The 71,223-nt window shown below is 46.1% G+C and overlaps 5 protein-coding genes across 6 annotated transcripts; 3 read left to right on the forward strand and 2 right to left on the reverse strand.

Annotated features, from left to right (window-relative positions):
- Positions 1-1,266: 1,266 nt before the first annotated feature.
- LOC136507676 (uncharacterized) lies at positions 1,267-1,926 on the reverse strand. The gene has a single exon (XM_066502329.1). It carries the CDS (start codon positions 1,924-1,926, stop codon positions 1,267-1,269), a length of 660 nt encoding a protein of 219 aa, XP_066358426.1.
- A 10,429-nt stretch (positions 1,927-12,355) lies between these two features.
- Positions 12,356-15,463, forward strand: LOC136507677 (cuscuta receptor 1-like). The gene is made up of 4 exons (XM_066502330.1): positions 12,356-12,518; positions 14,057-14,293; positions 14,423-14,617; positions 14,874-15,463. The coding sequence occupies exons 1-4, from the start codon at positions 12,356-12,358 to the stop codon at positions 15,461-15,463; spliced, it is 1,185 nt and encodes a 394-aa protein (XP_066358427.1).
- Positions 15,464-17,994: 2,531 nt separating this feature from the next.
- On the forward strand, positions 17,995-23,833 carry LOC136506566 (uncharacterized). 2 transcript variants are annotated; one of them, XM_066501478.1, is made up of 9 exons: positions 18,053-18,557; positions 18,816-21,520; positions 21,597-21,677; positions 21,810-21,962; positions 22,158-22,321; positions 22,395-22,542; positions 22,687-22,809; positions 22,896-22,983; positions 23,193-23,833. In XM_066501478.1, the coding sequence occupies exons 2-9, from the start codon at positions 19,100-19,102 to the stop codon at positions 23,378-23,380; spliced, it is 3,366 nt and encodes a 1,121-aa protein (XP_066357575.1). In that variant the 5' UTR covers positions 18,053-18,557; positions 18,816-19,099; the 3' UTR covers positions 23,381-23,833. The 2 variants fall into 2 exon arrangements, with proteins under 2 accessions (XP_066357576.1, XP_066357575.1); XM_066501479.1 differs by lacking the exons at positions 22,687-22,809; positions 22,896-22,983; positions 23,193-23,833 and having other exon boundaries at positions 17,995-18,557; positions 22,385-22,517.
- Positions 23,834-25,105: 1,272 nt separating this feature from the next.
- On the forward strand, positions 25,106-25,748 carry LOC136509605 (uncharacterized). The gene has a single exon (XM_066504353.1). It carries the CDS (start codon positions 25,230-25,232, stop codon positions 25,545-25,547), a length of 318 nt encoding a protein of 105 aa, XP_066360450.1. The 5' UTR covers positions 25,106-25,229; the 3' UTR covers positions 25,548-25,748.
- Positions 25,749-26,195: 447 nt separating this feature from the next.
- LOC136506767 (uncharacterized) lies at positions 26,196-31,514 on the reverse strand. Its single transcript, XM_066501656.1, has 12 exons — positions 30,985-31,514; positions 29,888-29,926; positions 29,705-29,797; positions 29,473-29,589; positions 28,872-28,967; positions 28,154-28,267; positions 27,946-27,999; positions 27,543-27,590; positions 27,278-27,428; positions 26,995-27,160; positions 26,829-26,898; positions 26,196-26,741 (listed from the first exon to the last, which is right to left on the reverse strand). The coding sequence occupies exons 1-12, from the start codon at positions 31,048-31,050 to the stop codon at positions 26,487-26,489; spliced, it is 1,269 nt and encodes a 422-aa protein (XP_066357753.1). The 5' UTR covers positions 31,051-31,514; the 3' UTR covers positions 26,196-26,486.
- Positions 31,515-71,223: the final 39,709 nt, after the last annotated feature.

Raw genomic sequence — 71,223 nt, forward strand, 5'->3', positions numbered from 1 at the left:
AATTCAGAGCACTCTGCTGGCCAGAAGCCCAGAACAAGACAGGGAATGATACGTTTCGACTGTTTGAGTGAGCTGCTTTGCCGTCCAAAAGAAGTATTGTCGCTGTACTATAAAAACCATAGTACTATATATCATCATATGGTTTATCCGGGAACAGGGGCAAAACCTTTTTCAATCTCTTGCCACACTTACACTACACTCACCAGTCACCAACTTCCTACATCCCTCACCAACTTCCTGCATCACACGGGGAACCATGCTTTGGGTCCTGCTCGTTTTGCAGTTCCTGTTTTTCATGGCAGGTGGCTGCGCTGTACAGGAGCGGATTGCTCTTATGCGCATCAGATCTTTATTGGAGGAGGCAAACTCCACGGTTCCTGCTTCATGGGGAAGGAGTGACAACTGCTGCTCCTGGGAAGGGGTCACATGTAAAAAAACAGCAGACGAGTATCGCATCTCAACCTTGCCAATATATATAACCCCATGCCAGACTCTACCGAAGATCAAGCGTGCTCAGATGGATGCTGGAATGTCAATTTAGCAATCTTTTCCTCGTTTCATGAGCTTCAGCTCCTGGAGTTATCTTCCAATTCTGCTCCTTTACAAGGTTTTAATGGTGTGTAAGTGTAACTCCCTATTTTTCCACTAGAACATTACTTTGTACCTAACCAGCTTATTCATTTAATCATTTATATAACAACTCCTCAGGTCTTCAAGGATTGACAAAGCTTTGGTATATCGACCTCAATTACAACAGCTTGTTTGGGAATAATATATTGGAATCTCTTGGTAAATTGCCCTCCCTTTTTTTTTGAGATCGCGCGTTGGCACGTATTTCATTGAGCAGGAGAAGAGTTGTGTTACAAAAAAAAACAGGGTAACGGTAAACCGGAGATTAGGAAAACCCGTTACCAACGCCCCAGACCGACTAACGCACGCGGTTGTGATTACATGATAACAATTTGGCCCTCGTTTAGTTGCCCGGAATCGGCAGTGGCAAAATCACTGCGCGGCACTGTAGTGCCCTGTAGCATTTCGTTTGTATTTGGTAATAATTGTCTAATCGTTGACTAATTAGGCTCAAAACGTTCGTCTCGCAAAGTACAACCAAACTGTGCAATTAGTTTTTGATTTTGTCAACATTTAGTACTCCATGCATGTACCGCAAGTTTGATGTGACGGAGAATCTTCTTTTTGCATAGTGCCAAAGTTTAGATTTTGGGTAACTAAACGCACCCTTGGCGACTAAACAAGGCAATAGGCAGCTCAGCCCGAACGGCGACGCGCGTCGAGTGCCACTAGGTGCTTGTAGCCAGCAGCGCACCACAAAGAAATCTCCTGCTCGATGATGTCCAACAACTGAGCTGGCGATGAAGCAAGCCTCTGGAAAGTTCGCGCGTTCCTCTCCTTCCAAAAGAGCCAGCCAACAACGAAGAAGAGAGAATCAAAGCCGCGGCGGATTTCCTTGGGCAGACGCTTCCTGGAGGTAGTCCACCAGAGCATGACGCCCATCTCCTGGACGACGACGAGACCATGGAGAAGGAACCTTCTCAGACATGTCTCCCACACCTCTTTACTAAAAACACACCCCAAGATGATGTGGTCCATAGTTTCTGCGGACTGATCGCAGAAGATGCAGGCGTCGTCAGCTTGCAGGCCGTGGCGACATCTCCTGTGCGCCGTCCAGCAGCGACCATGCAGGACGAGCCAGAAGAAAAACTTGACGCGTGGTGGTGCCGAGATCTTCCAAATTAGCTTTGCACCGAGTGGTGTTGAGGAACCAACAAACATAGCTCCATATGCCGACGACGCGGAGTACTGCCCATCCGCGGTAAGCCGCCAGCAGAAGGTATCAGGCACCCCCGGCGTCAACTGCACCTGCTCGACCATGTTCCAAAGGGTGATGAATTTGTTGAGGAGCCTCATGGTGCGTGGCCCGGTGATATGCCACACCCAGGCCCTCCCATGCAACGCCTCAGAATCTTGAATCAAGCAATTTGAACGGTGCTCTTCAGTTCACAGCTACAGACATAACTGACTTTTAGCATTCTTTTGTGTTGACATTCTTTCTTTCTTTTCTTTCAATAGGTGATGCTGTTGTTTCTACTTATTACATCGTATGTTACATCATGACAGATATCAAAACACTAAAGAACCTGCGAGAAGTGTATCTAGGTTTCAATCAATTGAATGGAAGCATCCCGGCTTCCTTCGTTGAGCTTCCACGCCTTGAATATTTGGATCTTTCAAGAAATCAATTGAATGGAAGCATCCCGGCTTCCTTCTCTGAGCTTCCACACCTTGAACATTTGGACCTTTCATGGAATCAATTGGATGGAAGGATCCCGACTTCCATACTTCAACTTCCACGCCTTGAATATTTGGATCTTTCAAGAAATTGGTTGAATGGAAGGATCCCGGCTTCCTTATCTAAGTTTTCACGCATTAAACATTTGGATCTTTCAGAAAATCAGCTGAATGGAAGCATTCCAGCTTCATTATTTGAGCTTCCATACCTTTTATACTTGAAGCTTTCAGGAAATCAATTGAGCGGAAGGATCACGGATTCTTTGTTTGAGCTTCCACACCTAGAACATTCGGATCTTTCAAGAAATCGGTTCAGTGGAATGATCCCGACTTCCTTACTTGAGCTTCCGCGCCTTGAATATTTAGATTTTTCAAGAAATTGGTTGAATGGAATGATGGGATAAGTCTCATGTGTTGGTTGGTCTTTGTGGGGCTATGTTGGTCACATGGTTCTTGTGGCTGCATGGTCTGTTTTTAGGACAGCATCTTAGACTAGAGGACAACATCTTTAGCTAGGACGGCATCTTAGGACAGCATCTTAGAGGACAGCATATTAGCATCTTAGACTAGCATCTTGGCATATACTTGGCTGGCTAGCAGCCTATATATATATGTACCCTCAACTCCTCAGGTTGGCATGGCATTGAGAAATAAACCAGAAAATTGTCCCAACTCCTAGTGTCATCCTCTCTCGATGAGAGTAAGAATTCTGCTACTACCAAGAGTACGAATTCAGCGACTAACAAGTGGTATCAGAGCCGTACTGTCATGTAGCCTGAGCATCTCCTGCTCATCTTCTCTCCCAGCCACACAACAGCCCCAGCTGCGAGCAGCAGCTCCGGCCGCTCCTGCTCACTCCTCCCCCGTGTCTGAAGCAGCCCTCTCCCCACGCAGCAGCCCCCCAGGTAGCGCGTCATGTCCGCAGGGTAGTCTCAGCGCTCGGTCGCCTCGAGCACGCAACGTCGGCAGGAGGCCGAACTTGCTGCGGCAGAGGAACACGAGCGAGCGGCGGAGCTGGCAGTAGCCAGAGCGGAGGCGGAAGCGGCGGCGACGGTGAATGTAGCGCGTGCGGCGGCAGCAGAGGTTGAGGCTCTGCGCGGCAGCATCGGCAGCTCCATTTCCGCTGACGACACCACCGACGTGGACCTCGAGCTGCTAGAGAGGGAGGTAGCGCGAGCGCGGGCGACGCAGTGGGCAGCCGTGCACACCCACGAGCATGGCGGCAGCCCAGATAGGCGTGGATGCGCTGGCAGCGCTCCTGGAGGAGGCACGCATAGCGGTGGCGCTCCTAGGGCAGCCGCGCACGCCCACGAGCGTGGCGGCAGCCCAGACAGGCGCGGACACGCCGGCGGCGCTCCTGAAGGAGGCGCGCACGGCAACGGTGGTGGACGGGTCGATGGAGAGCGCGGCCTTCACAGGCAGCGTGACTCTCTCTCCCCGGATCGGTACTGATGGGTCGATGAGGAGCGCGGCCTTCACAAGCAGCGTGGCTCTCTCTCCTAGGATCAGTACCGTGGTTACCACGGGCTCCAAGCTGTTGTCAGAGACGTCGGTCCCTACGGTGGGTGGCCTACTCTCACCAAGACCAACTACGTCGAGTGAGCTGCGGTGATGAGGGTAAAGCTCCAGGTGCGGCACATGTGGGAGGCAGTCCGATACGGCGACGTCGACTACGACCTAGATCGACGGGCGCTGGATGCCCTCATCGTTGCAGTCCCGCCCGAGATGCGGTTCTCGCTTACCAACAAGCGGACTGCCAAGGAGGCTTGGAACGCCATCGCTGCGGCACGCATCGGCAGCGACCGCGCCCGCAAGTCCACACTGCAGGCACTTCGCAAGGAATGGGAGAACCTGGCCTTCAACCCAGGTGAGGACGTTGATGACTTTGCTCTCTGTCTCAACACTCTGTTGTAGAAGATGGTGCAGTTCGGCGATGACACCTACGGCGAGGAAAGAGCTATCGAAAAGCTCTTTCGTTGCGTCCCCAAGAAGTACAAGCAGATGGCTCGCTCGATCGAGTCACTACTGGATCTCTCCACTGTAACACCCCGGGTGTTTAAATATTAAAAAACAGGACATGTCATCATATGCATTGCAAGACATTGGTCATATTGCAAACTTTGATATGCATTCACTAAAACAAGTTTACATTTATGTTATGAGTGTTGAATTGAATTGTTTGAATCAAGTTCAAAATTTGGTTTGGATTTGAATTTTCAAGAAAACCCTGATTTTCAACATTTAAACCCTACCCTGAAAACTCATTTCAAAATCTAAGCATATTTTGGGGTTGAGCCTAAAAGCAAAAGTGTAGAGCTTATCAAGTTATACAAAGTTTGTTTTTAGAGTTTTCAAAGTTGTTATGAAAAATTTGAAGTAATTCGAAAAGGCGTAATTTGTTAAATGTCCCCTATTTGAATTCAAAAGTTCATTTCAAAGTGTAGAGCCTATCCATCCGAAAAGTAACAAGATGTACCATGACTTGAAACAAAGATTTTGGTGGACCAAAATGAAGATAGAAATTTCTAGATATATAGCTAAGTGTGATACTTGTCAAAAGGTGAAAGCTATACATTTGAGGTCTACTGGTGAATTACAACCATTACCTATTCCATCTTGGAAGTGGGAGGACATAAGTATGGACTTTATTATTGGTCTACCCAAGACATCAAAGGGATTTGACTCAATATGGGTTATTATAGATCGACTAACCAAGTCAGCACATTTTCTTCTAGTCCAGAATACATATCCCACTATACGGTATGCCAAGATGTATTTAGAGCGAATTGTGAGTCTCCATGGAGTACTCAAGACTATTGTGTCCGATAGGGGTACACAGTTTGTCTCCAGCTTTTGGAAACAGTTGCATTCTTCATTGGGTACCAAACTACTGTATAGTACAGCTTATCATCCGCAGACTGATGGACAGACTGAAAGAGCCAATCAAGTACTTGAAGATATGTTAAGGTGTTGTGTCCTTAACTATTCCAATAAGTGGGATGAATGCTTACCTTTAGCCGAGTTCTCATATAACAATAGTTATCAGAAAAGCATTAGAATGGCTTCATTTGAAGCACTCTATGGTCGTAGATGCAGAACATCGCTGAGTTGGTCTGAGCCTGGAGAAAGAAGGTTCTTTGGGGTTGACCTTGTGAAAGAAAACAAAAGACAAGGTTAGGCAAATACAAAGTAATTTGAAGATAGCTCAGTCCCGACAAAAGAGTTATGCGAATAGACGACGTAGACCATTGGTGTTTAACAAAGGAGATTTTGTATATCTGAAAGTATCACCAATGAAGGGAGTTACCTGTTTTGGTGTTAAAGGCAAGTTGGCACCTCGATATATTGGACCATTTCAAATTTTAGAGAGGTATGGAAAAGTGGCATATCGCTTGAAATTACCAGAACATCTTTTAGTTGTACATGATGTGTTCCATGTTTCTTAATTGAAGAAGTGTCTCCGAGTGCCTAAACAGAATGTTGAGGTTGAAGGAGTGGAACTTGAACCAGATTTGACTTATTCCGAATATCCTATTCGAGTTTTGGATCAGAAAGATCGTGTTACTCGAAGGAGGACAATCAAGTTCTACTAAGATACAATGGAATCAACATTCAGAAGAAGCTACTTGGGAATCAGAAGATTACTTGTTAAAAAAATTCTAGAGTTTCTTGCGTCAATATAGAGTAATGTTAATTGAGCTCAGTTGTTATAAATTGTGTTTTGTAAAGAGACCTTAGCTGTTTTATGGATAGATTTTGTATGTGTTCTCACGACACATTTCCTTTTCCATTACTTATCCTATGGCTTTGAATCTCGGGACGAGATTTCTTTTAGAGGGGAGGATTGTAACACCCCGGGTGTTTAAATATTAAAAAACAGGACATGTCATCATATGCATTGCAAGGCATTGGTCATATTGCAAACTTTGATATGCATTCACTAAAACAAGTTTACATTTATGTTATGAGTATTGAATTGAATTGTTTGAATCAAGTTCAAATTTTGGTTTGGATTTGAATTTTCAAGAAAACCCTGATTTTCAGCATTTAAACCCTACCCTGAAAACTCATTTCAAAATCTAAGCATATTTTAGGGTTGAGCCTAAAAGCAAAAGTGTAGAGCTTGTCAAGTTATACAAAGTTTGTTTTTAGAGTTTTCAAAGTTGTTATGAAAAATTTGAAGTAATTCGAAAAGGCGTAATTCATTAAATGTCCCCTATTTGAATATAAAAGTTCATTTCAAAATGTAGACCGAATTAGGGGTTGGTTATAAAAGCAAAGTTGTAGAACTTTGAATTTTGAACAACTTTATTTTTGGAGATCTTTGAGTTGTTACACAAATTTGGGAGTAATTTAGAAATTTAGACGGATGGCAATTCTATAAATACGTTAAACAGTGTTCACCGCCTAAGCTACACCGCCGGCGACCTTCGGCTTGCTTCCTGGCGCGTCGTGGCCGTCTGTGGCATCGCGCTGGCGCGGGGAAAGGCTTTGTTGTGGCTTCCTTGTGCTTCTGAGCCACGTTATAAATATCGAGACGTCATCGTCGTTGTTTTTCTTCCTCCTCTGTTTTCACCGCCACCGCCGTTGCCATAGCTCCATTGAGCTTTTGCCGTCGCCATAGCGCCTTCCAATCCTCGGTAACGCTTGCCACAGCTCCGCTGGTTCCTTGCGTACTTAGTCGAACCATCCTTGACGCTTGACTCTGCCGGGAACTCACTGTCCACGCCCTTCTTCCTCACGGCCGGCCGAACCACCGTTGACCTTGCCTCACCGTGGTCAGGCCACTCCAGTCCTTCTCCACCTTCACCGAGCATACCGTCGTGTTCGTGGTGAGTTCCTGAGCGTGATGCTCGCTCCGCTTTAACCTCTACCATGTCGTAGTAGGAGTTGTGTCGTGTGTCGCCGTGTCCGCGTCACCGTGGCCACCATGGCTGGCGTGGAGCTTCCTCTGGTGTGCCTGCTGCTGTTCTAGGGGTCAGGGTAGATTCGCGGGGTGGTGTTGGTCGTGCAGTTACCGTCTGCCTCGCCGAAGCCTCACTGCCGGCGTGTTTGGCTGGCTGGAGTCGGTAGCGCCACCGCGTTCTCTCTCTGTGTCGCTGACATGCGGGTCCTGCCTGTCAGAGAGAGAGGGAGAGAGAGAGAACAGGGAGATTTCTTATTTTCTAGATTTTGAATAGTGCAGCAACTTTGGAAATTCATAGGAAAATAATTACAGCTCCAAAAATTCCAAAAATTTGTGTGTAGCTTCTGTACATGTTCTATTATGGTTTAAAAATATGAAACTTGAAATTTGAATAAATTTTTAATGTTCCAAAATTTAGTCAATTAATTGATAAATGTAATTTCCATAATTTTTGTAGAGCATTGTATAACTCCAAAAATTATGAAATTTATTTGATACACTAATTTGTCATGAGGAAGCTTGAATAAAATTTTGAGGTCATTTGGAACAAGTACATTTTGAGCTTATTTTTCCAAATTAATTCAAAATTGAATAAAAGCAAAGCCTAAGTGTTAGGTTAGGGTTTGATCTTGTTTTGATCATGTTTTGTGACCAATAGGGTTTCAAGATCAGTTTGATCAAGTCACCTATGTCATAAGCCCTAGGTCATTAATAAGTTAACTTGTCGAAACCCTAGATGTTAGTGTCAGTTGGTTTTGTTGGCTTGCAACTGTACCGCGAACGAAAGTTATATTCGAATTATTAATTTTTGCATCCATCATCGAGCATCATATTTCGTATTCCGCATCATGTTAAACATGGCATTGTCACTACATGTAGTGAACGAAGGTGAACATGTGGTAGTTAATCAAGTTGCGGAGGAGGTTAATCCTTCTTGTTGAGGTCGGATCGAATACTTGTGGAACGTCGTAGGAACCTAACTTTTCCGTCAACGAAGGCAAGCCCCGGATGCATTTAACCCTACCTTGTGTTTTACAAATTTTGTCACTTTTGCTTTTATATACTGCATTAAGTGATTAGGAGTCAAGTGGAAACCTAATTGGTGCATTACCAACCTTATTTTTCCATAACTACCTTGATTACCTATTTTATTCGTAAATGACTAGTTATGCTTAGTCATGCTTAATCGGGTGATTACCTATCACCTGTGAGTTTCAAATGGATCTTTGGTTACTTATGTTATCATGAAATATGAGAATGTGAAGTAATAAATCTAGATCGGACGGACTTGGTGTGTGAGAGCCACAAGACATGGAGGTCTTGTGAGCGGCTTCTTTCCGCCTGTGTCGATTAAGGTTCGTCCGTTGTTGAACTGTGTGAGGTGAGACTTTGTAGTACTAACCACATACTCTGGTAAGCCTTAACTTGGTTATTCTATCACGAGAGTGGCTACTCGCGTACTAGGAGTGGAGAGATGGCGGGAATAGCGTGTACCCACGTGGCAATGGGCTGGATTGGTGGAGTACTGTATTCTCGGGTGGCGCGGACCCGTTCTTGTTTTAGAGGATCCAAGGGTAGGTTGGTATATGTAGGTCGGGGACCTGCATATGTCGTGTGGTCTAGAATTCCCAGCTGGGTTTAATCGGTTCGAATCGTCATTGCTCCTCGGTTATAGAGACTCAACTCTCTGTTCATCATCGTAGTTAATAACTGGAACTTGAGAAAGGTTTGAGAAAGAATTGATATGAAGTTCATGATCTCATTACGGATCATGGCAGATTCATATGTGGTATTTATAAAGTTTTACATGTTGAGATAAAGAATTTTGTTAAAGAGCTTTTACGCAAAAGAACTTTGATTATCGCTAAAGCCATACCTTGAATCCCTGAGCCTTCATTCCTGAGTTTTCTCAGTTTTATTTCGGTTAAGTCTTGTTGAGTACTTTTGTACTTAGGGTTCATTGACCCTTGTTACAGGTGAGCCTCATGAGCAGATCTGTTTTGGATCGTGCTGCATGACTATTGTTTGATCTGACGATGAGAAGTAAATATGTGGCCCTTGGGCAGGGCAGTTTTATTGTGTGTTTTGTATTATGCTATAATGCCACTCCACTACTACATTTTGTATTAATTATCGAACTTAGTTTGTAAGGTTTAAAACCACTGGTTTGTAAACTAAGTTATTATAAGACTTCTGTTGTATTTACTCTGGTGTATCTATTTGAATAAACTGTTGTAATACTGCAATGATTCTGTAATGTGATCCTGCTCGGAAATCGTGGATGATTCGAGGTTCCCCGAGGACACCCGACAGACTTCTTAAGTTACCAGGAACATATGCATAGTAGTCAAAGGTCGTTGGACAGTGACAAGTACTTGTGGGTCCTAAAATTTAGGAGGTTCTGCCACATCCACGATGTCGATCGAGGAGGCGATAGGTCGCCTCAAGGTCATCGACAGCGATGAGCCACAGTCTCTCTCGGGGCCCATCACCACTGGCGGGAAGCTCCTTCTCACTCGGGAGCAGTGGCTTGCCAGCCAAGGTGACCAGAAGAAGGGGAGCCTTCTTCCACGACAGGCGGTCGCAAGCATGGCAAGCCACGCAAGGCGCGTAGAGACTCCCAGGCCGGGGCGCGAGGACGTGCCAAGGGTGATGCCCACAGAGGCGCCTAGGGTGGCGCCACCGGTAGGCACAAGCCGGCACGAGACGATGCCTACCGCAACTATGGCTAGCTTGGCCATTGGGCCAAGGACTGCCGACAGCCACGACGCGGCTAGGCCCACATCGCACAGGCGGAGGAGGAGGAGTCGGCTCTATTCATGGCACATGCAAGCATCGAGCTACCTCCAGCGACATCGGCCAGAGCGGCCCTCCTCCACCTTGACGAGCCGAAAGCACACGCCCTCCTTGGCAACGGCTCCGACAACAACAAGACTGATGGGTGGTGCCTCGACACCGGTGCCACCCACCACATGACCGGTCGATGGGAATTCTTCACCAAGCTTGACTCTAGCGTCCGAGGCTCCGTCAAGTTTGGGGATGCCTCCAGCGTGGAGATCAAGGGTGTTGGCTCCGTCATCTTCACTGCCGTGTCTGGTGAGCACAGGCTACTCATCGGAGTCTACTACATCCCCGCGTTGAGGAACTTCATCATCAGCTTAGGACAGCTGGATGAGAACGGTTTCGCGCGTGGTGGTTGAGGATGGAGTCATGATGATTTGGGATCATCGTCGTCACCTTCTTGCCAAGGTATCCAGAAGCACAAATCGACTCTATGTCCTTAACGTGCAGGTGGCACAACCCCTCTGTCTCGCTGCTCATTGGGACGACGAGGCATGGCAGTGGCACGAGCGTTTCAGGCACCATCACTTTGAGGCCCCAAAGCGGCTCAGTGCCATGGAGATGGTGCGAGGCCTGCCGTGCCTCGACCATGTGGAGCAGCTCTACAACGTCTGCGTGTTGACGAAGCAGAGGTGACTCCCCTTTCCCCAGCGGGTGAGCTTTTGAGCCAAGGAGAGGCTCGAGCTTGTGCACGGGGACTTGTGTGGCCCGGTGACACCGGCCACACCGAGAGGACAACGCTACTTCCTGCTGCTCGTCGATGACCTCTCCTGCTACATGTCGGTGATGGTCCTCAGTAGCAAGGGAGAGGCTACGAACGCCATCAGGCTCGCGCAGGCTGCTGCGGAGGCAGATTCACGATGGCTGAATTCGCGTCGTACTGCGCTGACGAGGGCATTCAGCTGCCACTACTCCGCGTCATACAGCCCATAGCAGAACGGCGTCGTCGAGCGATGCAACCAGACGGTTGTGGGGATGGCTCGGGCCCTCCTCAAGCAGAGGGGGATGCCGGCTGTCTTCTAGGGAGAGGCGGTGGTGACAGTCATCTACATCCTCAACTGCTCGCCTACCAAGGCGCTCGACAGCAGGACGCTGTACGAGGCTTGGCATGGGCACAAGCCGGCGGTCTCCCACTTGTGGGTCTTCGGCTGCCGTGCGTTCGCCATGGAGCTTGGCCATATCAGCAAGCTCGACGACAGGAGCACTCTAGGAGTGTTCATCGGCTACGCGAAGGGCTCGAAGGCCTACCACATCCTCGACCTGAAGACACAGCGTGTGCGCACGGCATGCGATGTTGTGTTCGATGAAGGGCGAGGATGGGCATAGGACAAGGCGGTAGACGACGGCTCGGCTCCGACGTACGATGACTTCACTATTGAGTACGTCCACTTCGAGAGAGCTGGGGGAGTAGGTAGCTCTTCTTCGGCGAGCGCGTCTACCCCAGTCCCCGAGCCTCCACTGACCCTGGCGCCTGCTACTCTGATAGCACCACGCTCTCCAGCTAGGACCTTGGCTGCAATGAGTTCTTCGTTGGCTCCACCACAGTTGGCAACGCCACACACTCCAGCACCGACAGGCACCACTCCGGGCACGTCTACTCCACCACTAGCTCGTGTCAAGCATGGCCCGGTTGAGCTCGCTACTCCGCTCTCTCATGATGAGGAGCGCGTCGACACGTACCACGACGGTGAGCTGTTGCGGTACCGTACGATGGAGAACCTTCTTGGCGACCAGCCGGTGCCAGGACTGATGCCTCATGACCTGGAGGCACAGTTGCATCTTGCGTGTGACAATGGCGAGCCTCGGTCGTTTGCAGAGGTCGAGAGACACGCGGCATGGCGCGCCACGATGCAGCTGGAGATGGATGCGGTTGAGAAGAACCGCACCTGGGAGCTTGTTGACCTTCCTCGTGGTCACCGCGCGATCACCCTTAAGTGGGTGTACAAGCTGAAGAGGGATAAAGCCGGTGCCATCGTCAAGCACAAGGCTCGCTTGGTGGCACGAGGTTTTGTGCAGCAGGAGGGGGTCGACTTCAACGACGCCTTTGCTCCCATGGCACGGATGGAGTCCGTGCGACTCCTCCTTGTGCTAGCTACCTAGGAGGGCTGGTGTGTTCATCACATGGACGTCAAGTCGGCGTTCCTTAATGGTGACTTGAAGGAGGAGGTCTACGTGCACCAGCTGCAGGGATTTGCGATCCCCGGCAAGGAGGGCAAGGTGCTCCGCCTGTGCAAGGCCCTCTATGGCTTGCGGCAGGCACCGAGGGTGTGGAATGCCAAGCTGGATTCCATGCTAAAGGGGATGGGCTTCGAGCAAAGCCCGCACGAGGCAGCCATCTATCGATGGGGCAGTGGAGGAAATGCTCTGCTGGTGGGTGTCTACGTCGATGACTTGGTGATCACCGGCACCAAGGATGCGGAGGTGGCGGCATTCAAGGAAGAGATGAAGGCCACCTTACAGATGAGTGACCTAGGGCCTCTCTCCTTCTACCTAGGAATCAAGGTGCACCAGGATGACTCTGGGATCATGCTTCGACAGACCGCCTACGCCAAGCGCATCGTTGAGCTAGCTGGGCTCACCGACTGCAACCCAGCTCTCACTCCGATGGAGGAGAGGCTAAAGCTAAGCCGTGACAGCAAGACAGAGGAGGTGGACGCTACGTAGTACCGGCGTCTTGTGGGGAGCCTTCGCTACCTCGCCCACACACGGCCGGACTTGCATTCTCCGTCGGCTACGTTAGTCGGTTCATGCAGCGACCGACGACGAAGCACCAGCAGGCTATGAAGAGGATCATCCGCTACGTTGCGGGGACTCTCGATCACGGCCTCTACTACCCTAGGTGCCCTGGGTGGCACACTTCGTTGGGTACAGCGACAGCGACCACGTCGGCGACAGCGACACCAGCAAGAGCACAAGCGGGATCTTCTTCTTCCTCGGCAAGTGCCTCGTTAGCTGGCAGTTGGTCAAGCAGCAGGTGGTGGCCCTATCCAGCTACGAGGCCGAGTACATAGCGGCCTCCACCGCTTCGACTCAGGCGCTCTGGCTCGCTCGACTGCTCGGTGATCTCCTCGACAGAGACACTAGAGCGGTGGAGCTCAGGGTGGACAACAAGTCCGCTCTGGCCCTGGCAGAGAACCCCGTGTTCCATGAACGCAGCAAGCACATCCGGGTGAGGTACCACTTCATCCGAGGCTGTTTGGAGGAAGGGAGCATCAAGGTGAGCTACATCAACACCAAGGACCAGCTTGCGGACCTGCTCACCAAGCCCCTTAGGAGGATCAAGTTCCTTGAGCTCTACTCTAGGACCGGGATGGTTCAACTTTCCCACAAGACGACGCATAAGACTTAGGGGGAGAATGATGGGATAAGTCTCATGTGTTGGCTGGTCTTTGTGGGGCTATGCTGGTTACATGGTCCTTGTGGCTGCATGGTCTATTTTTAGGACAGCATCTTAGACTAGAGGACAGCATCTTTAGCTAGGACAGCATCTTAGGACAGCATCTTAGAGGATAGCATATTAACATCTTAGACTAGCATCTTGGCATATGCTTGGCTGGCTAGCAGCCTATATATATATGTACCCCCAATCCCTCAGGTTGGCATGGCATTGAGAAATAAACCAGAAAATTGTTCCAACTCCTAGTGTCATCCTCTCTCGATGAGTAAGAATTCTGCTACTACCAAGAGTGTGAATTCAGCGACTAACATGGAAAGATCCCGCATTCCTTATTTAAGTTTCCACGCATTGAACATTTGGATCTTTCAGAAAATCAGTTGAATGGAAGCATTCCAGCTTCATTATTTGAGCTTCCACAACTTAAATATTTGGATATTGCAAATAACTCGCTAGTAGGATCATTGGATCTGATGTGGCAACACCAATCTAATCTCGCAATAATTGACATATCTATGAATCGCTTCATTGGACGGCTGCCAGCAAATATTAGTTTTTAGTTTTTCCATATCTGATAATTCTAAATACTTCTTATAATATGATTTCAGGGGATTTGCCACCATCATTGTGCATGATCAGGGACATGTATTTTATTGACCTATCAAACAATAAGCTTACTGGAGAGGTGCCAACTTGCTTATTTACTATCCCATTAGGAATTATGAAGCTCTCAAACAACAATTTTGGGGGTGCCATACTTGGTGGGGTTAGTAATTTGTCAACTGGACTAGAAATATACCTTGATAGCAACAATTTTGAAGGAGAACTTCCTAACAATCTATCAGGTAAGCTGGAAGTCATAGATTTACGACACAATAAGTTGTCCGGCAAACTTAATGTGTCATTTTGGAATCTCTCTAGGTTGCGAGTTTTGAGTGTTGCTGGAAATAGCTTAACCGGTGAAATTTATCCAGCGATTTGCAAATTGACTGGTCTTCAGTTTTTGGATATGTCGGACAACTTCTTTGCAGGACCTATACCAAACTGTGATAGCAAGTTACCACTAAAGTTTCTGAACATGTCGAGAAATACCTTGTCAGGCTTCCCGGGTTTCTTTGTCAATAGCTCCAATGTTGCAGCTCTTGATCTAAGAAATAACCAATTCTGTGGCAATCTTGATTGGATAAACATCTTTCTCAAATAAAAATGCTTCTATTAGGCAGGAATAGGCTTGAGGGGCAGATCCCCCGTGGAATATAATTGACTTGTCACACAACAGGCTTTCAGGTTCATTACCACCTTGCATTGGCACCATCTCATTTGGATATCATGTAGATGACCTAGACTCTTGGTCCTCAGTGAGCAGTCTTGTTTCCCAAATAACATATTTATTTGTTGTATACGGTGATCTAGCTTGGCGCGCAGGTGCCCAGTATTACCTCCAAGGCTGCTTCTCCACAAAAGGGAACCTTTACACATACGACCGCAGTTTGTTCAATTTGATGTCGGGTATCGATTTATCTGCAAACATGCTATCAGGGGAAATCCCTCAGGAGATAGGGAATCTAAGCCATGTCAAATCCCTCAATTTGTCACACAATTTCTTTACTGGCCGAATACTTGCTTCCTTTGCAAATTTGAGCGCCATAGAAAGCATGGACTTGTCCCACAATGAGTTGACTGGATCAATACCTTGGCAATTGGTTGATTTATGGTCGCTGGAGGTGTTCTCAGTGGCCTACAACAACTTGTCAGGGTGCATACCAAACTCAGGCCAATTCGGCTCATTCAGCGCAGAGAGCTACATGGGCAATGCCAACCTTCACAATTTGTCACAAGGAAACCGTTGCTTTCCTGCTCCTGGCCCGGCCTTGGACGAGGAAGGTGTAGATGAGGCATCTGATGACCTAATCCTTTATATTATCATTGCTGCCTCATTCGTATCTGCGTTCTGGGGAACAGTTGCATTGTTGTTTTGCCATTCATTTGGACAGCGTGTGGTGCTCCAACTGTAGTTTGTTTGTTTTATTGTAGTTTGTTAATGTTGTGGGACTAGTGCAACCAGGTTGTTCTTTCTGCTTATAGTTATGTATAACTATAGGGTCACATGTTTTATTTATGGAACTGGAGGGGTTTGCACCCCTACAGGATAATTTATTAACAATTAAAGCAAAAAACAAGTTCTTACAAGAGCGCTTAAGAAACAAAGAAAGACAAGAAGAAAATCATGGAAAGAATAAAGGTTACAGTAGATTTTGGATCCATAAGTCAAACATTGCTGCATCTTTGGCTCTTGCTCTCATTGTTAACAGTCTGAGCTCTCTGAAGAAAGTTTCCTTACCAAATTAACTGACGGCGGTATATTCTTAAAGATCAGATCATTCCGCGTCGTCCTAATAGCCCAACAAAGCAGGATAACCAGGATCATGAAGAACTGATTATTAATCTGTAATCTAATCTGTGGCAGGATTTCTGGGAATGTTGAGTTAATACCGATCCCAATGTTAAACAAGTTCCAGCAGGCTTGTGCAAAAGGGCATTCCAGGAACAAATGAGTGACTCTCCTCCGTATCTGATTGACATAGGACACAAGTGTAGGAGTCGTTTTTTTTGTTCTATTTTCGTATGTTCTGAATCTTTCAAAAGAAATTATTCAGTGATTAGCTGTTCGGCTGATGGTTTCTGCGGCTGATAAGTCGGCTGATGTTGTTTTATTGTGAGAGAAAAACATTGTACCATGACTGATAAGACGGGCTAATAAGTTGAAGCAAACATGCTCGAAAGAAAGCTTAATTGCTTGGCTTTGGTCTCTTCTCGCTCGGGTTGGTGTCATGATGACGGTGCGTTGATGTTTAAAGTAGGATTCAGGTACACCCAAACAGAAAAGAAATGAATTGGATCAAATTCTAGCTAATCAATTTCTTGCTGAATATAATTCCTGAAACCATTTTTAATTCTAGAGATCCAAGCAGGCCCAGAGCATTTTTCAACTGCACCTGGTCCGGCCCGAAACCAGCCTGACTCTGCCGGCGAACGTTGGTAGACGGCCTGAAAAGTTCCATGCTTTTTTAGGCCTAGGCCTTGTTTATTTTTTCACTCTCTCCATCACATCAATTTTTAGCCGCTTACGTAGAGTATTAAATGTAGGTAAAAAAAATAACTAATTACACAGTTTAGTTGGAAATCACGAGATGAATCTTTTGAGCCTAGTTGGTCCACGATTGAACAATATTTACAAAATAAGACGAAAGTGGTACTATTCATCGGATTAAAAAAATTTGCAAAGTGAACAAGGCCTTAGCCCACAAGATGCTACTGCACTGTATCCACGACGCGAGCACACGTGTTTTCCGGCGGGAAGCACTGGGACAGTGCAGGCTGTCATGATAGCTGTCCACTGTCCTCTGTCCACACGGATCCGACGTGGCAGTTTATCTTCTCTGTTTCTGGAACGTTCCACTTCCGAAGAAATTTCCACCGTTTTCAAAATTTCTTGGACGAAACGAAGCAAAGGAAGGACAACGCCCGTTGAGCAAAGCTGGTCGGCAGGAAGTTAAGAAAAGTTTGAGCAATGCCTATCTTCTCCCTCTTCCTTTTTGTCTAATTGTCAAACGGCTGAAGAAAATATTTCAGCACGCTATCTAGTAGCCCAGCAAGTCAATGAGGCATTTTCTTTTTTCAGTTTACATAAGAAGCACTTTTGCCGTTCATTTAATGTAAGAGAACGCCATGAATCATTTCATAGTGAGCGTTTTCTCTGTAAATTTTATTTGTTAATTACAATCCAACAATGAAAAAGAAAATCTTTCAAAAAAAACAATGAAAAAGAAAATCTGACACCACTTCCTTTTTAATATTTGAAGCTATTTTTTTTAAATTTATCAAATGTTAAAGGATGGAGACAATACATGCTGCCTTCACCCCAGAAATGATGCAATATATGGTTGGTATTAGACACACTATCTTAGATTTAACTAATCTACAGAAAATACTATTGATATTTATGAATCGAATAGGTAATACGGTGAAAATATTGTACATGGTGAATCTAATGTTATTTAGTTAGTATGATAGATATTAGTATCATTATAACTTTATACCCAATCCATTCCAAGCTTTAAGATATCTTGTTTTCTAGATACATTACTTTTACTAGGTATTTAGATATAGTGTACTCTAAGTGCATATCAAACTCTATATATATATATACAAAAGTCAAGATATCTTATATTTTGAAATAGAGGGAGTATATATTTAATTAAAGTCATAATAGTTTGACTTAGCAATATGCTAGAATTACATCATTTCTAGAATGAAGGGGCATAATTTAATGTGGGTACAAACACTGTTGAGAAAAAGTCGGTTTTGTCTTCTTGATGAAAATTCGTGAGGAGAATATATCTCTAGAGAACAGTTCCATCAAAGTGCATCCTTAGCACGAAAGCACCTGCTCACAACGTGTCTTCACCGACCAAGCACTAGGACCATGCAAAGCCCTGTTTATTTCGCTGAAAAATCAGGCTAAAAAATAGTGTTCGGTGATTTATTAATAAGTCAGTTTCATGTTCAATTAACTTATCAGCCTGGCCAAGTGCAAAACGCGGCGGCAAGAAGCAAGCAAGGGGCGGCAGCAGCGACCAGCGACCTGGCACGCCGTTCGCCACCGCCCTTAATTTGGCAAATCATAAACGGGGTCGTCCTGCCCTTTTTCTGTGGCTGCAATCAAATCCCCTGGTCGGAGGCCATGAGTGCCTTTTAGCGGAGGAAACCACCCGTCGCTGGCTTGTTTGGTGGCTTCGATCACTGCACCGCCCACGGCTTCGTCCCGTCGTCGCCGTCCGCTCGCAGCTCGCCCGCCCTCCCCCGCCACCGCCACCAAAGAAAAAGGAAAAGGAGGTAAAAAAAAAGAAAAGGAGAAATTTTGACGAGGAGCGCGGCATCGTCGCCGCGGTTGAGAGGGCGAGGTGTCGCCAGCGCCTTCCGGCGTAGGACTCGCGCGCGCCCGTCCCCCGCGCGTAGCCGCCGGAGCTCGCCGGCGTTGGCGGCCGCCGCCGTGGGCGGATCACGCCGGTGTGGCCGGCTTGGGTCGAGTTCTCCCCGTTTCCCCTGGTAAGGAACCCTTGCTTTGATTCGATGGGCTGTTCTGTTCTTGGGGATCTGTCTTCCCCTCGAGGGATCAAATCAAAATTCCACCGTTTCATCCCCGTATTCATTTGCTGCGTGCCCGGTGGTACCCTAACAATGCAAATTTCTCACCCATTTATGGCTCCATTAGGTCCTTATTCGTCATTGCGTAACTTGATCAATCCATCTCGCATATAAATGGGGAAATTTTGTAGCTCAATCCAATCTGCCCTTTTGCTGCAGGAACCAGGGAAGGGTATACAATTACAATGCATGCTCTTGATGATTTGTCGCAGCAATCCCCTTTGCTTGGTTATTAGCGAAAACAGACGTGGCAGCCTGGCAGGTGTCTACATTAGACAGCAACTCGCTGGTTCTCTCTCAGGAGGCAAATGATTCAGCACTGAGACACATTCACAATTTGATAAAGTTGGCATTACAGAGCCAAGGGGATGCGCATTGACCGTGTTTGGCTGCTCAGGGAAGAGCCTCTGGCACAGCAATCCTTTCTTTTTGTTCTGTGATGAATGAATAACCAGGTTGTGTATCAAGATCTGTCCAAAGTTCTAGGTCTTAGTAGGTTTGACTCTGAGAACCTTTCGGATGTCTCAACTACAGTTTTGCCACTGAAAGGTGCTGCTATGGATCCTATAAATTCGTTGCATCTGAAGACTGTCCCATCTGAGAATGGACTCAGACCGGTTGAAAATTCAAGCGACAATCTACAGGATATGGCTTGTGAAAGCCCCCTTGCTGGAAAAGTCAAGTTCATGTGCAGCTTTGGTGGGAAAATCTTGCCTAGGCCAAGTGATGGGAAGCTCAGGTATGTTGGTGGGGAGACACGGCTCATCTCGATAACCAGGAACTTCTCGTGGAATGAACTAGTGCAAAAAACTCTCACAATCTACAGTCAGACTCATATCATCAAGTATCAACTTCCTGATGAGGATCTGGACGCACTCATTTCTCTTTCGTGTGATGAGGATTTCCATAATATGATGGAAGAATACTGCAGTCTTGAAAAGGCCAATGGTTCCGTTAGACTAAGGATATTTCTTGTCTCCCTTAATGAATGTGAAGATTTGTCATTGGACACAAAGAGCTTGGAGAGTGAACCAGAGTATCATTTTGTTGTTGCTGTGAACAATCTTGCACATTTGAGCCGGAGCATTAGTGGCAACAATTTAATGAGCCAATTGAGCCATCAATTGGATCCTTCTCCACACCCCTTTAGAGACTCACCTGTCTGTCAAATCAATACAGAAGTTGGAGCCAAAGATTCTATTGGAGCAACTCTTAATGAGTCTTCCTCTCAGTTTTTCCTTGCTCCATGCACACAACAATTGGTGGAGTCGTCAACAACTTCGTCCCCAAGTTTAGGTCAGCAGAGGACCATGAAACAGTCTAGGATGCAACCCTCTGCAGACGAATTGACAACAAACCAAGAACATGTGAATAGAAGTGAAATTTGCAATGGCCCAAATTTGAAAACCATGCTTCCGGACCATCTAGATAAGAAGCAAAATGATACAGACAAGGGTATTGGAACTGGATCTCCCATGCAACATCTTCACATTCAAAGGCAGGTAAAAGGTTTGGCTGGAAATGGTATTGACTTGATTCCACGTACCAACTATGATGTTTCTACTCCAGCGGAAGCATCCTTCTATTCTGAAAAGGTCACCATGCATCCAGAAAATGCAGGATGGGCATCTGGGCTGCAGGAACACACTAGACAAATTCTAGGCATGCCTCATGCCTTCTCCGATCCTTTGCTAAACAATCTCAATGACTTACCTGCATCAAATTTGTCATTACCTGCTGGTTCCTACATGACCCAATCATTTTCCCAGAAAATATGTCAAACTAATGAGTTGGAGAGAACAATAAGTAGGACTGGGCCAGCTTTTGAATGTATTAAACCCCCTGACATTGCCCATACAGATGAATCAAACTACCTTGTTTCTAATCATATTGACCAACAGTACAATCAAGGAATTATTGGCCCAGCCAGTTCACAGCCACCAGTATATTACCAAGATGAAAGTTTGTCTAGTAATGTGTCACAAAAATGTCGTGATGGTGATCCTGTATTTCAACGGCAGGATAAGTTTTTACATCAGGATAAAAGCGCAGGTCCAAATGTTGCTCCCTGGAGCAATTTGGTTGGTACAGGGTTAATTTACAACGCACATGGTGCAAAGTTGTCCTCAAATGAGTTAGATGCTCTAGAAAGTTCAGTTCCAAAGCCGATGCATGCTACTGATCATTCCCTTTCATATCTCCTTAATGTATCCCAAGGAGACAATTCAGAAAGTGGATCGTATGTAGAGAAACTGAATTCAGGGCTTGTTACTGAAGATTATGGAACTACTGGCTATGTGCATGGAACTGATAAAGTTGCTCCAGAGCCTCATGTTATGTTGCCTATAAAGTCTTCTGAAGCTTTTGTCACGCAAAGATCAATGGGCAATGGAGAATCTGGTGTATATCAGAATGATAATTTGCGCAAGTCATCAGTGCATAGCCCTGGCTTGGCTACCTCTCTACATACTGGGCTGATTGATACTGATCCGAGTATGAACTTGCACGGCAATGGTGGCCTCTCTCTGTCTTCGTCTCAAAGTCCAGTTGTGGATGGTGTTTCTAGGAGAGAGGATGCCCTTTGTGATTGGGGCAATATCGCCTGCAGTGAAGGAATAATTAGATTTGACCATACCACCACCAATAATGAAGACATAAAGCTAGCACACAGGCTGCACGATAATGTTCAAATGAATGTACCTGTCACAGTTGAGGATGTGACTGATAATGTGCCTTCAGGCATTCCATCCTCCAGACCAGTTGTTCCTCAGGTTGTAATGGCAGCTGAAGAACAGCAAGAGGTGATTCTTTCATCACAGAAGGATGATGATACTAGGAGCGACGGGCCAGAGTTAGCTAATGAGGTATAGCCTATATTTATATATTATTATTCATCCACATTGATGTTTGAGCATCTCGCGTTCATGTTCCAAATCTCAGGATCATGATGATGGAGTTGCCGATGGGTCCATTAGTGATGCTGTAGTTGCTGAACTTGAAGCCAGCATGTATGGATTACAGGTGCAGCTCTCCCAGGCTCTAAATTTATTCTTAATCAAGATTGTTATCTGATTTACAAAACAACATTGTCACGCGTTTTATCAATGACATGCAAATGATAGAAACATGTGGTGGTTGTGATTTGATGAACAGATCATAAAAAATGGTGACCTCGAGGAGCTACGTGAACTGGGATCCGGGACATTTGGAACTGTATACTATGGGAAGTGGCGAGGAACTGATGTTGCTATCAAGCGCATTAAAAAAAGCTGTTTTGCTGGAAGATCATCTGAACAAGAGAAACTTGTGAGTATTGTTTCCTTTAATCTTTTTAACCATTTGATGGCTTCATCATCCATGCAAAAAAGGGGACACCAAACAGGAAAACACTGACAATAAGGTTGATGTGGTGATTGTTGGAACAGATACCTTTTATTTATTATTTACATCCATTATTATTTTATTTTTCCGATTTTAATGTTAAAACTTCTTTTTCCACAGACCAATGACTTTTGGAGGGAAGCAAAGATTCTTTCAAAGTTACATCATCCAAATGTTGTCGCTTTCTATGGTGTGGTCCCTGATGGAACTGGAGGAACACTGGCAACTGTCACTGAATTCATGGTGAATGGCTCACTGAGGAATGTTCTTTTAAGGAAAGACAGGTGGGTCTTGTATGTTTCTGTTGGATGCTTTCCACTGTGCACAATGATGTGACTGTTTACTAGATCTGTGTAGAATGCTTGATCGTCGGAGAAAACTTACCATTGCTATGGATGCGGCATTTGGGATGGAATACTTGCACTCCAAAAGCATAGTGCATTTTGATTTGAAATGCGACAACTTACTTGTTAATTTGAGAGATCCTCAGAGGCCAATTTGCAAGGTAGGTTTGGTTCATCAAGAGCTGGGGTGAATTATTAGGAGTTTGTGTTCATTGCCAGTGAACAGCAAAGTTTTGCCTTGGTTTGGCCTTCCAACTCTCATGTTGTTTTCACTGTTACATTAAGAATTTGTTTCTAATTCTTAGGTTGGAGACTTTGGGTTGTCAAGAATCAAGCGCAACACTTTGGTTTCTGGTGGTGTACGCGGCACTCTTCCATGGATGGCACCAGAGTTACTGAATGGTAGCAGCAGCAAAGTCTCTGAGAAGGCAAGTTTTTTCCACCGCATTCCTGATCATTCCTTGCATACGCAACCATGGCCGCTTGATATGTAATGAGTATGTGATACATGCAGGTGGATGTATTCTCCTTTGGGATAGTTTTATGGGAGATCTTGACTGGTGAGGAACCGTATGCAAATATGCATTGTGGCGCTATCATAGGTATGTATCTGCAATTCCCATCCACTGTTTGCCTTTCAGCATTGATACATTTCTCAAATGTTTTTTTCCCAAGAATGTCAGCATTTATACTTATAAGGAAAAAGGAAGCAATCAAAATACAATTTGTCATTAGTTCACACTCTCAGCATCTGAAATCTCTTTAGTCTTGTTGGATCCTCCATTTAACTAGCATTATTTGTTGCGAGAAGGCGGTATTGTCAATAACACTCTCCGGCCTCCAATACCTGAAAAGTGTGACCCCGATTGGCGAAAGCTGATGGAGCAATGTTGGTCGGCCAATCCAGATGCCCGCCCCTCATTCACCGAGGTCACCGACAGGTTACGAGCCATGCCACCAGTGCTTCAGTCGAGAGGACAGGCTCCGGCGAACAGATAAAAGTGTTATAACATCAGCCAGCAGATTATTTAACTGCAGTGGGCTGGATCAACAATCAGATTCTGCACTGACCCGCAAGGCTCCTATGTGTGCATAGAATATATATATACATGTACTTACAATTGGTCATGGTGTGTATTCTATCCTGACGTAAATATGCTTCTTGTGTACATTTTTTTTGGACCCCATGTTGAGGGTTTCTGATGTAATTACATGTATCTGAGTGAAAAAGTAGCGCAGGCGGGTTGCTGTGGCCTCACGTTAACATTTTTGTGTGTGAGGGTCTACCAGATAGATGTGTAGACCACTCAAGCTTTTTGGTGGCCATGTGTTGTAAAAATATGAGCTTGAAACTTGTAATTATGTGTAACAGATGGATTATTGGTTATACTGGCTAGCATGCCACATTTGGAACTTTGAAATTGGGAAATATACATGAAACTTATTGCTGAACTGGCAACAAATTCAAGCAGCTCGTGGCTGCGCTCTGGTTTTGAAGTTTGAACAGACACATGATACAAACTTGGTTTGAGGCCTCCTTTGGAATGTGGGAAATTTTCATGTTTCCTGCGTTTTCCTGTGAAAAATGAGCTAATTCCTGTATAATTTCTGTAAAATTCCTATAAATGAACCAAGGCTAATCTCGTTCAGATGCTGTACGCAAAATCTGGCTGTGGGAACAGCCGAACACGGAACTTCTTCACAAATTCACTTGGCTCATTGCAGTGCCCAAATGGGGTAAACCCCATTCAGATTCAGTACAACCACAGAACCCAGAGAGATGCTGAGAACTGCGTTCGTGTGACGGTGTCAGTCACAACGGATAAGGTCAGTGTCCGTCCATCGCATTTCCTGGCAGTTGCTACTGTGCTGCAGCCGAACAAAAGCGTTGGCCGTGCGTTGTCGGTTATGGAGCCAGTGTACCTCGGTCACCGTGCAACTCCATGCTTGGACGGTGGATTCTTGCTGGGCCCTAGCACTAGTTTACCGTGACAGCCCAACGGCACTGTAGCCAGTCCTAGTTTAATCAGTGGCCACCGACGTTGGATGCCACTGCTTAGTGTTTAGTGTTTACTATACTGGTGCTTAATCATCTCTGGTCTGGTCTGACCAAACTATTTTAGGTTTGTCTGCAAAGCCAGTAAAGTAGTCCATGGAATAACAAGTAGGAGTACCTCCAAATCAAAAAGAATTAAAGGAGAAAAAAGTAAATCCTAGCTATACTACGGTCGGTCATTCGTTTTCACACTAAATGTCTAAATACAATTTGTTTTCAGGATCCTACCATCCCGGCCTTTTTTTACTGGCTGCCCTGACGGGTGACAGCACGAATCTGGGAGCACACGCGTGTCATTAGCATCTGCTTACTAGGCAGTAGAAAGGTGAAGACGATGGTGGAATGTGCTCGAGGAGTCTGGGTCGTAAACGATCATAAATTTCTAGTCAGAACAGTATTTTTCTCTCACATCAAATCAGCCAGCAGTAATAATCCACGATCGTATACGATCGTTTCAGCCCCAGCCGAGCATGCAAATAAACAAAGCAAACAGGCGGCGGTGACACGTGAAACCATGTCCGGCAGCTACCTGTTTCTTGCTTCGAGTCCCTTTCCAATTTTTAAATGAATGATTAAGCGTAAATAATTGTGGTTAGAGTGGTTACTAAGCACGCTAGCTCCCACTCCATCGCCGTCTATAAATTGCCACCTTCACCTCTCTCAATCTCAATCTCACTCATCACTCTCTTTCCCTCTCTCACGTCGCCATTAGCGTACTTGCTTTCTCCCTTTGTCTCGAGCTAGCAAATCAGGTGGAACCAAAACCAACTAGAGGAAGGCACTTGCCTCGCCATGTCGTCGTCCATGGTGTCCAAGAACGGGCCGCAGCCGGCTGGGTACGGCGACGGCGGCGAAGGCAGCGTCGAGGGTGAGGCGGCGCCGGTGACGAGCTGCCTGTACCTGCGCCCCGGGGCGGGGGCGCTGGACAGGGACGCCGTGCTGCGCCGCATCCGCCACCGGAGGCGCCACAACCGCCTCCACGACACGCTGCGCTCCATGGTCCAGGCGCCGGCGCCGGCGTCGCCGCCGCAGCCGGCGGAGCCGGACGGCGTGGACGGCGCCGAACGGCACCTCCCGTGGCCGATCTACGACGCCTTCTCGGCGCCGTAGCTGCCTGTAATATAGGATTATTAGTCGCTCGTCTCTTTGTGCAGATTAAGCAAATGCCATGGATCGCCTCTTCTTGTGTAGATTGTCAAGAACAGGCCGGTGCAAATAAATAATCGCCTATAGTGCCAGAGAAGTAGATATAGCATGTATGTTAAGTTACTGCAAGGATGGAGCCATGGATATGCAAGGATTGTTTTGGGAGCATCTTTGTATGATATTGCTTGAATCATGCTCAAGTAATTAAACAAAGTATGTTTGTATTAGTAAATGTTTCATTTTTTGTTCTGGGTTCAGGCCTTTTTTTTTAATAATTTCCTAAATATCTTCATTCTGTGGGTGGATACTGGATACAATGATTGGATCACATCATATACCATTAGACTCAGCTCCTTGGATTCAAAGATTTTTGTCTTTTATTTTCTATAGTGCTATGATGTTACTTCATCAGGTCCCAACCATCTGATAAACTGGTGATATGAAAGGTCTTGCTCTCGCAAGCAGTTTGTCTGCTACATGGCACTCAACAAGGATATGATAAACAAGATAAAAGAGATAAGTACTGGGCGAAAAACTCATGATTTAGTGCAGGTACATATTTGGTACACAACAAAGATAAAGGCAGGGCAATAGTCATAAGCGGAGACAATCTGAAAAAAGTTCGTAAAATTTCAGCATTACTATTATTCTTTCATGTGTCAACAAACACCTCCTGTTGGATTCAAGAGGGTTACAACAGTATACAACCCCACGAGAGGATTACATCCGTAGCCGCCAACAAATTTCAACTTTTTTTTATATAGAAACCTATCATGTATCCCTGACCTTTTGAGCTCTACAGACAAAATCTGAACTGTCGACGTAAAATTGGCTATAATGGTCACGCTAAAAGAATGGTGATGAATCTGTATCTCAAAATATGATATTACTGTTCTGTTCAGCTCATACTGTATGGTTACTAGAATCCAGTAGCCTGTCTCCTTCGGAAGGCATGTCAGATGACATCTCCAAGTTTTGTTTGGCTGTCATCTTGTTCCACTCATTCTCGACTCGGAAGAACACCCACTGCCACCGTCTCAGTATTTCCAGAGCTGCTATGGTGAACACTGTCAGGTAGTTGTGCCGAAGATGCGCCGAGAGCTTGTATGTCCATGTGCATCGCAGAACCAAATTGCTGCCCAATACCCAGTAGAATACCTGTACAATTTGTACAGAACAGACCAGTGACAAAATTGTCCAGGGAGATAACTAAGATAAGAAGCATTTATTTGTTCAAGTTCATACCCAGTTCTGCCCGTAAAGAAGATTAGTCCATATGCTTGGGTTTTTGAACATGAAAATCCTGGTTAGGATGCTGCAGGTATGTAAAGCAAAGCTCATTAGCAGCAGCAATAGGGATGTGTGAAATGCTGAACAAATAGTAAAGTCATTATGTAAAGACGCCACAAACCTCAAATCCCAATCTCGCTTAATATCCCAGTAGAAGGAATACAGTGAATTTATAACACTAGAGATAAGCCAGAGGGGCCGGTAGAAGCCAACCCACTGATCAGGATATACATGATACTTGAGAGCAGAAAGGAAAATCACAGGAATTGCTGTCGAGTACTTGAGAGCTGGATTCAGGATATAAAAAAAATGGCAAGTTATTCTAGAGAAAGGTATAGAAGTAAACATACAAGTCTCCTGCAAAACAAATAAACAATCAAAGTTAATGCTTGATGAATGAATACCATTGAAGAGACATGTCTTCTCCTTTGTATCCTTGTACTGCCGGAGACATTGGAAGAAACGCCACAAGTAGGGGAACACGAGAACAAGAGGAATAGCTACAGAATGACTGCCACAAACAGAATCTGCTTCAAACCAAGCGGTTGTTGCAACCTGTAAAATATGAAAATGAGAAACATTACAGGAATGAGAGATTTGAGTCCCAACGAGAATTTAAACTGATGACAAAAGTATGTGCATAGCAAAGAGCACATGCAAGAAACCAACCTGGCGATTCACCATACGACAAACCGAACGCTCCAGATCTGAGAACACCTGTGTAGAGTTGAAGCAAATCAAGAAATGGCAGGACAGAACATCAAATATAAAACATGTTATAACTCAAGACGATGGTGGAGTTACAACTTAGAATCGCTTTTCTACTTTTGAAAATTAAGGAACAGCATTACTGTGTCATATAGTCAAAAGGTAATGTTTGTACTACAAAAATGTATTATATATTATACTAAACCCAATATGAGAAGTAGAGTCATATTAATATTAACAGCCGGTCCTGTCCCTTTGTCTCCAAGTTGGGATGTGTCAAACAAGAAAACAGTCTACAATCAATACTTCTCGATAAACGAGAAAAGAGTCTACAATCAATACTTCTCGATAAACTAATACATACCTTTGACATGGATGTAAAAATATCAGCCAAAAAGAAGTCAGGAAATGTAATTGCCTGCAGCAAAGGGGACAGGGGATCATTAGTAGTTTGTTATGATTCAATTGTCCTCCATGGGTACAATCAGGTAATCCTAGCCACAACAAACCATATCATACTGTTTGTAGAATGATTAAAAAAATTATCATCACTAATAAATTGTACAACTTACTTGTAAAGGCAGTATTATACGCCAGACTGTCCTCAGAAAGTAAAAGCGCGATGATAAGTAAAACATATCAAAAGGAGAAAGGAGGATCATCAGAAGAATAGCATACAAGAGAACCTACAAAGAGGCAAGAAGATATGTCAATTAGTTCACCACCCTGGATCTGAAAATTGGCACATGAGCATGGAATATATAGCATGGTATTCTACTCTTCAACTGAATGAATGACTAGGTAACACGTTCTTCAATTTTTTTTATTTTTGTAAAAAGCATTACATGCAACCATCAGTATGTGCACCAATCTTGTGTATACTTTGACAAGATATGCCTTGCTATGTTTCACTGAATTGTTTTGGGTCATTTCTTTTGACAGAGACAAGCCGTCACAGATTTCTGTAAAGCTAACACATAGGAAACTACCACTCAGATCTTCTGTAAAACTAATACCTTGTATCAACTACTCTTCAGATTTTCTATTACGATGGGATGACAGTTATCAATTAACACTGTTTAGCATACAGATACTGAATGAGTGAATCCAGGGGATTATATTCTTATATACATTTCATTATTTCTAAGCAATACTGGCTCGATGGAAGCACTACCAAAAACATAATAAGCAATTATAAGAAATAAACCAAAGTGTCTCATGAGCTCAAGCACAAAAGGAAGATGAATAAAGCAGTGAATGAATTAATGCTGAATAGGCTAGATATTACACTGGTTGAGATGCTGCAAGAGACACTTCTCCATGTGAGTACAGATATAGGTAGGCTGTCATGCTAGTAGGGACAATTAAAGTCAGCCAAGTAGCACACTGTCAATAAAACAACAAAAAACACTGCATGTCATCGTAGCAGAATAATGTGTCAAATACAAATAATATGGAAGGACTTACAAAAAATAACTTCAGATTGAAAAGAGTTGAAGGCAGCATAAAGAAATTGACAAAAGGCAGAAACAACAAACATGATATGCGTCTAGAAATCCTGATATACGAGAACCAGATTGAAAAGAGGACCAATCATCAAAATGATTTAGAACTAGAAATGTACCAGTGAATCATATTGCTTAAGAAACACAGTAGAGTACATTTTACACAGGAAAGCAAGTTCATCATGCTTGCCCACAGAAATCTACAAGTATAGTTGTGGTGCAAACTATTGCAGTGCAACTCAACAGAACAGATAGTTGTGAACTGAGCACTCAAGCCAAACCAGTAGTATAGATGCACTTCCAAAGGAAAAGGAATCACAGTAAAATCAAAATGAAGTATTTAAAAAAAAACGGAAAATGCAAAGAGAAGAGTCTGATAAGCATACCCTCCATATCTCTCGGTGAGATAAATGTGTTTGTGCAAGATCAAATACTTTTGCATAATTCACAGATGATTGTGCAAAGACCCATAGATTTACTCCCCACAACCAAATCATCAAGGCCTACAATAAAGACAAGAATCACAGTTACATAGATGCAAACAGAGGGCCTTAATTTGTTGCCTATTATATAGGAATAACCTTTTATTAGCATAACAGGAGTACAGTGATAACTCACCACAAGAAGAAGAGGATTATAGTACAAGAAAGCCTCGTAAAGAAATAAGTCTCTGAGATCAACACTCATTCTCATAACTGAGTCCCAACTTATCTGTAATGCCAAGAGAAATACCGAATTAACAAACGAGAAACTAATATAATGCATAATCTGAAGTCATTGATGGAGCATATCAAGACTGACCTTGCAACAACATAAGCCCCATAGAAGAAACAACACAGCCTGAAAAGGAACAGGAGGGCCAGCAGTTTATTAAGTATGACTAAAATCACACATTTGTAACAGATGATGCTTAGCAGCTTAGGTACAAAACATTACAGATACTGTATGCGGTCAGTTTTACACACAATAGTGTTGAAGCAAAGAAAAAATAAATAAAGTGCTGTTCAGCATTGTTGGTAATAGTAGCATTATAAAATGACATGCTAACATATTCCTGCCTTTAGAGGTAATTCAATACCAAGTGACAGGAGAACACAAAACAGAAGCTCCTCACGTAATTTTGCCATCCATGTCAAAGTAACAGACCATTTCGCAGGCGAACAGGTGTGAGGTAAATGTTCAGAAAAGCTTAGTCTGACCGGCAACTTCTCCTAAACCCTCAACTCTCCATAAGTTATTAAGGTTGCTACAATGTGCTTTGTGTAATAGAGAAACTCAAGAACTACAAGTTCTGTATAATTCAATTCGTATGGGCACAGTTTTGAATCCTTAATTGCAAGGTGAAAACTAGATATAATTCAATTCGTTTGGGCACAGTTTTGTTTCGTGAAATGGGTGTGTTGCATATCTTAAGGGCTAAATTAAGCAATATACAATTAGAATCACTTTCTGTGAATGGCCACTACACTCTTCACAGTGCAGAAAGGGGACCGTTAACTCAACAGTCCCTAAGCTACTGTTTCCACTACAACATGCTTTTTGATAAGAAGAGCGGTTCCTTGCGAACTCCAATGAAATTGGGTTAGTTCCAAATGTGATCACAACAGATACTATTTCTCAGGAAAATGATGCAAGGCATACTAACATTGTTTCAAGTCGACAATTAACAGATCCTGGTACTAACAGCAACTCAATGCATATTAATGTACTAACAAAAGTTGCATTCATGAATTGGTGCATCGCCAAACCTCAAGAGACAAATTAAGCAATGAGCACCTGACTTGGGTATCCATGTGAGCAGGGACTGAACTTAAACTAATTCCTCTTCACAGCACGTCAAAGGCCAAGCAGGAAAGAAAAAAAAAAGAGTTGGGAATGTTTGAAAGACTGAGAGGCACCTTAAACCGCCAGAGGAAGAGCGGCGAGGGCATGATCGCGACCGAGGGGATGGTCGCGCCCTTCATCTCGCCGCCGAGCCTGTGCGGCCTCCGCGCCAGAGGGCGGTCCGTCTCGTACAATCTCAGGGGGGGAACAAGCTGGAATCAGCACTCGGCGACGCAGCAGCCGCACGAATCCAATCCAAACCAATCCAGTCCGCAACAGACGGAGCCAAAGTATCCAAACCCCGGGCTCACGCACCAACAAACGAAGGGATCGACCAGCCGACCAACCAGCAACCAGTTCCGAGCCTGCCCCGGCGGATCTCCTCTCGTCACAACCCCGCGGCAGTCCTCCACGGGAGAGGGCGAGGGCGAGGCCGCGACGGTGGGGGCGGGGGCGAGGACGCGAGGTGCAGCGGAGACGCCTGATCTGGGCGCAGAGGCGCTCGGCGTGTAGCGGAGGGGGGGAATGGCGATGGGCACGAGATCTGGGAGGAAGAGGGCACGAGGCGGCGTGCGAATGGGACAAAGGACACGGAAGGTACGGGGACGGGGAGAGGACGATGAGAAGAAGTCCGACGACGAATTTGACGTGCAAACGAACGCGCAATTTTTTTTTAAAAAAATATTTTATTGATTTCATGCTAACGTAGCAGTACTTCCAAATCTGGAAATTTAAATTTTTTGTTGGTTTTTAAAGTCTTTTTCATTTTAGAACGTGGAAATGCGACGGCACGGAAGGGAGGAGAGGGATGTTTTGGGCGTATTTTGGAGGTGTTTGTGTGCGGTGATTCTGCTCCTTGGAGTTAGGCATACACAGAGTGGAAGTACATGCTTTGTGAACTGATGGCCCTGACCAAACTCTTTGGTCCTTTCGCTTTTTCCTTGGAGTTAGGCATACACAGAGTGGAAGTATATGCTTTGTGAACTGATGGCCCTGACCAAAGTCTTTGTTTCCTGCCAAAAAAAAAACCATTATAGGGCCAAAGTCTTTGGTGGATAAAAATAAATCGATAATAATCGGCCTGTTCGCTGGTTGGTTTCTGGGCTGATTTGGACTGGCTAGTGCTGGTTTATTGTGAGAGGAAAACACTGTTGGCTGGCTGGTTTGGGCTGGCTGAAACCAACAAGCGAACAGGCCGATATCTTCAGGGCGTCCGTCTTTTTTCGGACGGTACTGACCCGCCTGCCTCGCGTCGGGCGCCCCTGTGACTCGCGCGCGCCCTTGCCAGTGTTGCGCCTCGCGACGTGTCTGTGCCCCATGCCTCGCGCCTCGCACTGCGCTCCCCTACGCCTCACACCTCCCGCTGCGGCCTCGACCCATCCACCTATCGACCCATGGGCGGCCTCGAGCTCCGTGTCGGCGTCGAGTTTCGTGTCAACGAGCCTCCATTGGGGTGCAGCAAGTAGATGAGCACATGTTGCAACAGTATGTTTCATGCGTTTTAGATGTATGATGCATATATTTTATCTGGATGTTACAAAAATAGATCTGGTGTTGCATATGTTGCAATGGCTATATAAGTACGTTGCAAATGTATGTTTTAAATGTTTTAGCTGTTTTCAAACGTATGTTGCAAGTGTTTTATCTCGATGTTACATATGTTGCAGTGGCCATACACGTATGTTGCAAGTGTATGTTTCAAATATTTTAGCTGTTTCAAACGTATGTTGCAAGTGTTATATCTGGATGTTGCGTATGTTGCAGTAGTAATACACATAGGTTGCAAACGTATGTTGTAAATGCTTTATGTTGAAGTATTCCACGAGCAGGCACGGGGAGCGAAGCAGGCACGACAGCCCCACGTGCATGTCTAGCAGTAGGCGCATGCGTACGGATCCTGGTCCTGGGCCTCGGCTTTCATTCCATTGAATGCGCAAGCGCATGGGACCATGCACACCCGCAGTCCCGGAACAGGGGACGGGGATAATTTGAATACATGAGCACCAGGCGAGGCTGGGCCGGCAAGCGTGGCGACAACAACAACAACAGCAGTGCACGGGCCGGTGCAGCAGTAGCAGCGTGCGACCAGTCGCAGCAGCAGGCCGCCAGTAGCGGGCGGGAGCTGCATGCATACGTGTAGGAGGGCAGTAAGCGCGGGAGTTCGGACGGATGCCGCGTCCGGACATCCGGGTGTTGCGTCCGAATGCTAGTCTCTTCCAAAATAAATCCTTGTCCTTTAAAAGGCTAGAGTCAAGTGGTATGGTCCTTGCTCCTTAGGTTCAGGGTTTCTTTTGGACGATATAGATGGTCCCTGAATTTTTTAAATAACTATTTCAATCAACAAAATCTTTTTAGGCTAAAGTTTCAACAAAGTGATTGTTTTATGTTTTATCTATAAACTACCAAAGTGTATTTTAGTCTTTAAACATCGCTTTTTTGGTTCAACTATGCCCCTTATCCAACATGGACCATCACGGTGCCGCACTTGGTCAACTCCAGGACCACCCGCGATTCAAGATAGACGGTCATCATTTGGTACCAGTGTCTTTGACATCGTCCCCAACTATCGAATCAGATACCATTTTTTGATATTTATATCCATATTTTAAATAAATATAAATATATAGCTGAATGTCCTTAAGGCTCGTTCGCTTCGCTGAAAAAACAAGCCGAAACACCGTTCCGGATGATTTGTTGTGAGAGAAAAACACTATTTCGACTGAAAAAACAAGCTGAAAAAGACGGATCAATAATTGGATCAATCAAATTCGCTATCATATTGCCCAATTGTAATTTTATTTTTTTCATTTTAATAACTAAATATTATCAGTTGAGTCTGACACTAGAAATAGCTGAGGAAAAATTGTAAATATGTTATTGTTCTAATTCATCAATGTGTTCTCAAGGTGCTAAATAGTGTCCTGAAAGGATCAAGATGCCCAAGAGAGGGTGAATTGGACTAATTCTAAATTTTCTTGCAATAATCAAATCCTACGGATAGCCCAATTAACCCCTTGTGCCTAGAAAAATATTTCTATTAAACTAACGCACAAGGACTTGCAACCTATGTTCCAAACTTACTCTAGCATGGCAATTCTATGAATGTAAAGACAAGTATGGAATTGCTCAAAGTAAATGCTCAAAGTAAAGAGAAAGAGGAACGCGGCGATGTTTTGCCGAGGTATCGGAGAGTCGCCACTCCCCACTATTCCTCGTTGGAGCACCCGCGCAAGGGTGTAGCTCCCCCTTGATCCGCGCAAGGATCATGTAACAACCTAGAAATCCACACACCAAAAATCATAACTACAAAATTTTTCTTAAAACTCCCATGCGATGATAAGTGACATGGTAGGAGCCAACCCTAAGAGTTGCATTAGGTCTAACCTAACCCCAGTCAACATATAAGCATGGCATGTCATTAGATAACTGTGTTTATTAATTTCCAACAAACATAATGTTGCATACATTGTTAAATTCAAAATGTGATTTGAATTTCCATTTGAGTTATGATTGCTAAACAACTCCAATAAAATAATAAACCATAAAGTTATTATTAAAACAAAATTCCCTAAACTCCAATGAACAAGACACCTCAGTTGTGAAATCAAATTTCAAACCAAATTTGAATTCAAACAAATGGAAAAGAAATGAAAAATAGAAAAGGAAGAAGAGAAGAAGGCCTCCCAGCCAGCTGTTCGGCCCAACCCGCACGACCAGCAACCGGCCCAGCCAGCCACCGGCCAGCCTCGCCAACGCGCTACAGCCAGCCCACCGCTCGGCTCGCGCGGCCCAGCTTGCGGCCCAGCGTCGCCCGCGCGCCCGTCAGCCTCGCTCGCGGTCGCTGCCACCTTGGCCCCACGTGTCAGCCGCACGTTGCCCATGCCCGTGCGTCTCCCCGTCTCCGCTTGCAGCCGCTGCCTGCTGGACCCTGCACGTCAGCGCTACTGTGCTTCTTCCCCATGCCGCGCTCAAACCACCGCGCGACAGAACTCCGACAGCAATGGCAGGGTGGGCTAGGGGTCATGCCCGGGGCATGGTCCTGTCTCCCCCTTGCGCTGCGCCCACGCAACCCTGAGCACACCATTGGATGCAAGCTCGCGCCCCGATCGCCCTTGAATTCTCAACCGCCGATCACCGGGCTCACCGATCCCCGCTCGGCTATAAGAGCCTCGGCCGAGAGCCCTAGCGCTCGTCCCGTCGCCCGCCGCCACCTCGGTGGCCAACCTCAGCACACCCGAACCAAGAGAGAAGAGGGAGAAGGGGAAGAGGGGGGAAAGGGAAACGTCGAAGCCGCTGCCGGGGAAGGACCGGGAGCACGCCGGAGTTCGGAGCACCGCCATGGGTCGGCACTGCACGGCATCCGGAGCTACACGGCCGCAACTCATCACGGCACCGCTATCCTCTCTTCCACAGCACCCACGGTGAGCCCTCCTTCCAATCCCTCTGCTTGCCGCCGGACTCTGTCACACTGGCCATGGCGCTCCACACCAGGAGCATGTTGGCCAAGGCCGTCGCCGACCGCTGGGAACACCCACACCCACGCACACGTCTATGACCACGCCGTGACCACCCTGCAGGAGCCCCGTTGATCACCCGCGTGCCTCGCCGTCGTCTCCATGGTGCCGTGGCCGCTGGGAAATCCCTACCGGCCACATGGAAACGCCGAAGCCCCGCCTTGAGCCCTGGACACTTCACCGTGCCCCCATGGACTCACAGTAGCCTATACCCGCTCAAGCCGAGCCACCTGAAAGGCCGCACGCGTGACTTCACCGTCGGCAAGCACTGCCGAGCCGCCGCTCGCCATGGCTAGCACCTTGGAAAGCTCTAGCCACCACCTTGACCCCTCAGACGCAGTCGCCGTGGCCCGGGGAAGCTTTTCCCCTCCCTAATCGGACACCAGAGCCACCGCGGGGGCTCACCGTGAGCTCGCCGCCGGCCGGAGCACCGCCGCGGTAAGAAACAGGGGAACACCCCCCCCCCTCACCGGCCACCCGTGCGTAGACTCGGTGCACATGAGCCGAGCTAAGGAGAAGAGACGGGTGGACTCGGTCCACCGTAGACCAGTCTGTGGTCCATGGACCAGCAGTAATTGGTCCACCGTAGACCGTAGCCGTGGACCACAGCCCAATACGAGCCCACGGCCATGACGTGGCCGCGTCACAGCGTGCCACGTGTTCGGCCAAGCCCGGCCCAGACCGGCCCAACCCGAAGCCCAACCAGCCCAGTTCGGACCCGGCCTGTATTGACCGTTGACTGGTCAACGCTGACCGTTGACCTGGCCCACCTATCAGTGACACGAACACCCTGGACCCACATGTCAGATGCTGACATCATGATGACGTCACGTCGGACCCACATGTCAGAAGCCAGCACAGCCGAGGTGACGTCATGCTGACGTCACGCTGACATCAGCTGCTGACGTCAGCAGACCAGGTTCACATGTCAGTGACCATGACTGTTGACCATTGACTGTTGACCGTTGACTGACGTTGACTGGCGTTGACTTTGACTAGACCCACCTGTTAGTGACCCAATAGATTTTGGCCCCACCTGTCGGTGTGGACGACGTTGATGACGTCATGCTGACGTCAGCTGGGACCCACCCGTCAGCTCAGAACTGTGATGCTGACGTTAGCAAGCCACGTGGACCAACCACAGCATGACACGTGTCAGCCTAGGATTAATTCAGCCTTTTTGCATTTTCAGAAATAGATTTAATCTTTGGAAATTCATAACTAATTCATACGACCTCAGAAAAATACGAAACCAGGACCAAAATTCATCTAAAATCAAGCTCTACGCAATGGACCCATGTTTGAGTGCATTTGGTTCTTTTGAATTTTCATTGCTTCTTTGTGCTATTCTATAGACGTCGCCAACGCAACTATAATGCGGTCGTTTATAGACTCGGAGGAGAATCTAATGGACGAGGACCGAGAGTACCATGAGGAGAACGGAGACGACTACACTGAAGGTGCCACATCCCACCCAATCTCATAGCACCTATTATGCATTGCTAATATAGAAATGCTAGCGCTTACTTTATTGTCATGATCACATTATGGTAGGACTTGCATGGTAGTATGCTTTCTTGATGGCCTTTACCTTGACGCAACCTTACCCCTGCTGCACCCTGTTGTTAGGCTAGTCACACGCTTGCTAATATATTTCATTGCTTACTACTTCTACTATGCTTGCACTATATGGAGGCATGGTGGAAACTGGTGTTATCTGGACCATGGGGAGAGTGCTGCGTGTGTGACTTGGGTGCGTGGAGGGTGAGGGTTGTGTCGGCCAAGTTGGAGTATACGACGAGCCTGGGGCAAGTCTTGCCATGGGGTGCTACCTGGGCACCCCTGGAATGGATACTTGTGGTGGGTAAATGTTATATAAGGTGGCCCTGGGTGTGAACCTGTGATGGGAGGAGCCCAGGGTGGAGGTGTTGTGGTGGCATGGTAAATGGAAACCCTGATGAAGACATTCTGGCTTGGTCATCCCTAAGGACTTACTAGTACTTAGATTCATCGGGAAGCCTTACGTACCACTCGCCCTATATGGTGCGGGACGGCCGGACTACTTGGTAGGATATTGCCACTACTGCTAGGTTGTTAGCAGACAGTGTAAGGAGGTACGGGGTGTGGAGGATTGCCCCCACACCCTTCTAAGACTTCATGGAGACCTTGTGGACCCGGCTCATGACTCATAGTTTCAGCCACCCTAGACTGGACTTGGGGTGTACCAGGGCTGAATGGTAGAGTGGTATTATCATAGGCTAGCAAGCGGCCGGAATCAGCCTAGCTGACGACGGTCAGCGAGGAAGGCGGATCTTGTGGTTATGTAAAACCTCTGTAGAGTGTATGGTTGATCGATCGATACATATGCCGACTGGTCGGCTATGGACCTTTCCTGGGTTTCGCTTAAACTAGATAGTGAGATGAGTCTTTCTTTTCTCCCCCTGGGATGAGTGTTCGGACGTAGCCAGGGGCTACGGGCCTTGAGACAGTGCCAAGAGGGAGTTGGCCTATCGACTAAGTGATGGAATAAGTGTGGTATGGTGATGGTGTGGATATGGTGGTATATCGATCCCAGGATCGAAACCTGGCTCTGGAATGTGAATGGGGTGGAATGGGTGAGAATGGTGTTAAAACTTGACCAACCATTATTATGAACTTGATATGCTAATACATAGGAAACCCAGCTTTATAGGTTCCTTTTGATTATATCCAACTTGCATCCAATTTCCACAAAGCAATGCTCATAAGGGTTGGGAGTAGCCAGTACAAATCGTACTGATAAATTTTGGCACACAGGTTTTGCTATGGAGTATAGCTCTGAGGATACTCAAATCTCAATCACCTCACTAGGACCTTGCTCTTCTTGGCACTCACAAACGTGTTTCTTAGCTGTTGGAATGAGCAAAAGTGACTCCACACATGAGTGGAGCTTCTATTTATAAGGCAGCCTAAAAAATGAACCGTTATGAGCTTCTACGAGGTGACTGGACGCTCTGGTCAGTTCAACCCGTGAACTAGTGAAAATGTGTTGACCGGACGCGTCTGGTTGCATTAAACCCTTACTAGAACCTTACTGGACTCGACCAGACGCTAAACCCTCAGGGTCCGATCAATACTGACCGGACGCGTCTGGTCGCAGATTCCCTTCTCTGGAACCTTACTGGAGTCGACCGGACGCTGCCTTTCAGCGTCCGATCACTTGACCTCTCCAGCGTCCGGTCGCACTAAACACAGATTGCTGATCAAATGAACTAATCGGACCCTGTGGCCAGCGTCCGATCGCACTGGGGCCAGCGTCCGGTCAGCACTTGACCCTCCATTCACTTCCAACTCTCAATCATATGTGAATGAAGTTTGCTCCAAAGGATCTTAGGCATTCGTAGGAGCTACCTAGAGCTAGTTTAAACAAGTGTGCACCACACCTAACTCACTAGACTCAACTAGGTCAAGCTACCCATCCATACCCCCCTTAATAGTATAGCCAAAGGAAAAACAAAGTCCTAAACTACTCTAAGTGTCTCTCCAACTCAAATCGACACTTAGAACTAGTCATCCTTAACCTTGTCGTCCATCCTTTGAAAACCGAAATGATTTCTATCGTAGGGGCATGACCATCTCGATTGCCCAATCGATCTCCATTACATGACCTAACTTAATTGCCTCTACAAAACACATGTTAGTCATAGTAATCTTGTATTGATATTAATCACCGAAATCCAACTAGGGGCCTAGATGCTTTCAATCTCCCCATTTTTTGTGATTGATGACAATACCACCTCAAGTATGTGAAAGAGTGAGGTTTTTGACGGGCTTGGTTCATATAAGCTTTTGTCGATAAGAATAAAAGAGTTAGGCAAGCTTATATGACCCAAGCCAACACAATGTACTCAAAGGATATGAATTAAGCATGAGTACAAATAACAAAGCTCATTTGCATCGAAGTATAAACGCGGAAGCAAAAGCAAATGAGCATAACACAAGTGATATGACATATAAATAATGCAAAGAGAGAGCACACATGTCATAGATCACAAATCACGTAGATATCACTATCACATAGATATAATAATATGCATAAAAGTAAACACACAAATGCATAAGTAATAGTGTATCACACAAATAAAACTCCAAATATATATAATAAGCTAATACTAGATAACTAGCTCCCCCTAAGTCTCGCTCCCCCTGAGTCTACATACTCGAACCCTCTCCCCCTTTGGCATCAAACACCAAAACCTAAGGGTCGGTCGGTGGGGCTGTAGTGGACGAGCCGAGCGCTAAAGTACGTGGAGCAAGATGAAACTGGGCGCCATCATCATCTGACCCAGAGCTCTAAACTGACTGACCCTCTGTGGCAGGAAGTGTCTCTGAAGTGGTCTAGGTCTGAGCTGGGGCAGGTGCTGCCTGTGATGCTGCTAGGACGTCTATTGTAGGATCTGACGAGGCGACAGATGAGGGGAGCCTCTGAGTAGTCACTGCGACTGGGGCTATTGTAGAAGGACCGATAGTATGCATATGAGGAGGTGTAGGCATGTCGATCAACTCGCTGAAGGATGCTCCAAGACTCCTAGAGACTGACGTGTCAGGCATGAATAGCGAGGGTGACTGCTCCGGTGAGAAGCCCGTGTGATATGGAGTGAACTGTGGGGCAACCACTGGTGAGGACAACCACTGGGACACCTAAACTGTGGGTGAAGCAAATGGAGCTGGAGGTTATCCCTAACTCTAAAGCCCACTAGGCTGTACTGCTAGAGTTGTCGAAGTGGTGGCAGGCTGAGCAAGCTAGGGTGAAGGCTATGGCTGTGGGGCCCCAAGTGCTATGACGACATGCTGCATAAATCCCATGAGCTGCTGTAGCATAAGTAACTGCTGGTGCTGAAGGAGCTGCTGCTGCCGCTGGAATTCGTCCTGACGAGCCTAAAACTGTGCAAAGTTGGCAGCTGTCTCCTGAGCCTGTCGTGCCTGCTCCTGCTGCATCCGCTTAAGAATGGCAATTAATGTAGGTCCGTCTACGGTGCAGGTGGTGCTGAGCTAGAACTGCCGGCCTCTGCATCATGTCTACATGGAGGCATCTAAGGTATCGGCTGATAGTCATCATCCGAGCTATCACTAGACTTGGTCATCCCCTGCTGTGCCTCAAGCTGCTCCTCCTCTGTAGCGGCTATGCCTCTAATAATCTCGTCCTGCTGAGCTACTGACTCTGGAACATCTGGACGATGGCTGGGCTGAGCGAGTGCCTGTGGAGTGCTGTGCCTGATCCTCTGTGCCATGTTATATGCTGGAAACTCTGTGGTGGCACTCCTATACTCGGCAATCATCTCAGGGGTCTGAACCTGCACTAACTGAAGCATCAAGAAAGTGATCCAATGTGCATACAGAAGCTGCCTGTGACCCTTGAAGCCCTCAGCAATAGTATCCTCCATCTCTAATAGAAGGAGATCCCAAATGTCGAACACGGTCTACTATACCATGGCATTGAGGAGCCAGAGCTATAGGCGAGTCAGACCCTCTCTGTATCCCAACCTGGGAAGTAGTGTCCTCCTGATAATGGCCTCTAGCACATGCGCAGTAGGAGTAAGATCACTAGGGTTCCTACTCGACCCCTCACCAAAGGGCTCCTTGAAGCAATGTCGCACCAGATCTGTAGGGGGCACCATCCCTCCATGAGGACGCCTAGGAGGCTCCTGCTGTCCATAGCATACCTCATGCAACTTGACAGGCTGATCCTGTAGCCTCAGTATCTCCTGGGCCCTAAAACTCATCACCCTGTAGTCTCTGTCATTGAATGCAAAGTGAATGAAGTTGTGATGCAGATCAACGTAGAGTGAAGCATAAAACTGCCGGACCCAAGATGGTACATATACTCCTGTTCGGCCAATTAGATCTACGAGCCCCGGCAAATATGACAAGTAGGGGCGGATGTGCTCTCCGGCTGCTGCCACAATAGACTCTAAACTTCAGACTCTCTGAGATCTAAACACTGCCCCACTGTTCAGATATGCATTGTAGAAGTCCTCCTAGAGCAGTGTGTAGAAACCCTCAGCTGCTCTCTCATCCCTCCTCGGAGGGAACCACGCATCAAACTCAACAAACCTCAGCTGGCGAACCTGTCTGGCTGTGGCGGCCCTCAAATCAAGATGTACCACTGGAGGTGGACCCTATGGTCTGGGCGGTGGGCATGAACCCCTACGCTGTGTAGCTGGCCTCGGTGGAACTGTAGCACTGGTATGACTAGAGCGGCGTAGCTGGGGTGCCAGCTCAGTCTCCTCGGTCTACTGGCCCTCGTGAGTGTCCTAAGCTGGCTAGGGGCTCTGCTGGTGGGGGCTGCTGTTGTGGCTCCTGCTGGGACTCCCCTGACGCTGAGGCTCCTCAATAGCCAAATGATGTCCTGCCATCATGACAGTCCCAGGTGGACTACCATGAAGTCGCTCAATCTTCGTCAGTCTGCCCTGAGCATCGGGTGCCAGCTGATCTGCTATGACAACTCCACTGCGAGCACCACCTCTCTCGGCACGCTCTATGGCCTCAACAACTGCTGCTGCTCTCGCTGTCTCTGCATCGGGGTACTTACGCTTCTTGGATGTCACCTGCTTCGTTGCCTTGCCCTTCAGTCCTATAGGCTGGCGAGGCGGGGGCCTCCGATCATCATCACCTGGACCACCACCAATGTTCTTGGTGCGAGCCATCTGATCTGACAAGAGGATGAACTACCGCTGATGAAGATCAACTATCAAACTAACACTCCTGAGGCTTGGCCTCAATCCGTACTCGCGAGCTTGGCTCCAAGTTGACTGCCAACTGCCACAAAAACCACAATGGCACCGACTCGCTGCACGATGGAATAGATGGATATACAAGTAAATACAATATGTCTAATAGATGCAAAAGACCTAGGAAGCAAGTAATGTAGGTGCGAAATTGAGACGACGGGCATGCTACCTGACGATCAGCGATTCGGGAAAAGAAAAGACGTCACACGGGGAACCTCGGAACCGACTAGGGTTAGGGTAGATCGAAAACCCTGAATGATTTGAAATCAGTGCATTGCCATGGATCTAGGTCACAAGCAAGGTAAATTCAACACAAGGATTAGGCCTTACCAAGCAATTGAGGAGGCAAGTGCTAGGGCACTAGAAACAGCCTTGAGTGGCGCTTGGTGCCTAGGGAGCCGACGGTGGCGCTGGCACAGAGGGTGCGCGGTGGCTTGGACACATGGAGAGGCTCGGCTACGGCGACGTGGTGGCGAGCGAGGCTAGCTGATGCGGTGGCGCGAGGGGCTCGGCACGGGGCTGTGGTAGCACGGCGAGCTACGACGGCGCGGAGGCTTGGGCGCGGGAGCGGCGGCGCTAGCTAGGGCTCAGCTGGATGCGGGGCAAAAGGGTACGGCGGTCATTAAATAGGTCCCCCAATGCAACAGATAAGGAAACAGAAGAAGAGTCCCGATGTCGCACGAAATCCACTGACCGAACGCTCTGGTGGTAGCGACCGGACGCTACCACCCAGCGTCCGGTCAATTCCAGAGAGGTCCAATACCTCTGGAATCGTGACCGGACGCGTCCGATGGTCCATGACCGGACGCAGGCAGGGTTCCGGTCAGTGCAGCCTATTTGTCCTTCAATCGACCGGACGCTGGATCCCTTCCTGACTGGACGCACAAGCGTAGCGTCCGGTCACTCCTTCAGCAGCAGTTCATCTCCTGTGAACTGACCGGACGCTGGACAACAGCGTCCGGTGCAGCGTCCGGTGCACCTTTTCTAGCAAATCTTTAAAGTTCCTTTGTGCTGCCTGTTCCCAATCAAGTCCCAACTAGAATAAGATCCAAATAAACACCAATTGGGACTGATGTGAGTGACCTCTCTCAAACCCTCATATTTTCAAAATATTTTGCCTTAGGCTATAATTCTTTTTAAGAAAATAGATAATAAGAGGGCAAATTGAACAAAACGACAAAACAACATTCATGCATATGCAATACATGTAAGTAAATCTAGTTGCTTGTCAAGTTTGATCCAAGGTTAAGCTTCTTCACACGCTTTTTGGCGGTTATCTTAACCATGTTAGACAAGCCCGATATGCATTGCCAAAAATTAAACATGTTGTATATTACAATGAATGCAAGGGACAATACAAGCTCAATTTTTAGTGAAGTTGCTAAAGTCAAGTACATTGAGCTCATTCCGCAATCTACAAAATGTAGCCTCATCTAGCGGTTTAGTGAAGATATCCGCTAATTGATCTTCGGTTCTTACACCTTCTAGTGATATATCATTTTTAGCAACATGATCTCTTAGAAAGTGATGGTGGATATCTATGTGCTTGGTGCGAGAGTGTTGAACTGGATTATTTGCAAGTTTTACTGCACTTTCATTATCGCACAAAAGAGGTACCTTTTCTAGAACTACACCATAGTCTAGCAAAGTTTGTTTCATGTATAAAATTTGTGCACAACAAGCACCCGCGGCAATGTATTCCGCTTCGGCGGTGGACAAAGCCACACTATTTTGTTTCTTGGAGGACTAAGACACAAGTGATCTCCTAAGCAAATGGCACCCTCCGGATGTACTTTTTCTATCAACTTTGCATCTGCGCGAGGAAGAAGGCAGCGCCGACAAGCGGGGCCCGAGCATCAGCGGCAGGGCATGGGGGAGGCACGGCGGTTGCTGGCGCGTAGATGGGCCGGTGGGTCTTGCTGGGCCGAGCGACCAGGGCGCGCGGCTGGGCTAGCGGTTGGCGCGGTGCTAGGCCGAGCGGGGAAAGGGGAGAGGGCCAGCGGGCCAAAAACAAGAAAGGGGGAGAAAAGAGAAAAAGATTCTTTCCTTTTCTAATTCTTCTACAATTTTCCAAATCCCTTTTTAAATTCAAATTTCAATTCTTTTTGAAATCTTTAACAAATTCCAAGCATTCACAAAATGACATGCAGCAGCATGTATGCATCAAAAAGTTTTCTAACCTTATTTTTTAAATTTTAATTCCACAAAATTTATTATTTCCCTATCTTTTAATGCACACACCTTTGCTTAAATAAATCATATTTACTAATTTTAAAAGAATGCAAATTTTAGGATGCTACAATTCTACCCCCCTTAAGATGAATCTCGTCCTCGAGATTCGGGTGATTGCTTACTCAAACAGTTGGGGATAAGTCTTTCTCAGATCCTCTTCTCTTTCCCAGATAGCCTCATCCTCTGTATAACGATTCCACTGCACCTTGCACATCTTTACTGTTAGGCTTCTTGTAACTCTTTCGGCAGTTTCCAAGATCTTTATCGGATACTCTTCATAAGTAAGATCTTCCTTGATAGCAAGTTCTTCCAAAGGAATTTGTTCTTCTGGTACCCTCAGACACTTTTTCAATTGGGAAACATGGAACACGTCGTGCACACCGGACAAGCTCTCTGGCAGTTCCAACTGATAAGCTACTTCTCCATATCTCTCTAGGATCTTAAAAGGTCATATATATCTTGGTGCTAACTTTCCCTTCATATTGAATCTTCTCACACTTCTCATTGGTGACACTTTCAAGTACACATAATCACCAATCTCGAAAGTCAGCTCTCTTCTGTGGGTATCCACGTAACTCTTCTATCGGGACTGAGCTACTCTCAAATTGTCTCTAATCATTCTCACTGGTTCTTCCACATCTCTAAGGACATCAGGACCAAACACTTGAGTTTCTCTAGTCTGATTCCAGAACAAAGGCGTTCTACACTTACGTCCATACAACGCCTCGAAAGGTGCCATCTTGAGACTCTTCTGATAACTGTTGTTGTACGAGAACTCTGCGTAAGGCATACTCTTATCCCAACTATCACCATACTGAAGTGCATAGGCTCTCAACATATCTTCCAAAATCTGGTTGATCCTTTCAGTCTGTCCATCAGTTTGCGGGTGGTAAATAGAACTGAAATTCAGCTTTGTTCCCAAAGATCTATGTATTTTATGCTAGAATTGCGATGTAAATTGGGTGCCTCTATCCGACACAATTTTCTTGGGAACACCATGTAAGCACACTATTCTTTCTAGGTACAACTCTGCTAATCTTGCACCATTATAGGTAGTCTTGACAGGTAAAAAGTGAGCAACCTTGGTGAGTCGATCCACTATTACCCATATTGAATCATAACCTCTTTGGGGCAGTCCTACAATAAAATCCATACCAACTTCTTCCCATTTCCATTCAGGGATCTTCATTGGTTGTAGTAACCCTGCAGGTCTTTGATGCTCAGCTTTCACTCTTTGACAAGTGTCACACAAAGCCACATATTCTGCCACATCTCTCTTCAAACCATACCACCAATACTTCTCCTTGAGATCCAAGTACATCTTGGTACTCCCAGGATGTATAGAGTAAGCAGACTCATGGGCCTCTTATAGAATTGCATCTCGTATAGCTTTCACTTCAGGTACACATATCCTTTTCCCGAACCAAAGAGTACCATTCTCATCCATTCTGAATCCGGGTGCCTTTCCAAGCACTACATTCTCTGCTATCTTCTTAAGTTTTTCATCCTCCAATTGACCTTTGCGTATCTCCTGCTCCAATGTAGGTTCTATCACCAATTCCATTGCATTAGTGACCAGGCTCAAGTTGAGATACTCCATTTCAGCACACAACTCTGCTGACATAGATGTTATCTGAAGTCCATTGGCATAGCTCTTTCTGCTAAGTGCATCAGCTACGATGTTTGCCTTTCTCGGGTGATAATGCACTTCCAAATCATAGTCTTTGATCAATTCCAACCAACGATGTTGTCTCAGATTCAAATCTGATTGGGTGAAGATATACTTTAAACTCTTATGATCAGTATAGATATTACTCTTATGTCCAATCAGATAATATTTCTAGATCTTTAAAGCATGAACCACAGCTGCCAATTCTAAGTCATGAGTAGGATAATTTAACTCATGCTTCCTTAGTTGTCTAGATGCATATGCAACCACTCTTCCTTCTTGCATAAGCACACATCCAAGACCCAAACGGGATGCATCACAATATATAGAGAAGTTCTTGCTTAAATCGGGCAAGATTAATACTTGAGCTGTAGTCAATCTCTTCTTTAGCTCTTCAAAGTTTGCCTAGCATTTATCTGACCATACATACTTAGCATTCTTTTCCAATAGAGCTGTCATAGGCTTGGCTAGCTTAGAAAAACCTTCAATGAACCTTCGGTAATATCCAGCTAATCCCAAAAAGCTATGAATCTCACTTACAGTTGTTGGTGGTTTCCAATTCAGTACATCTTGCACTTTGCCTGGATCCACTGCTATTCCACCATTGGAGACTACATGACCCAGAAAAGAGACTTCCTTTAACCAAAACTCACACTTGCTCCGCTTAGCGTACAACTTATGTTCTCTAAGCTTTTGCAAGACCAACCTTATGTGCTCAGCATGTTCTTCTTCAGTCTTGGAGAATATTAGTATGTCATCTATGAATACTACCACAAATTTATCTAGAAACTCCATGAACACCTTATTCATCAGATACATGAAGTATGCCGGTGCATTGGTCAATCCAAAAGACATAATGGTATACTCATATAATCCATACTGTGTAGTGAACGTTGTCTTGGGTATGTCTGAGTTCCGAATCTTAAGCTGATAATAACCAGATCGGAGATCAATCTTGGAGAACACATGTGCTCCTCTCGACTGATCAAATAAATCATCAATCATAGGCAAAGGGTATTTATTCTTGATGGTAACCTCATTAAGTGAGCGGTAATCCACACACATCCGTTGACTACCATCCTTCTTATCCACAAAGATCATAGGTGCCCCCCACGGGGAAGAACTGGGGCATATGAAACATTTTTCTTGCAACTCTTTTAGTTGTTTCTTAAGCTCTTCTAATTCATTAACTCCCATTCTATATGGACGTTTAGCTATTGGTGCAGTTCCAGGTAATAATTCAATAATGAATTCAATGTCTCGATCAGGTGGCATACCTGGCAAGTCATCGGGGAAGACATCCGGGAACTCCTCCACGACACGATCTTGTTCATTGACTTCACCATCTAGCTGGTTCACTGTGGCTGTAGGCTGAGCTTGCACTACCACTTCTACATAGATTCTATCTCCATTGAGTGATGTCACAACCACAGATTTCTCTTGACACTGAATCACTGCCTGGTGTTGTTTCATCCAATCCATTCCCAAGATAAGATTAATTCCCGCTGTTCTCAACACAATAGGCTTCACTTTGAAGTCTACCCCCCTTAAGGAAATGCTAGTTGAGGGGCTCCACTAAGAAGCGGGCATACTACCTCCCGGGGAATTCACTAGTATGGGGTTTTTCATGGCACACAAAGGTATGCTATGCATTCTAACAAAAGCTTGGGAGATAAAAGAATGCGAAGCACCAGAATCAAAAAGTATGGTAGCAGAAATAGAGTTGACGCTGAACGTACCTAGCATGACCTCAGGCATCTCCTGAGCTATATCAGATGACACATAGTTCACCTTCGTAGTGTGAGGTGGTCGAGCATTGAACTTCTAATTGCTGGTCTAGTTCTGAGGTGCTTGTTGGTTCTGCTTCTTAGGATACTAATGAGCATAATGACCTACTTCTCCGCATCGATAGCAGGTATTGGGATTGTTGGGTGCACCACTCTTCACAGGAGCATTGTTGGGCACTCCCTAGCGTGTTGCAGGATTGCTGGTCTGTTGTGGGGTACGCTGATTTCCAAACTGTTGTTGATACTGAGGGCGTTGCTAGAACTGGTTCCGCTGAGGATACTGACCACGGTTTCCTTAGTGTGTTGGTCCTTGATTCCTCTGCTGGAAACCTTGCTGGGGATAAGCACGTGGGTGAGTGTTGCTTCCAGAAGCTTGCCCTTAGAGCTTTCTCTTCTTAGCTTCCATCTCCTTGCGCTTATCATCAATCACGATTGCGCGATTCACCAAAGACTAGAAGTTAGGGTAAGTATTAGACATCAGCTGAAGCTGTAGTCCATCATAGAGTCCCTTGAGGAAATGACATTGCTTATCCTTGTCATCCGCTACATCATTAGGAGCATAGCGTGATAGTTGTGTGAACTTGTCCCGATACTCCGCCATAGTCATTGATCCTTGCTTGAGAGATCTGAATTCTTCCTGCTTCAGTTCCACTAGTTCATCAGGAATATGGTATGACCAGAAATTGTCCTTGAATTCCTACCAAGTGATAGCAGGAGCATTGTTGGGACGTCCAAACTGGAATGATTCCCACCAATCCTGAGTAGCTCCTTGGAGTTGTCCAGAAGCGTACAACACCTTCTCAAGGTCGTTGCATTGTGCTATATTCAGTTGTTTCTCCACAGCACGCAACCAATCATCTGCCTCCATAGGGTCTGAGGCATGGGTGAACACCGGTGGATGACCTTTCATAAACTCTCCGTGCTTATCTCTGACCTGAATAGGCGGTGGTCCTCTTGCAGGTTCATTGTCCAAGCGCTGCATCATAGCTTGCATTAGCTGCGCTTGCATTCCCAATATCTGTTCCATGGTCACAGGTGGCGGTGGTGGATTTATAAGAGCTTCACGCCCACGACCATGGCCTCTGCCTCTTCCTCCTCTTGCGGCCATCTGTTTTCCAACAAATGTGCAAAATTTAGATTTTTTTTCCAATTATAGAGAGCTTACAAAAGATAAGAAACAACGCTGAGATTTTCTGGACAAGATTCAAATTCAGTAGTTCAGTAAAACTGTTATAACTTGAGTTTTAGAGATCCAACAGAGGTGCACCAAGATTCGTTAGAAAGCTTAGGACATCAGCTACAACTTTCATTTAGACCATTTTTACAGATTCTGATACGCACATGGTCAAAAGTAGATCTAAACCGAAACTGTTCTGAGTTCCAGACAGCGCAGGAACATTAACTTGTGTCAGCTAGATCTCCCAAACCTGAACAGCTATTGATGTGATTCTAGAGACACTTGAAAGATACAGAGGTCTGGTTATCTCCACAAAAATTTCAGAATTTTTATCATCCTAGATTTCGAGATACCAGAAAAAGAACACAGGCTGCTCCAGAAATCAGCACAGCAGAGATAAGATAAAGCGAAACATCTGCATTAAGATTTCATTCTAAACTTAAAGTTCCAATCTAAGGAAGTTGTGGACATGCCCACAAACTTCCAGCAATCAAGCAAAATACCAAATCAACCAAGTTCATAAATTAAACATCTAATCAACCAAGTTCACAAGACCAACAAGACTAAATAAGAACACGAACTAACGACGTGGTAATCTAGATCAAGGCACCTAACACCTATGGAGCGGTGTCAATCATGGTGAAAGACCAGCGCTTCTTCTTGTAGATGGAAGGCTGTCCAAGTTGTGCACGAAGTTCATCCACTTATTTCTGAAGACGTCTCTGCGCCCTCTGAGATGCACATAGTTCTCCTTTGACTTCCTCATCCACTCCCTACCTAGCATGGACATGCTGCACCGTTGCCTCCAGAGTTGGGTCGTTCTCTGGTGGAGCCAAAACCTGCCAAACACCCTCATGATCATTTCAAGGAAGGAACCTAAAGCGATCCTCCCTCATGGCCTCAAAGCGACGACCATGGTACTGGATGTAGGCGTTCTGGGCTGCATCCTCCATGCCATCCAAAGCATGGGCTCTCCTGGCAGGGGCACAGTGGACTGTCTCCACCTCATGTCCATTCTTGATATCATTCCAAGCGGTGACCACCAGCTCTATCTTCTAGAAGGTAGCCTCCAATGGATGCTGATACTCGGCGCAGTGGTAGCTAATGGAGATGTGCAAGTCGGGGTAGTAGTCGTCCAGCACGTAAGTGAGGAGAGTGTGGTAGTAGGCTGTCTCTGGAGCTGGCTTGAAGTAGTACTTGCACTTCCAGCCAATCTCCTCGTCCTCCACGGGGACAGCTGGGGAGGGTGCAGGTGTAGGGGAAGTAGCCGTCGACTCCTCGGGTGTAGCTACAACAGGATAGACGGGCACAGTGACTGGTGTAGGAGCAGGTGTAGGCGTCGATGTAACCATCTCCTCGTTGTCGGAGATGATCATAATCTCCCTCTCCGCCGGTGGGGCACGCGGGGTGAACATGGCACGATAGCCGGCGGTGCTGAGTCGAGCAGTCTTCGGATTATGAGACATCTATAGATTTAAAGTGAGATAGAATTAGAATCAACAATTTTAAATAATAGATTAAGGTATGAAAAGCAAAAAATGTTTTAATAAAATAACAAGGATAAGACAGTAAGTAAGAAACCAGAGGAGCAAAGATGCTAAAACGACCATTTTCTAACTAGGCTTGTGTCCTATAGTCAACACGGCTTTGATACCAATTTGTCACACCCAATTTTAAGGATAAAATTGAATGCACAATACTCACGTGTGCCTAGAAAATCAGTCACACACACAAGTCGACAAATCATATAAAGTATCATCACGGTGTCTCTTACATCACAAATAATAACATTAAGTAGTCTTACACAACACAGCGGAATAGAAAAGGATAACACTCTCGTGGAACACCATCACAGGGAAGGTCAACTGGTTGACCACAAGCCTAAAAATCCTTCGAGAAATCCTTATACCCGTTGTCATCTGTTACCCATCTGGGATTTTTATCCGAATAAAGAAAATAAACAAGTGTAAGTACATCCCGTACTTAACAAGCTAACATGGGGTTATGAAGCTCAAAAAGGATTGACTCTAGTTTACTGCAGTTAGCATTTTTAGTACGACAAGCTTTTATTATCAGATATTATTAAGTTATGCTTAAGCTCCCATTTAATCCCACAAGAACAAATATCAGTGTAAAGTGTATCGTATATCATCATAGAACAACTTTAAATGATCCGCAACAAGTACCCAGTTATTCTGTGAGTTTTCTAGGCCGCTCGTGACCGTGAGTACGGCTATTATAACAGTTTGTTACCCTCTGCAGAGGTGGTGCACATTCACCGCGAGTCATGATCCCCATATGCCCGGGTTAATTACTCCCATGTCACTACCAAGGTGAACGGGCAGGGTACACTATGAAGCCATTTCATAGATTTCCCTAACAAGTTAGGGCCGCTAGGTTTCCTTGGCAGGCAGATGTAGGAACCCCCCTTTCCTATGGCACATATCCATCGCGGCTATACTCATAGGAACAGAGGCAGCCCTATACCCAACGTGGCAAGCCCCATTTGCACCAAAAGGTAACCTCTAACTAGCTAGAAAAGATCCTATTACTGAGCTAAAGTCAGAGCCATATGACTCTCCCGGTTGCACTGTCAGTCCCAGCTTTTGCCGATAGATAAGTCCTTAAGGAGAGCTGGGAGCAACATGAACAAAGGTCATTTGCACCTTCGCCCTATGGAATAGTTATTATGAATCATGTTAAACTCTTAGTTCCATAGTAACATTCATCATCATGTATATCAAGTTTAGTTAGAGCACTAGCAATCTACCCATATGCATTTAACCCATAGGAGACAAGGCATAGGATAAACAATCACTAGGTTGTCCTTACGGTTGTCAAAATTAGACACATGCAAATGGGTAATTGATTAAAGTGAAATAGGACATCAAGGAAGGCCCATGCTATACTTGCCTTGGTTCACAAACTCGTGCTGGTCCTGCTGGTCGTCGAAGAATTCTTGGTCTCCAACGTTTTCCTCACCGTCTGAACGTGACCAACACGGCAACATACAACATTCCAAAAGCATTCATGCAAAGCAAACATTCCTATCATTAGAATAGTACACCAACAGTATTGAAAACAAGATAAAATGTTTGTAAACATAATCTACGTCTCGCTACGATCACGTCAACGCGAAATTCATGAAAAACGGAGCTAAAATGCGAAAGTTATGATTTAAACGGGTTTTCCTATAGCCATATATTTAATTAAATCTAATCATGAAATTAAAAAGTTCCAAACTTGACTAACAGTAGTTCCAACATGTAGCTTATGAAATTACGAAGCTCACGCGATTTGAATGGATCAATTCAGAGCTAAAACGACAATTTTATAAGCGAAACAGTTCAAATGGCATTTCTGTAAATATTGAAAACATATTTTTGACTTAAACCATGAAGTTTATGCTTTCCAAACGAGATTGCACATTCGGGCAACTACGCCTTGGACTGCGGGTTAGGACTTAGAAAAGTCTAGGGTCTCTTTTACAAAACAGCCACGCGAAGGGGTATCGGCTGATCTCGGCCGTCGGATCATGGATGGAGGGCTCAGATTAGACTTGGGGAGGGAGAGAGAAGAATTCCAGCCGGACACAGTGACGCCAGCGGTGAGGCGCCATTGCCGGCGGCGTGGAGGTCTTGGTCGCGCGCGGATATGGGCTAGGGTTCACCAAACGAAAAACCGAGCGCACCGGGGGATGCGAGGGAGGAAGGGGGGTCTCGGCCATGCCGATACGGCGGTCAGGAACAGCGGGTAGCGCGGTGGCCACCATGGCCAGTGACCACGGCTTGCGGAGCTTGCGGCTAGGGCTCAAGAAGCCAAGAAAAGAGAAAGTAGAGGTACCGAGAGATAGAGGGAGGCCAGGGGGTTCTCACCGCGGGGAGGAAGGAGGACAGGGAAGCTCGACGGTGGCGGTCCATGCGAAGGAGAAGACGGCGGATCCCGGCGACCACGGAGCGGCGGTTGCGGAGCTTCCTTGGTGCTTGGCGAGCGAGAAGATGAGAGCGGGGAGCAGCAGGGAGCGCGGGGGATGGCTCAGCTGCTATTTGTAGCGGCCGGGGCGCGAGGGGGCGCTCCCACGATGTTGTTCGTGGGCGGCGGTTGCAGCCAGGCCAGGCATGAGCGGTTCCGAGCCGCGCGGGGAAGAAGGCGGCGCAGACAAGCGAGGCCCGGGCGTCAGCGATAGGGCATGGGGGAGGCGTGGCGGTTGCTGGCGCGTAGATGGGCCGGCGGGTCTTGCTGGGCCGAACGGCCAGGGCACGCAGCTGGGCTGGCGGTTGGCGCGGTGCTGGGCCGAGCGGGAAAGGGGAGAGGGCCAGCGGGCCGAAAACAAGAAAGGGGGAGAAAAGAGAAAAAGATTCTTTCCTTTTCTAATTCTTCTACAATTTTCCAAATCCCTTTTTAAATTCAAATTTTAATTCTTTTTGAAATCTTTAACAAATTCCAAGCATTCACAAAATGACATGCAGCGGCATGTATGCATCAAAAAGTTTTCTAACCTTATTTTTTAAATTTTAATTCCACAAAATTTATTATTTCCCTATCTTTTAATGCACACACCTTTGCTTAAATAAATCATATTTACTAATTTTAAAAGAATGCAAATTTTAGGATGCTACAGATGTGATGCATATGCAAGAAGGATACGGATGGCTTCTAATCTTGCAACCGGTGCAAAGGTCTCTCCAAAATCCAAGCTTTCAACTTGAGAGAACCCCTTTGCAACTAGTCTTGCCTTGTTCCTCACAACAACACCTTGATCATCTTGCTTGTTGCGGAACACCCACTTTGTTCCAATGACTCTTGCACCTTTTGGTCGCTCTTCAAGAGTCCAAACTTCATTGCGAGTGAAGTTGTTCAACTCTTCATGCATGGCATTGATTCAATTCGGATCTTTAAGAGCTTCTTCTACCTTGGTAGGCTCATAGTAAGAGACAAAAGAATGATGAGCAATAAATGAAGTAAGTTTTTGAGATCGAGTCATTACACCCTTTGATGGACTCCCTATGATGAGATCTTGTGGATGATCTTGTAGGAGAGGTGTATTTCTTCTATTGACCACTTGAGGAGGAAGTTGTGGAGCATCAACATCTTGTGCTTGTACCACCATTTGCTCATGGGAGATATGAGTATCTTTATTTTCTACTCTCCCATCTTTTTCACCATCTTGTGGCACACTTGATGAAGAAGGTTGGTTAATGACTTGTACATCATCTTCATCATCTTTTGGCTTGATGTCTCCCACCAGAATGTTCTTCATAGCCTCCCTCAATGGTTCATCATCTACATCATCAAGATTCTCATGTGCTCCTTGGGAGCCGTTAGATTCATCAAATTTCACATCATATGTTTCTTCAACCAAGCCGGTGGCATGATTAAATACTCTATATGCTTTGAACTTCAATGAGTAACCAACAAAAAAACCTATATCACAACGTCTTTGGAACTTTCCTAGGTGTTGCCGCTTCTTGTAGATGTAGCATTTGCAACCAAACACCCTAAAGAAGGAGACGTCCGGCTTCTTCCCATTGAGCAACTCATAAGGTGTCTTGCCAAGGAACTTTTGAAAGAATAGGCGGTTGGATGCATAACATGCGGTGTTGATTGCTTCCACCCATAGAGCTTCGGGGGTGTTGTACTCATCTAGCATTGTCCTTGCAAGAGTGATCAAAGTCCGGTTCTTCCTCTCAACTACACCATTTTGTTGAGGAGTATAAGTTGCGGAGACTTCATGTTTGATTCCAACTTCATCACAATAGGCTTCAATGTTTGTGTTGTCAAATTCTTTGCCATTGTTACTTCTAATCTTCTTAAGCTTCACTTCAAATTCATTTTGAGCTCTCTTAGCAAACTTCTTGAAGCAAGATGCAACTTCGGATTTGTCATGAAGGAAGAATACCTATGTATACCTTGAATAGTCATCCACAATCATAAGACAATAGAGATTCTCTCCTAAACTCTTGTATGTTGTTGGTCCAAATAAATCCATGTGTAGGAGTTCTAGCACTCTTGTGGTTGACATGAAAGCTTTGGTTGGATGAGTATTTGCAACTTGCTTGCCGACTTGACATGCACTACAAAGCTTGTCCTTTTTAAACTTCACATCCTTCAACCCTCTCACCAAATCATTCTTCATAAGCTTCTTGAGTGAGCTCATCCCAACATGAGCAAGTCTTCTATGCCATAGCCACCAAAGTGTTGTTTTGGTGAATAAGCAAGTGTTCAAATTTGCATCTTCGGAGGTGAAGTCCACTAGATATAAGTTGTTGTATCTAAATCTATTGAATATCATTTGATTGTCATCTACCTTGGATACAACAACCTCTTTCTCGGTGAACAAGCATTGGAAGCCAAGATCACACAATTGTCCAACGAATAGCAAGTGGAAGCTCAATGAAGCAACATAGAGCACATTTGAGATGGAATGATCATTTGATATTGTCACTTTGCCCAATCCTTTAACCTTGCCCTTTGAATTATCTCCAAATGTTATTTTCTCTTGTCCATCTACCTCTTCATCTAGTGAGGTGAACATACGAGGATCACCGGTCATATGTTGAGTGCAACCACTATCAATAACCCAATGACTTCCACCGGTCTTGTAGTTCACCTACACACAAGAGATTCAAGCTTTAGGAATCCAAACTTGTTGAGGGCCCTTCACCTTCTCAACAAGTGACTTAACCACCCAAATCTTCTTAGGCCTACTCTTGTTAGGGGGTCCTAAGAACTTGACTTTCATTTTTCCACTAGAATCTTTTCTAAGCATGTAGTGAGCATTGAAAGCAAAGGGTCTAGCATGCTTGGGCAAGGGTTGTGGCGGTGGAGTTTAACACTCATGAGCAAAGTGGCCTTTTTGTCCACACTTAAAACATCTCTTTGGTTTTGGCTTTGGCTTTGATTGTTGTTGTTGAACTTGAGCCTTCTTCTTCTCTACACTTGCCACATATCCAATGCCACTTCTATCCATCTTCATGACGATGTTCATAAGTAGCTCACTTTGAAGGTGCTTGCCTCTAGCAAACTTGCTCAACCCAATCTTGAGATGCTCTTTCTTCAATTTGAGCTTCTTATTTTCTTTCTTTAGAGCATCATCTTTCTTCTCTTCCTTGAGCTTCTTGTTTTCTTCTTTGAGCTTCTCATTCTCAAGGATCAACTCTTTGTCATGATCAAGAGTTTCTAGCACAATGATGTTGTGGCTTTTCATCTCTTCTAGATCTTTCATGCGCTTCTCATTATCACTCTTGAGCTTGACATACTCATCATAGTCATTGCACTCAACCACTTGCTTGCCTTTGCTACTATATCCATGCTCAATGCTCTCATCAATTAAATCATCATATGAAGTAGCTATATCAATCTTGACAACATGGTTAGTAGCATCATGTGGCTCATTTGGTAAAAATTCTTGAGCAATAACAAGAGTATCATGATTGATCTTAAGAGTTGTATACTCATCTTTTAGCTTGTTTGTGACTAGTGATGAGCTCATTGTGCACCCACTCAAGTTTATCATGTTTATCCTTAAGCTCTTTCTTAGAAGATTTGAGCTCCTTGAGTTTGGATGATATAGCATCATTAGTTTCTCTAAGCTCATCATTAGCCTTTTCCAATGTATCACACTTAGCTAAGAGTGAATCATTTTTAGCATCAAGTTTTTTATTTGTAACTCTACTCTTTCTAATGATCTTGGTGTATTTTCTTAGTATTTTGATAAGATCATCATATGTAGGTGAATCATCATCACTATCGCTATCATCATCACTAGCTTGCTCATCATCACTACTATCATCACTCTTAGTTACCTTGCGTTCACCCTTGGCCATAAGGCATAGGTGTGTAGAGGATGATGGCGATGGTGGCAGTGAAGATGCAAGATCAATAGCAATGGCGGCCACCTTCTCATTATCACTATCATCATCGGATGATCCACTTGATGAATCAATATCCATGAGCCAATCATCGACAATGTAGGCCTTTCCACTCTTCTTCTTGTTGTAGAAATCTCTCTTTTTGCCATCTCTCTTCTTGTATGGCTTGTTCTTTTTCTTCTCATCTTCATCTTCATTACTTGAGTCATCTTTCTTGCCCTTGTTCTTGTTCTTGAACTTGTCTTTCTTGGGCTTTGTGCATTGATGAGCTAGATGGCCAAGTTCGCCATAATTGTAGCAATCCATCTCGGAGATTGGCTTTCTTCTTGAGCTAGTGAAGAACTTCTTCTTCTTGCCGTAAAACTTGATGCCACTCTTGTTTATCTTCTTTAGCATCTTGGCGGTCTTCTTCACCATGAGAGCAAGACTTTCTTCATCATCTTCATCACTTGAGCTCTCATACTCAAGTCTTGCTTTGCCCTTATCTTGGCTAGCTTTGAATGCTAAGTCCTTCTCTTTCTTCTTTGTAGAGGATAAGCCATCTTGTGGCGTGATGTGCATGTACATTTCATGAGCATTGATCTTTCCCAAGATTTGTGTCGGTGTAGCAGCGGAAAGATCACCTTGATGTAGCATGGTCACAATGTGCCCATATTTGTCAATGGGGAGGACACTCAAGATCTTTCTCACAACATCGGATGATGACATTTGAGTAAGTCCAAGCCCATTGACTTCCTCTACAAGAACATTTAAACGAGAATACATCTCATTAGCACTTTCTTTGGGAAGCATCTCAAAAGAATTTAGCTTTTTAATCACAAGATGATAGCTTTCCTCACGCTCACTCTTGGTTCCCTCATGGAGCGCACAAATGTCCAACCATAGTGCATGGGCGTCTTTGTGGTTCCTTATACGGTTAAACACATCTTTGCAAAGGCCTTTAAAGATGGTGTTTCGAGCCTTTGCATTCCATTTTCATAGTTAACATCATCGCCTTGTAGGTTAGTAGCATCCTGAGGTTTTGGGAAGCCTTGTGAGGCGGCTCTAAGAATACCAACGTCTAGAGCTTCTAAGTACACCTCCATGCGGATTTTCCAATATGGAAAGTCATCTCCCTCAAAGATAGGAGGAGGTCCATCCCCGTGAGACATCTTGCTCTAAGCGATTAAGCTTAAAAACATGAGCATGAGGCTCTGATACCAATTGAAAGGATCAAGATGCCCAAGAGGGGGGTGAATTAGGCTAATTCTAAATTTTCTTGCAATAATTAAATCCTACGAATAGCCCAATTAATCCCTTGTGCCTAGAAAAGTGTTTCTATTAATCTAACACCGCCAGTTAGAAAAGTGTTTCTATTAAACTTACTATGCTAGATGAGTACAACACCCCCAAAGCTCTATGGGCGGAAGCAATCAACACCGCTTGCTATGCATCAAACCACCTATTCCTTCAAAAATTCCTTGGCAAGACACCTTATGAGTTGCTCAATGGGAAGAAGCCAGATGTCTCCTTCTTTAGGGTGTTTGGTTGCAAATGCTACATCTACAAGAAGTGGCAATACCTAGGGAAGTTCTAAAGACGTTGTGATATTGGTTTTCTTGTTGGTTACTCATCAAAGTCCAAAGCATATAGAGTATTTAATCATACCACCGACTTAGTTGAAGAAACATATGATGTGGAATTTGATGAATCTAATGGCTCCTAAGGAGCACATGAGAATCTTAATGATGTAGGTGATGAACCATTGAGGGAGGCTATGAAGAACATTTCGGTTGGAGACATCAAGCCAAAAGATTATGAAGATGATGTATAAGTCATTGATCAACCTTCTTCATCAAGTGTGCCACAAGATGGTGAAAAAGATGGAAGAGTAGAAAATGAAGATACTCATATCTCCCATGAGCAAATGGTGGTACAAGCACAAGATGTTGATGCTCTACAACCTCCTCCTCAAGTGGTCAATAGAAGAAATACACCTCTCCTACAAGATCATCCACAAGATCTCATCATAGGGAGTCCATCAAAGGGTGTAATGACTCGATCTCAAAAACTTACTTCATTTATTGCTTCACTCTTTTGTCTCTTGCTATGAGCCTACCAAGGTAGAAGAAGCTCTCAAAGATCCGGATTGGATCAATGCCATGCATGAAGAGTTGAACAACTTCACTCACAATGAAGTTTGGACTCTTGAAGAGCGACCACAAGGTGTAAGAGTCATTGGAACAAAGTGGGTGTTCTGTAACAAGCAAGATGATCAAGGTGTTGTTGTGAGGAACAAGGCAAGACTAGTTGCAAAGGGGTTCTCCCAAGTTGAAGGTTTGGACTTTGGAGAGACCTTTGCACCGGTTGCAAGATTAGAAGCCATCCGTATCCTACTTGCACATGCATCACATCATGAAATGAAATAATATCAAATGGATATGAAAAGTGCATTTTTAAATGGCTTTATTAATGAACTAGTCTATGTTGATCAACCTCCCGAGTTTGAAGACCCTAGATATCCTAATCATGTTTATAGGTTGTCCAAAGCGTTATATGGGCTTAAGCAAGCCCTAAGAGCTTGGTATGAGCACCTTCGGGACTTCCTCATTGAGAAGGGCTTCACTATTGGGAAGGTCGACACCACACTATTCACCAAGAAGCTTGATGGGCACATCTTCATTTGTCAAGTATATGTTGATGATATCATCTTTGGATCATCAAATGAAGACTCATGTAAAGAATTTGGTGAATTGATGTTGAAGGAGTTCGAGATGTCCATGATTGGTGAGCTTACATTCTTTCTTGGTTTTCAAGTCAAGCAAATGAAAGAAGGCATCTTCATCTCTCAAGAGAAATACACAAAAGATCTTCTTAAGAGATTCAAGATGGATGAATGTAAGCCAATGAAGACACCAACGCCTACCAATAGACATCTCGACCTAGATGAGGGAGGTAACCTGGTTGATCAAACTCTCTACCATTCTATGATTGGTAGCTTGTTATATTTAACCGCATCTAGGCCTGACATCATGTTTAGTGTGTGTATGTGTGCTAGATTTCAAGCTAATCCTAAGGAAACGCATTTAATTGCCGTAAAAAGAATCCTTAGGTATCTCAAGCACACACCAAGCATTGGCCTTTGGTATCCCAAAGGAGCTATATTTGAATTAGTTGGCTATTCTGATTCGGATTACGCTGGATGCAAAGTTGATAGAAAGAGCACATCCAGAGGGTGCCATTTGCTTGGTAGATCACTTGTGTCTTGGTCCTCCAAGAAACAAAATAATGTGGCTTTGTCCATCGCCGAAGCGGAATACATTGCCGCGGGTGCTTGTTGTGCACAAATTTTATATATGAAACAAACTTTGCTAGACTATGGTGTAGTTCTAGAAAAGGTACCTCTTTTGTGCGATAATGAAAGTGCGGTAAAACTTGCAAATAATCTGGTTCAACACTCTCACACCAAGCACATAGATATCTGCCATCACTTTCTAAGAGATGACGTTACTAAAAATGATATATCACTAGAAGGTGTAAGAACCGAAGATCAATTAGCGGATATCTTCACTAAACTGCTAGATGAGGCTACATTTTGTAGATTGCGGAATGAGCTCAATGTACTTGACTTTAGCAACTTCACTAAAAATTGAGCTTGTGTTGTCCCTTGCATTCATTATAATATACAACTTGTTTAATTTTTGGCAATGCATATAGGGCTTGTCTAACATGGTTAAGATAACCGCCGAAAAGCGTGTGAAGAAGCTTAACCTTGGATCAAACTTGACAAACAACTAGATTTACTTACAAAGTATTGCATATGCATGGATGTTGTTTTGTCGTTTTGTTCCATTTGCCCCCTTATTGTCTATTTTCTTAAAAAGAATTGTAGCCTAAGGCAAAAAATTTTGAAAAATATGAGGGTTTGAGAGAGGTCACTCACATCAGTCCCAATTGGTGTTTATTTGGATCTTATTCAAGTTGGGACTTGATTGGGAACAAGCAGCGCGTAGGAACTTTGAAGATTTGCTAAAAAAGAACCACCGGACGCTGCTGGCCAGCGTCCGGTCAGTTCATAGGAGGTGAACTGCTGCTAACGGAGTGACCCAACGCTACGTTTGTGCGTCCGGTCAGGAAGGGATCCAGCGTCCGGTCGTTTGAAGAAGGAATAGGTTGTACTGACTGGACCCTGCCTGCGTCTAGTCATGGACCACTGAATGCGTCTGGTCACGATTCTAGAGGAATTGGACCTCTTTGGAATCGACCGGACGCTGGATGGTAGCGTCCGGTTGCTACCACCGGAGCGTTCGGTCTGTGGATCTCGCGCGACATCAGGACTCTTCTTCCATTTCCTTATCTATTGCATTGGGGGACCTATTTAATCCAATCCGGCCATACCACCCCATCCAGTCTAATGCCCTAGCCACCGATGCCGCCACAGCATGCCTCGCTAGCTCGCCGCGCGCCTCTAGTGCCAACACCACCGTCTAGCTCCACGCGCCGCCATCCACTACAGCAGCGCACCACCATCGTCCGCCCTGCTCTTGCTCCCTCCAAGCCTCCTCGCGCGCTCAAGCCACCGCATGTCACCACATCACCGTCCTCTTCTCCCGTGCGCCTCTCGCGATCCAGTGCCATCGGAGCCGAGCCAGTGCGTCCGGCGTCTCTAGCCAGCGAGCAGCTCCACCACGCCAATCTGCCGTGCCCCAGCCTTGCCTCCGCGCCTGTAAGGCCCTTCTGTCGATTCATTAGATTACCTAGCATCAGCGCAGCAACCCTAACTTCATCATTATCGCTGATCCCTGGCCGATTCTTTGCAGAGCTTCGAGAACCCTAACCCTAACCAGAGCTTCAATTTCGTACCTACATTGCTTTCTTCCTAGGGTTTTCACATCTATTAGATATATTGTATTTATTCGTATATCCATCTATTCTATCGTGCAGCGAGTCGGTGCCATTGAGGTTCTTGTGGCAGTTGTCAGTCAACTCGGAGCCAAGCTCGTGAGTACGGATCGAGGCCAAGCCTCGGGAGTGTTAGTTTGATAGTTGATCTTTGTTAGTGGTAGTTCATCTTCTTGTCAGATCAGATGGCTCGCACGAAGAATGTTGGTGGTGGTCCAGGAGATGACGATCAGAGGCCCCACCTCGCCACCCTATAGGATCAAAAGGCAAGGCAACGAAGCAGGTGACATCCAAGAAGTGCAAGTACCCCGACGCAGAGACAGTGAGAGCAGCAGCAGTCGCTGAGGCCGCAGAGCATGCCGAGAGAGGAGGTGCCCATAGTGGAGTTGTCATAGCAGATCATCTAGCACCAGACGCGTAGGGTAGACTGAGGGAGATTGAGCGACTTCATGGTAATCCACCTAGGACTGTCACGATGGTAGGACGTCGTCTGGCATTTGAGGAGCCTCAGTGTTAGGGGGAGTCCCAGCAGGAGCCACAGCAGTAGCCCCCACCAGCAGAGCCTCAGCTAGCTTAGGATACTCTGAAGGGCCAGCAGGCCGAGGAGACTAAGCAGGCACCCCAGCTACGCCGCTCTGGTCATACCAGTGCTACAGTTCCACCGAGGCTAGCTACACAGTGTAGGGGTTCACGCCCATCGCCTAGACCACAGGGTTCGCCTCTAGTGGTACATCTTGACTTAAGGGCTACCACAGCTAGACAGGTTCGCCAGCTGAGGTTTGTTGAGTTTGATGTGTGGTTCCCTCCGAGGAGGGATGAGAGAGCAGCAGAGGGCTTCTATACACCGCTCTAGGAGGATTTCTATAATGCTTATCTCAACAGTGGGGCAGTGTTCAGATCTTAGAGGGTCTGTAGTATAGAGTCTATTGTGGCAGCAGCCGGAGAGCATATCTGCCCCTACTTGTCATATTTGCCGAGGCTAACAGATCCGATTGGCCGGACAGGAGTATATTTACCATCCTAGGTTCGGCAGTTTTATGCTTCACTCTACGTTGATCCGTAGCATAACTTCATACACTTTGCATTCAATGGCAGAGACTACAGGGTGATGAGTTTTAGGGCTTGGGAGATACTGAGGCTATAGGATCAGCCTGTCAGATTACATGAGGTATGCTATGGACAGTAGGAGCCTCCTAGGCGTCCTCATGGAGGAATAGTGCCCCCTACAGATCTTGTACGCCATTGCTTCAAGGAGCCCTTTGGTGATGGGTCAAGGAGGAACCCCAGTGACCTGACTCCTATAGCTCATGTGCTAGAGGCCATTATCAGGAGGACACTACTTCCCAGGTTGGGATACAGAGAGGGTCTAAATCGCCTACAACTCTGGCTCCTTAATGCCCTGATGCAGCAGACCGTGTTCGACATTTGGGACCTCCTTCTATCAGAGATGGAGGATACTATTGCTGAGGGCTTCAAGGGTCGCAGATAGCTTCCTTATGCACATTGGATCACATTCTTGATGCTCAAGTCTGTGCAGGTCAGGACCCCTGAGATGGTTACAGAGTATAAGGGTGCCACCACTGAGTTTCCAGCTTATAACATGGCATAGAGGATTAGGCACAGCACACCACAGGCACCCACTCAGCCTAGCTGTCATCCAGATGTTCCAAAGTTAGCAGCTCAGTAGGATGAGATCATCAGAGGCATAGCCGCTACTGAGGAGGAGCAGCTTGAGGCACAGCAGGAAGCGACCGAGTCTAGTGACAGCTCGGATGACGACTATCTGCTAATTCCTTAGATGCCTCCACGCAGACATGATGTAGAGGCCAGAAGTTCTAGCTTAGCTCCACCTGTACCATAGATGGACCCTGCCTTGATTGCTATTCTTGAGCAGATGCAGCAGGATCAGGCACGACAGGCTCAGGAGACTGCTGCCAACTTCGCACAGTTTCAGGCTCGTCGGGACGAGTTCCAGCAGCAGCAGCAGCTTCTTCTTCAGCAGCAGCAGATGCATCAGCAGCAGTTACTCATGCAGCAGCAGCTTATGGGATTCATGCAGCATGTAGTAACAACACTTGGGGCTCCAAAGCCACAGCCTTCGCCCCAGCTTGCTCAGCCTGCCACCACCACGACGACTCTAGCAGTACAGCCTAATGGGCTTCAGAGTCAAGGATAGCCTCTAGCTCCTTTTGCTTCACCCACAGTTCATGTGTCCTAGTGGTTGTCCTCACCAGTGGTAGCCCTACAGTTCACGCCATATCATACGGGCTTCTCATCAGATCAGTCTTCCTCACTTTTTGTGCCTGACACGTTAGTCTCTAGGAGTCTTGGAGCATCCTTCAGCGAGTTGATCGGCATGCCTACACCGCCTCATATGCATGTTGCCAGTCCTTCTACAGCAGCTCTAGTTATCATGACTACTCAGAGGCTCCCCTCGTCTGTTGCCTCGTCAGATCCTACGACAGACGTCCTAGCAGCATCACAGGCAGCACCTGCCCTAGCTCAGACCTAGACCGCTTTAGCAATGCTTCTTGCCACAGAGGGTCAGTCAGTACAGAGCTCAGGGTCAGATGATGATGGTGCCTAGTTCTAGCTTGCTCCTCGTACCTCAGCGCACGGCTCATCCACTGCAGCCCCGCCGACCAACCCTTAGGTTTTGGTGTTTGACGCCAAAGGGGGAGAGGGTTCGAGTATGTAGACTCAGGGGGAGTGACTTTTAGGGGGAGCTAGTTATCTAGTATTAGCTTATTATATACATTTGGAGTTTTATTTATTTGTGTGATACACTATTACTATTATGCATTCGTGTGTTACTTTCATGCATATTATTATATCTATGTGATAGTGATATCTACGTGATTGTGATATATGGCATGTGTGCTCTCTACTTTACATTACTTATATGTCATATCACTTATGTTATGCTCATTTGCCTTTGCTTCCGTGTTTATACTCTGATGCAAATGAGTTTTGTTACTTGTACTCATGCTTAATTCATATCCTTTGAGTACATTGTGTTGGCTTAGGTCATATAAGCTTGCCTATCTCTCTTGTTCTTAATGACAAAAGCTTATATGAACCAAGCCCGTCAAAAACCTCACTCTTTCACATACTCGAGGTGGTATTGTTATCAATCACCAAAAAGGGGGAGATTGAAAGCATCTAGGTCCCTAGTTGGGTTTCGGTGATTAATAACAATACAAGATTACTATGACTAATGTGTGTTTTGTAGAGACAATTAAGTTAGGTCATGGTAATGGAGATCAATTGGGCAATCAAGGTTATCATGCATCTATGATGGAAATTGTTTTAGTTTTCAAAGGATGAATAACAAGGTTGAGGATGACTAGTTCTAAGTGTCGTTTGGAGTTAGAGTGACACTTAGAGTAGTTTAGGACTTTGTTTTTTTCCTTTGGTCGTACTATTAAGGGGGGTATGGATGGGTAGCTTGACCTAGGTGAGTCTAGTGAGTTAGGTGTGGTGCACACTTGTTAAAACTAGCTCTAGGTAGCTCCTATGAATACCTAAGATCCTTTGGAGCAAACTTCATTCACATATGATCGAGAGTTGGAAGTGAATGGAGGGTCAAATGCTGACCGGACGCTAGCTCCGGTGCGACCGGACGCTGGCCGCAGGGTCCGGTCAGTTCATTTGATCAAGCAGACTGCGTTCGGTGTGACCGGACGCTGGAGAGGTCAAGTTACCGGACATTGAGAGGCAGCGTCTGGTCGACTCCAGTAAGGTTCCAGAGAAGGGAATTTGCGACCGGACACGTCCGGTCAGTATTGACCGGACCCTAAGGGTTCAGCATTCGGTCGAGTACAGTACGAGTTTATTACGACTGGACACGTTCGGTCAGTGGTGACCGGACCCTGCCAGCGTCCGGTCAACACATTATCACTAGAATGTGGGTTGAACTGACCAGAGCATCCGGTCAACCTGACCGGAGCGTCCGGTCACCCCGCAGAAGCTCATAACGGTTCATTTTTAGGCTGCCTTATAAATAGAAGCTCCACTTATGTGTGTAGTCACTTTTGCTCATTCCAACAGCCGAGAAACATATTTGTGAGTGCCAAGAAGAGTAAGGTCCTAGTGAGGTGATTGAGATTTGAGAATCCAAGAGAGTAGCCTCATTAGTGAATCAAGAGTAGCCAAGTGTGCATCCATCTTCTCATTAGGCTTCGCGTGGTCAAGTGAGAGTTTGTGCTTGTTACTCTTCATGATTGCCATCACCTAGATGGCTTGGTGGTGATTGGGAGTTTGGTGATCACCCAACAGAGCTTGTGGGTGACCCAACTCAAGTTGTGAGCGGCTTTGGGTGATTCGCCGCGACAGAGTGTCGAAGAATCAACCCGTAGAGAGCACTTGATCCTTGCGTGGATCAAGGGGGAGCTACACCCTTGCACGGGTGCTCCAATGAGGACTAGTGGGGAGTGGCGACTCTCCGATATCTCGGCAAAACATCGCTGCGTTCCTCTCTCTCTATTTACTTTGAGCATTTACTTTGAGCAATTCAATACTTGTTCTTACATTCATAGAATTACCATGCTAGAGTAAGTTTAGAACATAGGTTGCAAGTCCGTTGTGTGTTAGATTAATAGAAACACTTTTCTAGGCACAAGAGGTTAATTGGGCTAACCGTAGGATTTGATTATTGCAAGAAAATTTAGAATTAGCCCAATTCACCCCCCCCTCTTGGGCATCTTGATCCTTTCAGTCGTTTCGCATTGTGAACAATTATAATGGTGGTATTTTGCTAGGTACCACTAGGGAATTGTGGTTGTTTGCCCCTAGCACTCAGAACAATTATAATATTGATTTCTTTTGAATTCATAAGGAGAGATAATGCGGGCAAATGTCTATTATGTCCTTGCCTTCCCCTTTTATTCTCAGGATGCTCCCTCTTCTCTCCTACGGCTGCTCTACCGCTACTCAGCATGGCATCCTCTTCCTTTACCTCCTAATTTTCCTCCTTCAAGCTATCCACACTGTCACTCCGTGACATCAATGTTATCGCTGCCACTGAACTATACCACATCTAAATAGGTAGAGGACCCTAATTTAGGTTTCATTGATTGACGAACACAAGGACATATGACTAACTTTGTTTTGTAAGGTAAATGGCAAGGAGATATCCACATTGAGACTACTTGGTTTTCTTGGGCCCGATGATTAGATTTGGCATATGCGCGAGGGCCTAACTCTAGGCGCATGCCGCGTGCGGCCAGTGGCGCACCCCGCACGCGGTCAGCCCATAGCCACAAGGCAGTAGCAGCAGGGGAGCAGCAGGCAGCAGCAAGCTGAGAGCGGTAGGCGGCCAAGGGTTGGCTAGTCGCAGTCGCCAGTGACCCCGGCAAGCGACCAAGCGGGCTGCTAGGAAGGCGTCGTGGTAGCGTCTAGGGCGCCAGGCCAGCCCGCAGCCCGTAGGTCCCAGCCCTCTAGGTCTAAGGCATATGCAGAGCTCCCCATGTGATAGGGTGGGGTAGCTACCCCACCTACCACTAGAGTAGCACCACTAGTACCCCTCTGTCTTCCTGCCTTTTAGCCAGCGAAGGAGCGGCGGCGTCCGACGTCCAATGCGAGAGAGCGCAACCAGGCACAAGGAAAAATGGGGAGGGAAGAAAATTAGGCCCAATAAGCCTAGCCGAGAGCCGACACAAGTGGAAGTGCCCCAACTCGGCAACCCCTAATTCCCACTCCAGTTAGAGCTGTGTCCGTTGCGCTCACCGCTCACTGCTCGTGACCTTCGTTTGTCCGTGTTCCACCGGCGCAGAGGTTGGAGCTCCACGCGGTGCCCCAAGCCCTAGCCGTACGTGCAGCCCCTAAGCCCACATGACCAAGCCACACCACTCACTACAGATGTCCTGGCCGGCCATCCCTAAGCTGCGTGGCGCGCCCGCTCACTGCTCGTACTTATGGTAGAACCGCCCGAAATAATACACCTTCAGAGGCGCTTGTCTTCCACTAGACACTAAGCACCCCGAAAGTAAGCTACACCATGCAGTTTCGTCGAGCACACCCCAAGGGAGAACTCGAGCAATCCACGTTTTCATCCAGAATCCAATAATGAGAACGAGTTTATAATACTTAGTCCATTTCATATAACAAGAGTTCTCAGAAATACATTATTACAATACCATGTTCAGAGTGCGGAATTTAAACAACGAAATTGAAATAAATATCTAACGATAAGATATAAGGATCCGTCTGTGCCTACCAGAAGAATCCTCAATACAATAGCCACTCCTGAAGCTGCACCTACAACAGGGGTAAATAAACCCTGAGTAGACAATGTACTCGCAAGACTTACCCGACTAGTGAGAATAATTTTCTGACTCCAAAGGATATGATAAGCTTTATGGTTTGCTAGGTTTTTTTACGAAAAGCATTACTAGTAGTGAATCCTTATGTATGTGTTTTATTAGCAGTCATGATTAGTTCATTAGCTAACCATTCTATGTAAGCACCTGTTCTACTTTCAAGCAAGAGTTAAGCAATCAGATCCATTCATCCTCTTTCATCTTCTAGTTCTTACTACGGTGCTAGACCATAGCTAAGTCGTACCGTATCACACGGTAATTCACGAACCAATGTATCCCAGCTAGGTACCCCGAAACACACGCCCTGCTTGTACCCTAGGCACAAGCAAGACCAACCCACCACTCTCCTATCAAGGGGTCCAGGTCCCCGTTCAAACTTGGACTCCAAGCCCCCACTCCTAAGTCCCGGACTCAGTGTAGTGCTTAGACCTCCACCATCCCCGCCTTCAATCAATCGGTACGGAAAGAGCTAGAACCCACAACAAGAGAGCAACGAGCCTTCCCGCTCTCATAAGCAAGTATGTGCTCAGAATAATAAGTCTATGACCTAACTACCATCCACAGCAACGGGCAGTCCTTAACCGACACGGACAGGAAAAACAGTGTAACCAAGCTATGCCCCGTTGGCCGCGGGACACAACCTATTACACCCACCAATACTCGTACCATTTTATCATGAGAGTAATAATAATAATCACCTATTATTGAGTAACGGTATGTTACTCATGCTACCGATAGCCTAAGCATAGCAGCTACTCGACCTATGCTAGTAGGACTCATAGGTATGTTTATCTATGCATGTAGTTTTGATATAAATCCTGTAACGTAAATGCACATCACACACACACACATATTATTCAAAATAAGTGTTATACACCGGGGCTTGCCTAGGGTAGGCGGATTATCAGCTATATCAGTCATCGGTGGCTGTGGGGCTTCTCCTATACGAGAACCTCCTCCTCATGCTCCTCGATCACCTTCTCGTGTTCCTGCTCTCCCGCGGTCATGAACTCCACCAACTTATTCTCTACATGCATACAATGATGATGCAACACTTAGTATTTTGACAACAACAACAACTCTTAAAATAAGAATACACATGCTAAGCTACTAAGCTAGCTCTAATGACTAAGATACTAAGCTAATCATTATCTCTACCAAACAGATTTCAAGCTCATCCTACAAGTGCTTAACTTTTATAAACCAATATCATGCCATTATTCATTTAGCCTTAATTGGGTATTTAGCTACCATATTAAGTAGTCTATTCTAAGGCTACAAAATTTATAGTGCGCACATAATAATACAATGAAGCTACTATAAAAATTTTAGGGTTTTTTCTATCACCAATCTACCACAAAAATTCCTACAATTATTAATCGAAATAATACTAAGCATCACAACTATTTTAATGCTCCTTAGCAACCACATAGATATGTATGAACTAACTATACTAACAGGTAGACAATGTTTTTGGCAACCTAACAAAATTAGTTTTACAATTTTTGGATATCTACATTATTTTATATTAATTACCAAAGTTTAGCTCAGAATTAAAATGAAAAGCTATTTCTATTTTCCATAAAAAAATAAACCGATTTTGGCCCAACGCGGCCCACGGGGCGCGCGACCCACGCGCGGAGGCAGCCCGCAGCGGGGAGCCCACGTGCGAGCGGGCACACTTGCAAAAGCACCCTTGCATTATCAGACAATAGCGTGAACACTATATGTACTATTTCTATAGACAACGACTTTGCAATGGAGCCCTCGTATCTTTTCACCTTTGCACCGGAAAGGTCCTCGAGACGCCCCGCACTCGCCGGCGCGGCGGACGGTGGCACTAGGCGGTACGCCAGCCACTCGAGGCTCACACCAACCCAACTAACGAGCCGAACCCCATCTACGACCCTAACACCTACTCTAAGCGGTGATACAGAGCAATAGGGCGCACTGGAGCAAGCTGCCACCGCGCGCGGTCGCCCACAACGGCGCCGCGGTCATCCCAGCGAGCTACAGCGCTAACAGGACGATAGAGAAAGGGGTAAGCACCAGTGGCACACCGTGAACCCAACCAAAGTGGTGGTTCGGTCGGCGACTACCTAAGCGAGGCTGGTCGTGTGCGCGCGATGAGCACGGCGACACGGCCGCGTCAGCGGCGGTGGAGAGGCGGTAGCGCTCCCACTGGCATGCGCATGGTGGAGAGGGAGCCAAGGCGAGCTAGTGGTGCAGAGGAATTTACGCGGGGTGAAGTGGTGGAGGCTGGCCATGGCGCGGGCGGTGACGAGTCTTAATGGCACGGTGGCGGGGCGAAGCTCCAAAATTGAGGCTCGGCTGAGCCGCAATCAAAGTGGGGTGGGGGTGGCTGGAGAGGGGACGTGAGGGCGAAGGTGCGGACAAGAGGGATTGATGAGAGGTGACCCCTCGTAGCTATGGCATCGGTGCGATTCAATGGCAGCAGGGAGATGAGAACAGAGAGAGAGAGAGAGCGAGGGAGCGGTGGGGGAGGGGCAGCCAGCGACTCGGCAAGGGCGTGCCTTGGTGGGACGCGGTTGGCGTGATTGGTGCAGATCATGGCCAGACACTAGCCGACAGACATGCACGCTCGCGACCGGCGTGGCCCGCGTGCCGTAGTGCCATCAATGGCAAGGCGATGGCGACACGGCCATGTACGTGCAGCCTCAAGGCGGGCCAGCGATGCAGTGTGGTGATGCGACGGTGGCGGTAGTGGCGTCATCATGGCGTGGGCGCGGAGACAGCAGTAGCACCAGCGGCAACCATGGTGGCAGGGGCAGTCGAGCGTAGAGCGGACCGGCGGCCTAGCGGTGTAGCTAGAGCGGCCAAGCCACGATAAGGCCACTATGGCCACGGCCAGCCGATGCGCGGCCATGCGCGCGCGCCTGGCACAACCACGCGGCGACGCGGGTTGGCCACGCGCACGGCGCTAGATAGCATAAAGTTGTGACGTGCACGAATTTTAAAGCGCTGATCACGACAAAACCGTTGCTCCTAAACCTAAACCGGCTTCACTACACTCAAGATGGCATATGGAACTACTAAATTGAATCATAGCACTACACCACTCCTTAACCCAA

Source organism: Miscanthus floridulus, chromosome 15 (genome assembly GCF_019320115.1).
Source record: "Miscanthus floridulus cultivar M001 chromosome 15, ASM1932011v1, whole genome shotgun sequence".
NCBI classification, from domain to species: Eukaryota; Viridiplantae; Streptophyta; class Magnoliopsida; order Poales; family Poaceae; genus Miscanthus; species Miscanthus floridulus.

Coding starts and splice junctions, on each gene's coding strand:
- LOC136507676 (XM_066502329.1), bottom strand. CDS start 1,926: ATGAGGCTCCTCAACAAATTCATCACCCTTTGGAACATGGTCGAGCAG.
- LOC136507677 (XM_066502330.1), top strand. CDS start 12,356: ATGGGCTTCGAGCAAAGCCCGCACGAGGCAGCCATCTATCGATGGGGC. Junction 14,294..14,422: donor ACTTCCTAACAATCTATCAG/GTAAGCTGGAAG, acceptor AAATTTATCCAG/CGATTTGCAAATTGACTGGT. Junction 14,618..14,873: donor AAGAAATAACCAATTCTGTG/GCAATCTTGATT, acceptor CTTGGCGCGCAG/GTGCCCAGTATTACCTCCAA.
- LOC136506566 (XM_066501478.1), top strand. CDS start 19,100: ATGAATAACCAGGTTGTGTATCAAGATCTGTCCAAAGTTCTAGGTCTT. Junction 21,963..22,157: donor CATCTGAACAAGAGAAACTT/GTGAGTATTGTT, acceptor CTTTTTCCACAG/ACCAATGACTTTTGGAGGGA. Junction 22,543..22,686: donor CTCAGAGGCCAATTTGCAAG/GTAGGTTTGGTT, acceptor TCTAATTCTTAG/GTTGGAGACTTTGGGTTGTC.
- LOC136509605 (XM_066504353.1), top strand. CDS start 25,230: ATGTCGTCGTCCATGGTGTCCAAGAACGGGCCGCAGCCGGCTGGGTAC.
- LOC136506767 (XM_066501656.1), bottom strand. CDS start 31,050: ATGAAGGGCGCGACCATCCCCTCGGTCGCGATCATGCCCTCGCCGCTC. Junction 29,590..29,704: donor ATAATCCTCTTCTTCTTGTG/GTGAGTTATCAC, acceptor TCTTTATTGTAG/GCCTTGATGATTTGGTTGTG. Junction 26,742..26,828: donor TTCTTTACGGGCAGAACTGG/GTATGAACTTGA, acceptor CAAATTGTACAG/GTATTCTACTGGGTATTGGG.